Here is a 72,089-nt window from a genome sequence, read left to right on the forward strand (position 1 = left end):
CAGTGATAAGAGAGAACACCAGGGGCTGAATTTTACACTTTTGTGCAGATCGCCCAAAAATGGGAGTTATTTCCGGCATGGGCGGTTAAAAATGAGTTTTCAAATCACCGCCTTGTCGCCCATCCTCAAAGCCCCTAGTCTCCATTTTTGAAAATGGGTGTTACCGTGAGCGATATTAAATGGGCGGTAGCATTAAATCTCGCTGACCTTGTGCCGTAAAGTGTCGCCGTCCTTAGCAGCGGCATGGCAACGCTCGATTCCCGCGATTCAGGAGGACAAGGGTCATCATGACATGCGCATAAGAGGAGACAGAGAGAGAGGGAGCTGAGAGGGAGTGAAGGCGTGTGTTGGTGTGGTGTGGCTGCTTTGGGAGGTAGGAAGGAGAGTTTAGAGCTTTAGAGCAAATTGGGGAAAAAAAAATTAGCTGTTACCAGCCAAATATTTGCCTGAGTTTGGTGCTTATAATGGAGGGAGAGGAGGAGGAATCACAGCACGCTATGGAGACTGACGCTGGCAGAGCAGTGAGCTGCGAGAGGAGCACATTGGAGGGCGCAAAAGAGCGAGGATGTTCTCGGACGAGGCAAATGCCTCCCTCCTGCAGGAGGTCGAGTCACACTGGGGTGATTTGACACAGGGAGGGCATGGGAAATCCACCCCAAAGGCCTACCAGAAGATATGGGCCGAGATAGCAGAGGCGGTCTCGTCGACGACCAATGAGGAGCGTAAGGGCAACCAATACCGCAAACGATGGAACGACCTTGTCGGATCCGCAAGAGTAACTATTACATTTATTTACATGTACTGATATATTTATATAATTTGATTTGTAAGAGTCATGAGTGACTATCATCAGATGTGAGGTCTTTCACTTTTACCGGGAATGTTGTACTCAAAGCCTGCGACCACGGTGTACGTCTTTAGGTAAAGAATGATAATTAGCATAATAATCATGATTACATCTGTCGGTTATGTGTTGTACCAGTCTCTGTGACAGTACCTAGCAATGATATCACACAATGATCTCATGCCTTGTCGTCCTGTTACCTTCTGCAAAAGAAGCTATCGATGATGAGGTCTGTGCAGAGGCAAACGGGTGGGGGGCCACCAGTCCCCAGCGACATCACTGAGATGGAGGAGCGGGTGCTCACACTTGTGGGGAAGCACCCCCCGGACAGCCACAGAAGCATCTGCAGACCCTGAAGTGATGCCACGTGAGTAAAGCTTATACCATTGCGTGATGTAAAGTCAATAGATGCCACACCCACTCATATCTGAACAATAATATATGATAGATGATTTCTAAAATTGTTCTAGAAATAATGCTGGCCTAATGAAAATCACTGCAATGCAGAATGTGTTGATGGTCATGAAATGTGATGTCTGTGATGATTTTGATAGCGGTAGTGCTTTTGTCGTGCATATACTGTGTGTAGCGCTGGACTCACCTTGTCACTCTAGCACCATCTTCTCCTCTAATAACCTCATTTGTGTTTTGCAGCTCAGCCAGCAGCGCGGCCCCAGGCAAGACCACAGAGGCCAGAAGGTGGGGGACTCGCCAGATGATCCTACATCTGGTGCTGAGGGGCTCCGACTCTCCGCTTGGTCTGTTCTCTACGGATGAGAGCACGGATTTCGAGGAACCTGCATTGCCAAGCTCCAGAAGGCATTTCATCCCAAGGCCATCTAGTGCTCCTCCGGACATTCCCGCCTCCACTCTGGAGGTACTGGGCCCTGGTACCTCGCCATAGGGCACTCCATTTGTCCCCAGGATGGCGCCGACCCAGCGGAGGTTTCGCGGACACGGCAGGTCTGTTCCACGTGTGCCACATGAGAGCGGAGAGAAGGTACAGTTGTCCAGGAGGACTGTAGACATTGGTGACCAGATCCTCAATGCATTGGGGGGCATATCCCGACAGCTGGCCACCATGACTGAGTACGTTCCACAGATGGCTGAGGCCCTGGATGTGATAGCCAGGAACACTGCTGGCACAGGCCTCCCAGTGGTCCCGGAACATGGCACTCCACCCTTAGGTTCCGCACCACCGGTGCCAACGACATATCAGAGGCAGGACCAAGATCCTGCTTCTGGATCCGAGAATGTTCCCACCTCGGCACCCCCTGCTCCCTTACCCGTGCAACCACCGCCCTTGCCTTCATCCCCCCCAATGAGGCACTGCCTGAAGAGCTCTTCGGCCAGGCGGCATGGAGCGAGGAGGAGAAGGGGTAGAGGTGGGGAGAAGAAGGGGAATGGGGAAGGAAAGTGAGGTGCATGTCCGCAGGTGATGGCCGTGTTATAACTCCATCTGGGTGTATGCAATTTGTTGTAATGTATGGGGGAGGGGGCCACGCTCCTGCTTTGCCTTTGTATTCTGTGTTGCTGGACATGTTGAGCATTTGATTGATATCAATGGTCGAAAAAGTGGGGTGGGGTGTTTTTGCCCGTGATACTTATGATTTCAGACCAATGGTCGTATAAAATGTTTTTTATTCACCATAACCTTGTTGTGCATTATGTCAGATAGCTGGACCGTTACACACTGGTGATTCCTTCACATGAAAGGGTTAAATAAAACTTCACTTGAATCAACTTAAGCTTTAACTGGACCAAGGTGATGCCCACTATTGATGTCTGAGCTGCACACACACAGCAGTGTGTCAGCGTTGTCAATCACAGCAACGTTCTTTCAGACAAATCGCTCATTTATGAACTCCTGACTTAAGAGTCTTGCAGCTATGTAGCCATCACAGGCCCTTTCCTGCCGTCTGGAGGGGGTCGTAGGCATGGTTGCATAGCCAGCCTTATTGTCTGGCCCTAGGTCAGCATCCAGCCCCTCGTCCTCCTCTTCCTCTCTCTCCTGAGGTGGACCATCAGTCCCTTCTGGCAATTCTTGTCCCCTCCTGATAGCCAGGTTGTGCAGCATGGAGCACATGTCCATAGATTTAGCTACTTGCTCAGGGTTATATTGTAGCTCCCCTCCTGAATGCTCCAGGCATCTAAAGTGCTGCTTAAACACAGTTATTGTTTTCTGGACCACACTGCATGTGTCTCTGTGGCTCTGGTTGTATCGCTTCTCGGCCTCGGTGTGGGTGTCATGCAGGGGGGTCATCAGCTAGGTGGCTAGGCCATATCGGTTATCACCAAGCATCCAGCATTGTCCTTATGGCTGACACTTAAACATGTCAGGGACAGCGCTCTCATGCAGGATGTGAGCCTCATTGAAGCTGTCCGGACATTTGGCATTCACTGCCATTATTATCTGGTTGTGGTCGACAACTAGTTGGACCTTCAGGGAGTGATATCCTTTTCTGTTATGAAAAAGCTCTGGGTCCTGAGAAGGTGCCTGCATGGCGATGTGAGTGTTCTGTATTGCTCCCTGCACCCTGGGGAACTTAGCAATACGGTAGAATGCTCCAGCCCTGTCAGTCTGAGCCTCCGTGGTCATGGGGAAGCTGATAAAGTCCATCCTACACGCGTACAGGGCCTCCGTGACCTGTCTAATGTAGCGATGTGTGGCACGGTGAGACAGAGGGGAAATGTCGACCACGGAGGCCCGAAAGGAACTGGACGCATAGAAAGACAGTGCCGCGGTGACCTTGACCTTGACCGACAGTTATGTCTTGATGGCAGGCTACATATCTGGCCTGAAGAACTCGCATATTTCAGTGATCACCACCTTGTGGAAGCACAGTCTTCGAATGTAGGTCTGCTCGGACACATCGAGGTAAGACCCCTTCTCCCTGTACGTGCAGGGTGTGTATGGTTTGGACCTCCTCCTCATTCTGGCACAACTTACATTGGGCACATAATGATGTGCATTAGACATTGTGCCATTTGCACTCTGCAGCAGCTGCGTATTAATTGATGCAGGCTTGACAAATGGCTGGCTCTATTCCAATGAAAGTATAATAGCGATTGATCAAAAGCAATAATTTCCACACTAAAAGACACCTATAGTAAAACCCAATCGTCCACAGTCTGAAAAGATGTCTGTTGAGATGGTCACTTCACCTGAGAAGAACTCCAGAGTCAATCCAAACTTCCCTGAAGTTGAAACAGCCTTTTCAATGAAGCGACATGCGATTTGAAAAATGGCGCCCACACTGCAGTGATTCGTTCAGAGCGATGTTTTGGGCAAGCGATATTGTGGGCGAGATGTGTGCGAGGTGGTGAAAGTAATGCTGGGCGATCTCTTGGGTGTTAGTTTCGGCAAATGTGATCTTTACGACAAAAAAAGTGGGCGGGTGCTATTATTTTTTCCCAGTGTTACGTACATGGTGAAAGTAACGCTCGACGATGTGTCTGAAAAATGAGCGTCAGTTTCCATTTTGTGCCTAAATAGGCGATATCTGGGCGTTATACCTCATTTCAGTGGCAAATGGATGTTAGGTGGGCGGATTGCATGCAAAAATAATGGAAAATCCCAGGTTCCTGCTCCACTGACCCACTGCCACTCCCCTGGGGCAGCAACTCAGCATCCCCACCAATCTGATGGAGCACAGATTGCTGGGCTGCTGCATCACTGTGTGATCCCCGATCGACTGTGGTGGACCCAGCGGTGATGGTAGCAGTCAGAGCTTGCGGGCATACAGCTGAGACTGCATGACAGCATCAAGACGTTGCGTGGCATCAAGCTGAGACTGCATGAGAGCTTCCATGCGAGCAACCATTGACTTCATTACAGCGTTGCGTTGCTTCTGCCTGTGCCGCAATGGAAGCTGCCGCATTGACCATGATATGCATCATGAGGTCTGGATCTGCATGGTCTCTCTAGGAGTCCGCCAGCGTCCGCACACTGGCAATGATGGGCTCCATGGTTTGCGCAGAGCTGTGTAAAATGCGGGAGGTGGACTCCTCTACTCTCCTTACCACTTCCGACAGGCTCTAGGGCACCCATTGCACCTATCATGTCGGAGTGCATGGCCATCACCCTTTGTGTGAACGCCTCCCCATCGAGGTCCTCATCTGAGGCCAAGCAGCAGAACTCGTGTGCAAGCGAGCCCTCCGAGGAGATGGCTCCCGAAGTTCTCTTTCCCTTTGACTGTGCTGCAGCCTGCTAGTCCCTGGTGCATCACCCAGTGCAGACCCCTGTACTAAGCTAACCTCTAAGGACCGTGTAGTGCCAGTCTCTGAGCTTTTTCCTACGGGCGAGAGAAGCAGTGATGCAGTGCTTGGCTCCTCCTCCTCCTCGCACTCCTCATCCTCGTCCCCTCTTCTTTTCCCTTATGACTCAGTTGGGGGGGCTCAGGCACAGGCTGCTCACCTGCTGCATGGTTATCTGAAAGCATAAATTGAGTATAAGAGTAAAGACATCTTATTGCAATTATAGAGGGCCTGGTGAGACCGCACCTGAAGTATTGCGTACAGTTTTGCTCTCCTTACCTAAGGAAGGATATACTTGCCATTGAGGGAGTGCAACAAAGGTTCACCAGACTGATTCCTGGGATGGGTGGATTGTCCTATGAGGAGAGATTGAGTAGACAAGGCCTATATTCTCTAGAGTTTAGAAGAATGAAAGGTGATCTCATTGAAACATACAAAATTCTTATAGGGCTTGACAGGGTAGATCCAGGGAGGATGTTTTCTCTGGCTGGGGAGTCGAGAATCAGGGATCACAGTCTCAGAATAAGAGAATGGCCATTTAAGACAGATGAGGAGAAATGTTTTCACTTAGAGGGTAGTGAATCTTTGGAATTCTCTACGCCAGAGAGCTGTGGATGTTCAATCGTTGAGTACATTCAAGACAGAGATCGCTAGATTTTTGAATATTAAGTGAATCAAGGGATATGGGGATAGTGCAGGAAAGTGGAGTTGAGATAGAAGATCAGCCACAATCTTATTGAATGGCGGAGCAGACTTGAAGGGCCGTCTGGCCTACTCCTGCTCCTAATTCTTAAGTTCTTTTGCTCTTATTCTAATGTAATACTGGAAGGAATGGCTGGTATATTTCCAAGTCAGGATGGTGTGTGACTTGGAGGGGAACTTGGAGGTGGTGGTATTCCCATGAGTCTGCTGCCCTTGTCCTTCTTTTGGGAGCTGCTGTCGAAGAAGCCTTGGCAAGTTGTTCCAGTGCATCTTTGTAGATGTTACACACTGCAGCCACATTGCATCGGTGGTGGAGGGAGTGAGTTAAGGTGCTGGATGTGTGATCGATCAAGCTGGTTGCTTTGTTCTGGATGTTCTTGAGCTACTTGAATGTTGTTGGAGCTGCACTCATCCAGGCAAGTGGAGAGTATTCCATCACACTCCTGACTTGTGCCTTGTAGATGGTGGAAAGGCTTTGGGGAGTCAGGAGGTGAGACTCTCGCCACAGAATACCCAGCCTCTAATCTTCTCTTGTCGCCACAGTATTTACGTGGCTGGTCCAATTAAGTTTCTAGTCAATGGTGACCCCCAGGATGTTGATGGTGGGAGATTCGACAATGGGAATGCCATTGAATGTCAAGGGGAGGTGATTTGACTTTCTTTTGTTGGAGATGGTCATTGCCTGGCACTTGTTTTACGTGAATTTTACTTTCCACATTTCAGCCCAAGCTTGGATGTTGGCCAGCTCCCGCTGCATGCGGGCATGGACTGCTTCATTATCTGAGGGATAATGCTTCTCCATGCAGTCAAGCAGTCCCACTAGTGGCAAGGGCCTCCGAATAATAGCCTAATATGCAGCTTGACATGGGAGGTGCTAGTGGGAGAAGGCACTGGATTCAACCCCTGATTCTTACGGAGCAGGCTGAACCCACCAGTAGCAGTAAAAGTAATTCTGATTAGCTCCCCATCCCCGACCACTGCCTCCCCCCCCCCTCACAGCTTGCTGGTTATTGCCCACTGACTTCGGCTGTTGAGGTCCGTGTGTGTTGGCCTTGGGTGCGGACAGGATTGGGATCAGCTGTGAGACCGTCCATGGTCGAATAGTCTTCTGACGCTATCTGGACTCACGCATGAAGAAAAGCCACGGTATCACACACTGATACACAGCTTCAGTACACTGTTAATGTATAGTACTGGATTATATACTAACACATAGTCCATCACCAGCGTATACTGTTAATGTATAGTACTGGATCATATTCTAACACATAGTCCATCGCCAGCGTATACTGTTAATGTATAGTACTATATCACACACCGCCACACAGCCGCTGTACGCTGTTAAGATTGAGTAGACTAGGCCTAAATTCCCTAAGGGGCGAAATTACCCCTCGCCCCAATTGGGAGGTGGTAACCTTCCGGGGCCGGGACTTTTATCGCCCGGCCCGGAGGTCCCACCCCCAAGGTGAATTTGGGCCTGCCACCCCTGAAAGGAATCAAAGCGCTGTTTCCGGCACTCCGTTTCCTGTAGGGACGGTCCCGGGGCGCTACTGCGATGCTGGGTCCAGCGCTACAATGCTCCTCCCTTTCCATTAAAGGGGAGGGCCATTGCACGCTCTGTATGGCCCTTTGGTGGCCGTCACGGGGCCACCAGGGCAGTATAAGAGCTGGTCTGCAGCCTGGCACCCAAGACAGAGTGCCGGGCTTCACGATGGCAGCCCAGGCCACTCTAGGGTTGCTATGGTCGAGCCGACTCAAGAGTCGGCCGACAAACAAAGATGGCGGACGGGGGCGCTGCAGGCCTCCCCTTTAAACAGCGCCCCGAGAGGGTTGTCCGCCAGCTTCATGACCCGTGCAATTTCCTCTGTGTGGTGTTAAGGGGTCGGCGTGGGACAGTAAGGGATTGTGCAGGACGATGACGTCATCGCCGGTTGTGCAGCGGCCAGGGGTGCTGTCGAGTTATCACCTCCCAAACCTCTCGGGCAATTTTGCCCCCCTAGAGTTTAGAAGAATGTGAGGTAATCTCATTGAAGCATATAAAATTCTTAAATGCTTGACAAGGTAAATTCTGGGAAGATATTTCCCCTGGCTGGGGTGTCTAGAACCAGAGGTGACAGTCTCAGAACAAGCGGTCAGTAATTTAGGATAGAGATGAGGAGAAATGTCTTCACTAAAAGGTTGTGAATCTCTGGAATTCTCTACCCGTGGATGCTCAGTCGTTGATTATATTCAAGACTGAGATCAATAAATGTTTTGACACTAAGGGAATCAAGGAATATGGGGATAGAGTGGGAAAGTGGAATTGAGGTTGAAGATCAGCTATAATCCTTTTGAATGGCGGAGCAGGCTCGAGGGGCAGTATGGCCTACTCCCGCGCCTATTTCTTATGTTCTTATAAGATCACATTCCTTATCCTAAAGTAATATTGGATCTAATTTCACACTCCTTATTCTAATGTACTACTGGATCTAATGAGATCACACTCCTTATTCTAATGTAACACTGGATCTAATGAGATCACACTCCTTATTCTAATGTAATACTAGCACAGTGTCAACTGTGGCTAGGTGGGAGGGGCTCGGAGTGAGCAGGTGCTGCTGATTACTGCAGGAGTTGGAGTGAGTTTGTAAAAAGTTGGTGGTGGGTTTTTGGGTTGCTTTTTTTCAAATGTTAGAGCCTTTTTGGCCCATAAACATCAGCCAGATGGCTGCTGAGGGGTCTGGAGTGCCGGGCCCAGGATGAATTTAATCAGGGGAAAAGATGTTTTGAGAAGGGAAAATAAAAGGCCCAAAGATTTGGGCTGGGACCCCAGGAGGTTTGGAAAAGAAACCACGGTGGTGGTTCACTGCCTGGATAAGGAGATACGAGCTTGGGATATCCTTCAGGCAGTACATGAGGACTGCGGTGAGGGAAGTTGCTTTGCTTGCCGACCAAAGCCGAATGTTGGATTCGAGGTGATGGTCAGTGGTGGCTGAGAGGAGGTGGAAAGACTTATACTAAGACTGAACGTTGGTGAGTACTTGGATGTAACTCTGCTGTATTCTGAAGATGTGCTGGTCTCATTCTTAAATCTGCCGGTTTATGTTGAGGGCGATGTGGTGATAAAAATGTTGGAGTTGTGGGACATTAAACTTTGCTCAGTAATAAAGAGGAGATACTATCCAGGAACACGGCTAGCCAATGAAACTCGTTATGTAAAGATACAGTTCCCAGAGGGGGTGAAGTCATTACCCTACAGAATGAAATTCGAGACAATGGAAGGAATGTAGTACTTTCGGGTATTGCATGATAACCAGGTGAAGGCTTGCTATTACTCTCTTGGACACAACCATCTAGAAAGAAGCTGTCTAGACCTGTACTGTTATAACTGTGGCAAGTCTGGACACATCGCTCGGAACAGCAAGGTAGTGAGCTGTGTGGTTTGTCACAAAGGCCCCACCCACTGTGAGTGTGAGGCAGATGGAAGCCCCTTGAGCGACGAGGAGGTGGGAGAAGGAGCAGGAGGTGCGAGTGGAATGGCAGAAGAGCAGAGCAGGCGGAAGACACAGCCACCGAACAGAATGAGGAAAGAGCACAAGAATAGGCAGAAAATTGCAGATCAGAAAATAGGATGGAGATGGTGGAAAACACACCAAATATGGTGGAAAAGGACAAAGTCAGCGAAGAACATCACGGGTCCAGGACATAAATAGCTTGACTCTCGCTAAAATATTATGTGTTCGTGGAGGGTGCGGGGTAAGTGTAAGTACTCCAAATAAAGATGGGGATTCGTACATCTTGGGGAGCAGGAGGGGGAATGACAAGGAGGTGGTGCAAGAGGCAGGAGCCTTAAAGGGGCAGCAGGATGGGAGCTGGGAGACAAAAACGCTAAAAGGGAGCAAGATGGGTGAAGACCTTATTGGTAGGGGGGAGGCAATTGTGTCCGGGGAGTGAACAACAGTGGGAGGAAGATTTTTGTGGGACCAGGTGGAGCGTTCATCGGTAAACGCACCTTTTCCGAAGCAGTGTGCAGCGGTCCCTTGAATGGCGGCTGGTTCAGTCACTGAATGCCTGGCTCCAATAGGCAGAGAATACGTCACAGGACACCGATTAGCATATTGGAATGAGGCTCCAGTCTGAAACAGGCCACCAACGTGGAGGCACCTGGGAACATTGCGGCGGGCGGGAACAGAGTGGTAAGTTCAGCACCATGATTTTTGGGCCGTTACCAAGCTGGGTGGAGCGGTTTAATATCGTCCTCTGTTACTTACTGTTGGGAACTGAAGTATTTGCTGATACTTAATCATTTAATCTTTTTGGTAGATTCACATCAAGTAGCAGTGCTCAGGGTACCTGAACTTGCTGTGTAATTCATGTTGTATTTGACACAGCTGTGGTTCAGTGAGTGCCTCTGAGTCAGACGGTTGTGGGTTCAAGTCCTATTCCAGGGACTTGAGCACATAAATCTAAGCTGACAATCCAGTGCAGTGCTGAGGGAGCACTGACTGTTGGAGATGCTGTATTTCGGATGAAATATTAAACCGAGGCCCGGTCTGTTTTCTCAAGAGGACGTAAAAGATTCCATGGCACTATTTTGAAGAAGAGCAGGGGATTTATCCCTGTGACCCCGCCAATATTTATTCCTCAATCAACATCATTAAAAAATTGGGCTGGATTTTGGGCTTTTTGAATTTCAGGGCGTTAATCGCGGTGGGGTGTTAAAGTTAACGGCTGAAAATAGTTTGTGCCTTCGATTGCAAGTTTCGGCGAAAATAAAAGTTGGAGGAGCGTTGACGTTAAGTCAGGCATTGCACAATGGACTTTGTGTGCCCGAGCCGAAACTTGTGTCGTTAAAGGAGGCGGCCATTTTGCGCATGCACAGTGAAATTCTTTTTATCCCGAGTACAAACACTAATGTAGGGCGTAGCAATTTCCTGCGCGCATGCACACATAAACCACTCCACTTTAGCCTATTCTGCAAAGATGAAGGAGCAGGAGGAGGGCAGCATGCCAGGCGCTTCAGTAATGAGGCAAGTGAGACCTTAGTCCACGTAGTGGAGAGGAGGTGGCCCTCACTCCATCTTGTTGGCGGAGCCAGACCACTCCCACCTGTATTTAAGAGACTGTGGAGGGAGATTGCACAGGAGGTCTCTGCTGCAGACTCTGTGCCTTGAACTGGGTCACAATGTCAAAAAAAGTTCAATGACCTTACCAGTTTCATCGGGGTGAGTATCATTCACATTTATGTATGTCTCTTTTCCTTCTAACATGAATCTCAGATGCTATGTGACATCTTTCATGCATATGGTCCCTGTTAACAGCCTGTGGGGAGCACTTTCACAATGCATAAGAAAGATGAAGGCTTAATTCTGCACCCATTGGCTTCTAATAATCTATGCACATAGACTCAATCATTTACATCCTTCCTCACAATACACTCCCACTGCTGCTATGCCTTTCAGAAAGATCATCTGAAGCCCCCATGTTACATCTCACTGACCTCTGAAAGGTGCAAAATTCATGAGAACCCCCTCAGTGTTTGGGCTCATTTGAAATGAAATTTAATTTGGGACTATCTACCGGAAAGTTTGAAATCCTAAAGTCTTATGGAAGAAACTGTGAACGTTAATCGAATTTTGGACTTTTAAAAGACAAACTCAAGGCTGTGGATGGACCTAAAGAACTAACAGGAGACAACTTGATTATTGAGGCTGTCTGGGTGTTGGGACGAATGTAACTTGTCTGGAGAAATGAGTATTTGAGAATCCCTCTCCACTAGAGACATTAACATTACAACAAGTAACCCAGAGATAGCCAACCATCAACCTGAATCTGGAAAACTGTTTCAGCATATACATCACAAAGAGGCTCAATCCAGCCTGTATGCGATTGCCAAGCTAATATTTCCATCAGGAAATAGATTTAGAAATGTAACCCACCCAAAACATATTAACTTTTAATGAGCCCGCCAAAATATTACTCAGAGAAGCCAAGCCCGCCAAATTCAAACAAAGAATCCTGGACTGATTTGGCGCGAAGATTATAACAATTCAAACCATATAACTGGACCCTGTTTTTAACAGAGGTTAGGTTGCTAGGTAGCTACAAGGTTGCTACTACCTCAGGAGACATTGTATGCCACACTACGCCTAGTACCGTACTACACTTGTGTTATCAAGAAGGGAGAGAAACCAACGCGACAGTTGTAAACTAACTTCTCCAGCCTGGAAGTCCTGAAGTCCTGAAGGAAGAACATCACCATCGCGGCAGCAACCAACCACAACCAACGTGGTCCCAACGAAAAACCACCGCGATTGACCAAACTCGAAACAAAACTCCAACTGGAAGAAACCGAAGAATCGAAAAGTTTCCACTCTACAATCTAATGCCTGATGACCAACAGGTGAAAACATTACCTAAAGAGACTTTGAACCTACTTCTAATGAAGAAAACTGGGTGCTTACCCCATAGGTCCAAAACGCACCTTACCGCATCAGCGGACTCAACCCAACTGAAGATTGTGCAATAAGAAGTGTTCTCCGACGTTCGAGGTACGGCAAACAGAACCTACAGAATTCAACGAACCCCGAAATCGCGAACTACCAGTAACTGACCAGAAAGGATTGGTAAGCATAATCCCTGCCTGCCCTGGAGTCTAACCTAGCTAGGATTAGGTATTGGGAGGTGGGAGGTGTAATTTTTACTGTAACCCCCTTTGAATGTGTAATGTATTGTTCTTTATTGGAGTGATTATAAGTTTGACATTGTATTTTCTTGTCCATAATAAAATCAAAGTTCTTTTGCACCAAACCAGTTGTCCTTTGCATTTTATCACATCCCCCAAATAAATCCAGAGTCTAGAACCCAAGGGAGTGGGAGCGATTTGAACCGCTCAAGTTGGTCAGAGGTGAACCTGATCCCCGGGACCACCCCCCTTACAAAATGGCAACCGCAGCTGGACTCTGGCACAAGGAGTGTGATGCAGAAAGTGCTGGTTTGTGGCAAAGAACCAAGATGGAAGAGAGGATTTCCTCCTATGTGTATAAGAAGGTCAATGTCACTAAGGAACGGGTGCTTAGTCTATTGCGTGCTGAGCATCCAGCTGACGCTGCAGCCCAGTGGACAGCAAGCAAGGACCATAAAGAAGCAGTAGAGAAGGCAATTTGGTTGGTCTGCCTACAGCGACAGGTCCAACTCCTGGATAAAAGCAATGAGACACTACAGGCAGAGTTATGGGAATGCGCAGGGAACTATCAGGAAAGGGTTATGTCAGAAGAAAGATTATGAGGAGAACTCCGTAAGCTAAAACAGGAAAGGACCCAAATAATGGAAAGGTTTAAAAACAGTCAGGACTATTTTCAATGTCAGGTTACCGAGGCCAAAAGTAGTGAAAAGTCACTGAGGGAGGAAAGCACTCGCCTCACCCTACAAGTAAAAGAGCTCCAGGAAAGATTAAAAGATGTGCAAGCAGCGTATAAAGTAGCTAGCACTAATGGGTTTGAATCGGGAGACCACGGTCCCTGCCAGCAACAAATCAAAAGTTTAAACCTTGCTCTGTCCAAGACAAAAGGCATGGTATGCCTAGTAAGCCCGGGTATGCCCCAGGTAAACCTGGAACAGAAGGAAGAAACTACCCGGCCACTACCTGTGGCACCAGGGACTACACCGGTTCAGCAGCAGGACGGGCAAATCAGTTGCGGGGCGGACAGGGATAGTGAACCACCACCACCTGTGGCACCGAGTTTCAGCTCGGCTTGGCCGCAGGGAGGAGAGGAAGGTGAGCCAGAATAGGGAGAGCCAGAACCAGGGCCAATGTGCCCGGTCCGGCAACAGAAGTTTGGCCCGCCCACCCTTGCCGGGGATCCAGGGCCCCAGGAAAGTCAGTTTGCAGTCGCCCACACTCCCCAACAGCTTAGGGCTATGATAAGCCACCTGGGAAAGCTAACTCCAAAGGGAGACCCCTTGGTTCACTTTATGGAGGGGGAACAGGCAGGGGATATTAATGGGTGCGATGATGCAGAAATGGCAAAGATGCTCCTCCTATCCTTGGACAGCAAGCTGTACCAGTCCCTCTCGAATGAGAGCAAAAGGGGACGGAGAACACTTGCTGCCGTCCAGAAAGACATTTTAGAAGCTATGGGCTGCAATGATGAGAGTCCCTTCTCCAGAATGGAGAAAACGGTGCAGCTCACAGGGGAAACCCCACAGGCGCTCTCAGACCGACTGTGGCCTGCATACCAGAGCGCCTGTAGTGGGGACATAGACAGAGAAAACTTAAGCCCGGACGAGTTAGCAAACTGGCTCTGAAGCCGAGTAGCTAACAGTTTACCCTGAATAAGAACTAAGGCTGAGGCCTGGTTCGACCCAAGGGATCCCACACTGAACAGGGAGTGCTTCGGCAACTGACCCTAGCCTACAGAAATGGCAGAGGGATGGAAGAGTTCCTGCAAAAGGGAAGAGTTCACGAAATTCAACCTAGCCAAGATAAGAGGGAATGGCACCTCGAGGGGGGCAACCCCTCCGATACAAAACGTACCTGCTTTTGGGTGCGGAAAAAGTGGGCACTGGAGAAAGGATTGTAGAAATCCTTGGAAGGGTAGCGCAGGAAAGAGTTCTCCAGCCTCGGCTAAAAAGGCCGAGACAGATAAGCTAGTCTCTCTCCACTCATTCGATATCTTTCTAACCGCACTCTGAACCATGTTAGATGGCCCTGGAAAGGTAGCCACCGCCACCGGTACCAAAATCCCATCTGCCCCCTCCCAACCAAAACCAATACTAGGACAGGCACAGCCTGTCCACCTGTGTGCCCTCGAGTATGATGCGTGGGGGAGACCGATTGTCCAGATGGAAGTGGAAAAGGTGAAAGGGACTTACCTGCTGGACACCGGTGTCTCAAGCACCCTTGTCTATGCAGTTAACCCCGCCGCTTCACCTCTATCTAACGGGGTCCCCTACAGCTTGGTGTGTCTCACAGGCACTGAACAGACGGGCTCATTCTCCGTTCCGCTCTCCATTCATTTAGGTACACTCCACACTCAGTGGACTTGTGTCCTGATGAAGTGGGAGCAGGAAGGGAGAGGGATCCTGGGGCTGACTTCATCCTAGGCCATGGGATCCTAGTGGATTTAAGAAACCACTGTCTTTGGGGTTCAGTCTGTACAGGACAGGAGAGTGAGGTGATGGTTATCCCGGGGAAACAGGGAAAAGGGACGGTGTGCACCATGAAACCAAAGGAGGGTTACAACCTTGAATCACTGGTCAGTAACACTGCGCTAGAATAACAAGAATATGCGAGGAAAAACCTTGCAGCTTTTGCCACTCACAAACACGACTGTGGGAGAATAAACGGGGTCAAGGTGATTATAGATGGGGGCCCCATGACCCGACCACAGAAACAATACAACTTCCCCAGGGAGGCGGAGGCAGAGATGGAAACAGCCTTGGGTTCTTTAGTTAAACAGGGGGTATGGAGACCAATAGCTACCCATGTGAACTCTCCATTGTGGCCGGTTAAGAAACTGGACAACTCCTGGAGAGCCACGGTGGACTATCGAGTACTCAACCGTAACATCCCCGCCTGTGCACCCACCATTGCTGCTGTTGTCGACCTCATTGGAAGTATCCCAGCCTCCGCGACCACCTTCACGGTGCTGGATATTTCCAACGGGTTCTGGTCCAAATCTTTAAGAAGGCAAGATCAGTACAAGTTTGCTTTTACCTTTAAAGGACAGCAATACACTTGGAACTGTCTCCCTCAGGGCTTCTACAGCAGCCCCAATATTTTCCACCAGTGTATGGCCAACTGTTTAAAGAGTTTCAGCAGACCCCAGCAATTAGTACAGTATGTAGATGATCTGCTCCTGTTCACCGATGAGGGGGAGGAGCATGGCCCATTGCTGGCTGAGCTGCTGGAGCTGCTGAAAGAAGAAGGCTTTAAAGTAAACCCCAAGAAGGCACAGATCGGCCTGAAGGAAGTAAAATTCCTGGGACTGGCTGTGCGCGCTGGGGAAAGAGCCATTGACAAAACTAGAAGGGAAGCAGTGCAGAAGTTACCAGCCGCCAACACAGTAACAGGGATAAGTTCTTTTCTTGGGCTAACCGGGTACTGCAGAGATTTCATTGAGGCTTATGCAGCCACAGCAGCCCCTCTGCTTCGACTTCTACCCAAGGGAGTGGAGTGGGATTGGGACAAAGGTTGCGAGGCAGCATTTATCCAACTCAAGAAAGACCTGCAAACCGCGCTATCTACAGGGGCCATAGATGGGGGTAAAGAGTTTTTCCTGGAGGTAGCAGCCAGTGGGGACAGCCTGAGTGCAGTACTGCTCCAAGAGCGACATGGCCGGCTGAGACCAGTGGTCTACTCCTCCAGAATAATCACGGATGTGGAGAAAGGATACTCCAACTGTGAGCAGTACCTCCTAGCCACTCACTGGGCTGTGAAAAGATCACTGATCTTCACAGGGGGTCCCCTATCACACTCCTTACTCAGCATAGGCTCACCCAAATGCCCCTGGATGGGAGAATCAAGGACGGGACAGTGAGCAGTGCCCACATTGCTCGCTGGGCCCTGCTCCTTTCGAAAATGGACCTAAGGGTAAAGGGTCTCTGCGAGCCAAGACTCGCAGCCAACATGATTTATCCAGGGACAGCCCACCGGTGTTCCATAGAAAGGGTATGGGAAATTAACATAGGCTCTCGGGCTGGGTTACACCCCAGAGGCCGAGAGATCTATGTGGACGGTATCTGCGGGTGAACGACTCACAGGCTGCGGAGATTATGACCCCGAGGCAGGCATTGCCCTGGTAATTAAACTCCCCAGTACTATCAGCGCCCAGCACGCTGAACTGTCTGCGGTGGTGTATGTAGTCACACACCCCGAAGAATTCCCCACCCCATACACGATTTGCTCGGGCAGTATGTTCACATGCAATTCGTGTACGGAGTACCTGGCTATCTGATCCCGCCGCGATACACATCCGCAGACGGGAGACCCCTGGCAATTAAGCCCCTACTGGAAAAGAGCATGAAAGCCGTCGGGGAGGAAGGGAATATCTATAAACATAAGGTGAAGGCACATTCCACCACAGAACCCCGTAGCGAGGAGAACCAGCAGGCTGACATGTTAGCCAAGCAAGGTGCCCGCATGGGAAAGCTCTGGGATCTGTGCAACCCAGGACCCATTGCGGCAGTCAGGGACAGGATTGGGACAGCAGGGAAGGGAGGGATAGCTTTGCCCCCGGACCGAAAAACGGTCCAGACCCAAGACCCCGTCCTCAAAACTGTCCTGAACACGATAGCTAAAAGGGAAACAATAGACGGCCCGTATGGCACCGCAACAATTGCCATTAAAGAAGGCATGCTGTTCAGGGAGGAGCAATGGGTAGTGCCGCAACAACAACAAGAGTTCCTCCAGCTGGCCCACGAGGGTCCAGGAGCAGGACACCCCGGATCTGAGACCACTTGGCAATGATTGGAACAGGCAGAGTGGTGGCCAGGACTCGGGGAAGATGTCCGCGAGTTCTGTGCTAGCTGTCTGGTGTGCGCTGCCAACAACCCCTACCCCCAGAAAAGAAAGGTGTCTATGGGACATAACAGGAGGGTAGAGGGACCCTGGCAGTCAATCCAAATCGATTACATCGGGCCCCTACCCACTGCCCAGGGAGGCTACAAGTACTGCCTAATATTGGTGGATGTATTCACCAAATGGGTGGAAGCCTTCCCATGCCGAACAGCCACTCCCCTGGGAACAGCCAGGATCCTGTTCAGAGAGGTGTTCTCCCGATGGGGACTCCCACAATACGTGGAGTCCGACCAAGGGATCACTTCACCGGGCAGGTGATACAGGAGACCCTTAAGGTACTCGGCATCAAAGGAAAATGGCATATCGCCCACAACCCGCATTCATCCGGGCCTGTGGAGCGTTTAAACCACACTATCAAAGAAAGGCTGTGCAAAGAGACAGGGAACTCACCCAAAGGGTGGGTAGAGGTCCTACCACTGATCCTCATGGGGATCCGGGCCAGCCAGTCAAAGAGCACGGGGTACTCCCTGTACGAGCTCATGACCGGTAGAGCCCATGTGTTAGCCCTGGTACTCACGGAAGGTCAGCTTAGGGAAGCGAGCCGGGACAGCTTTGTCAGGAATCTGTTTGAACACCTTAAACAGATTCACTGGCAGGCTGCTAACAACATGGGAAAACAGCATCGGAGCAACCGACTGCTGCTGGAACCCCGCAAGCATCACGAGTGGGAGATAGGGGACCAGGTTATGGTGAGAAACTAAGCTAGAGTAGGTATTTTTGAGGCACTGTACATGGGACGGTACCACATTGTCAACAAGGCAAGCCCCATGGTCTATGCCATAAAATTGCCCCGCTGAACAAAGTGGTTCCACATAAATCAGTGCAAACTTTTTAACCCAGGGGCAGCAGCAAAACGTAAGGACAGCCAAAAACTGTAAACCGCACTGAAGACAGGGACCCCCAGCCAACAACCCCGACTGTGGCAATCCCACAGGGGACGTGGCAGACCCACAGACTGTGTTACTGGAGGAGCTGTCGCCCCAATCATTTGGGACTCGGACGCACCCCCAGCAGCCAGAGCCTTAAGAAGGACTCCCTGCGCACCACGGCCAAAGACACCATGGTCACCAGCACTCCAATTTGAACGGTTCTGCCCCAGGAAAGGGATCAGCTGCAAAAGGGTACCTAAGGTTAGAGACCAGCCCACGAGCAGGGACACCCAGCCGGTAGCCTCGGGCAACAAGGGACCCCCAGAAGAAATAGCGGTGGACCAGCCACAAAGTGAGAGTCCCCAGCCCGAAGCCCTCAACCAGGAACCAGCCCCAGGGGAAGAAATGAACCAGGCAGCCACCCCCAAAGGAGCGGTGTGCTGTAGCACCGGAGGGGATGTTCCCCCGATAGTGTGGGACTCAAACCCATGTCCGGTCAGGACACTCCGGGTCCGGCAGTGCAGACCGACCTATTATCGACCTCGCTGGACAGTGGAAGAAGAAGACAGAAAGAAGGCAGGAATTAACCTGGCCACCCGGAGACGGGTGGCAGATGTACATATATAGTACGATATGAATTTAAGCATGTTTAGTGAATAATTTAAAGTAGTGTAAGATTATCTGTGTAATGATAAGAATATATGTATTCGTTATTGGGGTAAGGAAAAGAATCTACCTGTGCAGCTATTAAAAGAGGCACAGGCCGGGTAACACCCGGGGGTAAGAAAAATCTACCAGTATAACTATTAAGGGAAGCACCGGTGAGATAACAAGCAAAATGGCTGTGAGATAAAAGTCAGAAGCAGACATTCGTCCACAAAGAACTGAATAAGACAGCCAGTTGATTAATGACTACACTATGTCTGAAAGGAAGAGAGCCCAATTTGGAACTCGGTCACCTTTGTCAAGCCAGAGAACTTTCTCAGGGCTAGACAATCTGTTTTATGTGCCCCGACAGGAAAGAGAACAGTATGGAAAGGATCCTGTTCCTGTTCGCCCTGATAAGGATGAGCAGCGGCAACCGAGGAGACGTGGAAGAATCCCTCATTTACAGGTGTTCAGAAGAAAGAGCAACGATCGTAACCGCCGGGGGTGGCACCCCAGTCGTGGAAGAACTCACCGTCTACGCCCACGAGGGAAGGTGGCCAGGGTGGCTGGGATCTAACTCTACCCGCTACTCCAGCCAGGAAGGTTTTACTTACAGGGAGGCCTCAGTTCCATGCCCCCGGATACGGATCATCGCTGCCCGAGTCAGTGTTACAGAGGGAAAGTGTGTATGTTTGACTTGCAAAGGAAATATTTCCCTGGGAAGATGGTGGTGGCTCAGAAAACTCAGCAAGGATGCATGGGACCAGGAATCGGACTGGGAAAGACTCGGTAATGATATGTACCGCACCATCACAGGGATATGGGGAGGAGTAAAAGTGTGTTGGGACAAATGGTGGGAATCCTAACAAGGAATTTATGTTTGCATGTGGGGATCAGAGAGTATTTGTCCCGCAGGCATATCGATCGCCTTCGCCAGGCAATGGCAAGGTGAAGGGGAAGTGATGGGGTGGGATTCTAGCCTACACGGGTGCACGGTCCCACACTCCCCACTCCCAATTAACGCCACTGAACTAAGAGCACACATTAAGAAACCCCTGTCCACAACCCAGCCAATATGCACAGTAATAGAAAGGTGTCCTACCACCACCAAGTGACCTAGGAACAGATTAGTATTGGTACCGACCGAAAAGGTGTTATATCAGCGGGTACATTACGCAGTAGCTTCAGTAATTTTAAACCTTACCGAGGTACACCTACCTGCATGGTGTCTGAAGGAAACAGCTGCTATACCAGGCCCTACTTAGAGACATGTTCAAAAAATTTTATGAGTTAGACTTTGGAAATGTAGACAAAGCAGACCTATACACCCTAAACGCTAGGGACACCATGGGCTCGGGGAGACCTAGAAGGGGAATCATAAACGACGTTTTTACTGCCTACATTACAGGATCCTCTGTAATAAATAGCTTAGATGACATAGCACTGCAAACACAGATAAACGGTTTAAAGAACCAATTAAAAAATATCCTGAAACAAGAGAACACAGTAATAGGTTCAGAACTACACGAGAACCAAGCTATGACTGTCCATTTAAAAGAAATAGTGGCTGAGCTGGAAAAACATGCACAGATAGTGAATGCACTCATACGGGAGGATAGAAAAGCTTCGGACCAGGCTGCACAGAATGAGGTGTGCGTATTGTATGAGGCATGGTTGTTGGGCAAGGGCCGCAACAACCTGGAGGATTTAAAACAAGGTGTAGTCCCCTCTTGGATCAGGAACAAGCACCTCGCAGCCCTCCAGCCGTACAACAATTCACTAAGCCCGTGCCAGCTCCGCCTAGCCTCTGACTGTGGGAAATCTAACCACATCATTATGGGAATTGTACTAAGGATGTCGGGCATGGGTGGGACAGCCCGACCCGCACCGGTATACCGGGTGGAAAACATTAGAGTTATTCAGGGAGGTGCACACATTCATTTCGCAGTGGTCCCAACCTATGTCATAATGTGGGAACACGCTGTAACAGGTACTGACCTCTCTGGGTGCTGGAGCCGGGGTGCACATGTAATATTGTGTCCCCAGTATTGAGTGCACATTCAAAGTCACAGTGTGGGTTTAAAGCTGCTGGCGCACAGCCTATTAACTGCACCATGGAGGTAATGGCACAAGACCAGGTCCCTCCACAGGTAGCATACATAGCGGGGGGGACATATTGTGTCACCACCAGTGTGCCCCACTACCAACATGGACACTTCTGGTGTCCGGTGAGTGACAGCAGTTTTTGCTTCAAACCTGAGGCATCGGTTCAAGTGGCACAGGAACGGATTGTCCCCATTCCTGAACCCTCCACTGTCCACCTCACTGTGAAGGAAAACATTACAAACCTGCAGGATTATGTTGTACATTTTGGCTATGCAATTCCCCCTCTACCCGAACATCTTACCGCTCTGCTAAAAGCTGTAATTATCTCACAAAAACACTTCTACACTCTAGAACAGAAAACAATTGAGATAGGGAAAAAGATTCTCGAGATCACCATTCTGCCTTGGTGGGACCTTTTCATAAATATCGAAGTCCCAGTCTGGATCCGAATCGCTTCCCACACTATAGTTATCTGTCAACTTGCGATTATTCTTTACTTATGGTGTCTCACTTGCCGAGTGAAACGCAGAGGCCGTCAGGTCAGGCACCAAAGGGTGCTGTACGCTCCGTGGCTGAACTTGGGAATCATGCAGGGAGGGATGACAGCATACTACCATGTTTAATTTGTGTTTGCTTTTACCTGCTGTAAACCGCAAAATATCGAGTGTTGTAAGAGTGTTACTTAAAATGTGTTTGACTATGTACCTTTATGTTACTTGAGAATGTGTTTTGACTACGTGCTTTTATTTTACTCTACTTACACTGTGTTTGACTGTATACCATTATTTTAGTGTGAAAACCGAGTAAAGAATGGGCATCGTACTTATGCTGTAATCGAATTGTAATGATTGTACTCGCCGGTAAATTGCATTGCATTTCAACGGGGGATGCACGTTAATGTTTAGCTAGTATAAATACAGGGAAGGTTGACTCTCAGGAACAGGAATTTTGCTTACCTTGATTGACACTCAAGAGTGTGGAGTGTTCAACAGGAGGTACTGAAGGGTGCAAAATTCACTAGAACCCCCCCCCCCCCTACCCCGAGTGCTTGGGCTCATTCGAAAGGAAATTTAATTTGGGACTATCTACCGGAAAGTTTGAAATCCTAAAGTCTTATGGAAGAAACTACGAACTTTAATCGAATTTTGGACTTTTAAAAGACAAACTCAAGGCTGTGGGCGGGCCTAAAGAACTAACAGGAGACAACTTGATTATTGAGGCTGTCTGGGTGTTGGGATGAACGTAACTTGTCTGGAGAAATGGGTATTCAAGAATCCTTCTCCGCTAGAGACATTAACATTACAACAAGTAACCCAGAGATAGCCAACCATCAACCTGAATCTGGAAAACCGTTTCAGCATATACATCACAAAGAGGCCCGCCCACAGCCTGTATGCGAAATATTAAGCACAAAAGGACATTGCGATTACCAAGCTAATATTTCCATCAGGAAATAGATTTAGAAATGCAACCCACCCAAAACATATTAACTTTTAACGAGCTCACCAAAATATTACAAAGAGAAGTCAAGCCTGCCAAATTCAAACAAAGAATCCTTGACTGATTTGGCGCGAAGATTAGAACAACTCAAACCGTATAACTGGCCCCTGATTTTAACAGAGGTTAGGTTGCTAGGTAGCTACAGGGTTGCTACTACCTCAGGAGACACTGTATGCGCCACACTGCCTAGTACCATACTACACTTATGTCATCAAGAAGGGAGAGAAACCAATGCGACAGTTGTAAACTAACTTCTCCAGCCTCGAAGTCCTGAAGTCCTGAAGGAAGGAAGAAAATCACCATCATGGCAGCAACCAACCACAAACAATGTGGTCCCAATGAAAAACTACCGCGATTGACCAAACTCGAAATAAAACTCCAACTGGAAGAAACCAAAGAATCAAAAAGTTTCCACTCTACAATCTAATGCTTGACGACCAACAGGTGAAAACATTACCTAAAGAGACTTTGAACCTACTTCTAATGAAGAAACCCAGGTACTTACCCCAGAGATCCAAAACGCACCTTACCGCATCAGCGGACTCAACCCAACTGAAGGTTGCGCTGTAAGAAGTCTTCTCCGACGTTCGGGGTACGGCAAGCGGAACCTACAGAATTCAACGAACACTGAAATCGTGAACTACCGGTAACTGACCAGAAAGGATTGGTAAGCATAGTCCCTGCCTGTCCTGGAGTCTAACCTAGCTAGGATTAGGTATTGGGAGGTGGGAGGTGTAATTTTTACTGTAACCCTCTTTGAATGTGTAATGTATCGTTCTTTATTGGAGTGATTATAAGTTTGACATTAGATTTTCTTGTCCGTAATAAAATCAAAGTTCTTTTGCACCAAACCAGTTGTCCTTTGCACTTTATCACATCCCCCAAATAAATCCAGAGTCTAGAACCCAAGGGAGTGGGAGCGATTCGAACCACTCAAGTTGGTCAGAGGTGAACCTGATCCCCGGGACCATCCACTTACACCTCCTAAGAATCGCTCACGAAGCTCATGCTACATCCAAACAGATTGTACGGAAGCCACTGGAACATTCACACAGTCTCACCTATTGTACAATGGTAGGTATATGTGCCACAACAGCAAAGAAACCCTTTCTGAACACTTCCTATTTTTCTCTTTGCAGTCGAAGCACTCCCACAACAGGCGGGAGCACCTGAGCACAGGTGGGGGGCCACCTCAAATACTACAACTTAATGATGTCGAGGAACTGCTGTCGGCCCTCATTGGTGTACCAGCTCGGCCAGTTACCGGGAGCGATGCTTTGGGTAGTGAGGGTATGTAAATGGATAGGGCGCCTGAAGAAACTGTATTGAAATGTATAATGAAGTGGCGGCGGTCCTTCAAATGAACATGTACAGTGCCACCCAACTAATGTCACCCTGCCCTCTTCCCTGCTGCTAACCTCACATATATGTTTTTGTGCTTGCAGAGGATCAGCCACAATCGCGCCAGAATTCCCGGGACGCATCAACCTCAGGCCAGACGGTGATGATGAGGCAGTGGGCACAATGAACATAACTGAGCCACAGAGCCCACCAGTTTCCCCATCTCAACATACGTCATCTGGCGGCAATGAGATCTTTGAGGGGTTTGCGACTTCGAAGGCTCATGGTCCCAGTCACCTACAGCAACGCAGTGCGAGAGGGCAATCTCGCAGGCCAGCTCTCTAGAAGGTGAGTCGGCAAAGTCAGTCTGCTTAACGACAGACAGACATGGAACTGGACTTGGTGGAAATGTCCTGGGAAACCACAGGATCGCACCGTGAGCTTATGGATGCATTGGGCCAGATCCCAGAGAGCATCGACAAGCTTATTGTGACTGTTGCGGAGGCAGCGTCACAGATTGTCAGTGCGACCCAGGAGTCCAGCGAGGACATCATTGCCCACATACAGAGGTTGGTGGCCTTGAGCAGCGACAGTGGCATTCCAGAGTGTGTGGCGTGTGCCCTTGGACATGTTGCAGCATTGATCACATCGCAGGCACAAGCTACGCTTCAACTTGGTGATGTGATGTGGTCGATAATTGCTGCCATCTTCTCTGCGTTCCCCACTGTCCAATGGAGAAGGGACAGTGCCGAAGCAGACCAGCAAGTTATGGAGACCAGCAAGTCATCGTGCTTCGGATGCTGAGGCCCAGCGCCGTTGGAGAGTCAGTGGCTTCCAGGAAATGGAAGGTGCTGTCCTTCCTCAGGGTGATAGCATTCCGGCTCCCACCACTGACTCGCCAACCATGCACCATACATGGTTGACACCCCAGCCACCAGTGACTGCTTCCGTCGATGATGAGGCACAGCAGTCTGCAGCCGGGCCTTCCAGGCCTAGAGCTGGTCCAGGGCATCCTCAGACACCGTCTGCATTATCTGCACCCCCCTCACCACCACCCCAACACAGCAGCCCACTAGCAGCCTTGAGGAGGAGCAGCAGTCATGGGAGGGGGCTGATGGGAACAGGGCGGGGATGGGGGGGAGGGGGGGGAAGTGTGGCCAATAGCCATTAAGGGCTGGCACAAAATTGAGCTCATGCATTTATGTAGAATTGATCACATTTTAAGTAGTTGTACGTTAAGAAATGAATTATTTTGCATTGACTTGGTGCAGGAAGCAGGTTGTAAGGGGTTCTCAGGGAGTGTTGTTGTGCCTTGGGTGTCTATTTCTGGGCTTCTGTCCTCACAGCTTATGCCTGGCCTGTGAGATACTCTGAGTGCTGCAAGAGCACCCCTGGAGAGACTGTGTCCACAGCTTATGAAGGGGGTTTTTGAGACTCGTGCGTCCCCACAGCTTATGCCTAGCCTGTGAGGCACCTGTGAGTATCAAACACTCCTAACCCCTTCTTCCCTAGCCTGTGACACACAGTTGAGCATTTTCGAGGCGCTCCTAGCTTCCCTTACACTGTTCTGACATAAGACTCACGATCAGGAGATGTAATACAATAGAACTGAGACAAGGTGATTGCAAGAGGAACTTAGGCTTCCAATTTATGTGACAAGGTGTATCTCAACAAACAGCAATACACCAACAAAACAATCCCCCTAAATCCCACTAAACGGACACAACGAAAATCTTTGCACAAGTTTAGCAGTACAATGCTCAACCTCCCACCTTTCCTGGCCTAACTGAGTTGGGAGTTCTGGGGACCAGAGGTTATACTCATTACTGTGCCTTCTGCAGTCTGGTGGTTTGTTTCTTCTATCTTCGGTGTCTTCGGACATTGGTTTTCCTTCAGTGTCGAGAGGCTTGCTGGTTGTTGGATCACGAGAGCAGAGCAGCACACACTCTGTGTCAGAAACCCCTTTTTATAGCCAGATTATCCAGTCCACCTCTCGTGCTGAAATCGATCCTTCCCATTGGTGGGCTTTGTGATTTTGAAAAATGCAGCAGTTTTAGATTATTGCGGGTTTTTTCCCACTGATGTTAACCTACTCAAGGTTTGAGTGGGTGTTGATTGCGTTGACCTCCTGTAGCCTTTGTGTAGGCCCTTGGGTTGTTTTGGGTTCCCTAGTTTTCTGAAGGTCTGCATAATTTCCCTCCAATTCAGTTTTCTCCAATCTACTCAAGGTTTGAGTAGGGGTTGATTGGGTTGGCCTCCTGTAGCCATTGTGTAGGTCCTTGGTTTGTTTTGGGTTCCCTAGTTTTCTGAAGGTCTGCATAATTTCCCTCCATAGTGTAAACATGGGGAAGACAATAGCCCGATAATGGCGATGAGTCAGTCCCACAGTTTTCGAGCAAGTGCTCTCCCATTGGCTTGAAAATCCCATGCTTTGGGCTGACTCTGTCCCACCATTGGCCCTCCGGTGTCCTCTCCCATCCAATCACTGCTCTGCCAAGGTCAAACCATCTCGGTTTCAATTCACATTGCAGCACAGACAGATCCCACAGTCCTTTTCCTTCTGGATAAAATGAGGGGGTTTTCGTCCTCCCCTACAAGGTTTGTGTTTAATTCATTTTGGTTTAATCATTGTATTGTTTTGAGTTGTTGTTGGGGGGATCATTGTTCATTATTGATGTTTAGTAAAATGTTTCTTGGACATTTGCCATTGGTGTCTTGTGTCTCATTGCAGAATTTAATGTAGATGAGCCGTCATGGTAGCACAGAGACGCGAGTCAAAGCAGCAATCCCCACTGGCAATGCCTGGCCCCTCATGATGGCTACATTGTGCAGCATGCAGCATATGACAATGAATTCGGAGACCTGCAGAGGGGAATATTGTGGGCTGCCTCCAGAGTGGTCCAGGCATTGAAAGCGCTGCTTGAGCACGCCAATTGTCTGTTCGATGATGTTGCCGGTGGCTGCATTGCTCTCATTGTAGCACTGCTTAGCTTCTGTGGCGGGGTTCCAGAGGGGAGTCAGGAGCCAGGAGGCCAGGCTGTAACCTTTGTCCCCGATCAGCCAGTTCTAGCTTTGTCTTTGTCGCTGAAGCATTCGTGGCACATTGCTCTCACACAAGATGAAAGCATTATGTGCGCTCCCTGGATATCGGGCATTCACTGTAAGGATGCGCTGCATGTGGTTGCACACCAGCTGTATGTTTAGGGAGTAGTATCCCTTTTGATTTCTGAATAGCTCTGCATTGTGTAATGATGCTCGCAAGGCGACGTGTGTGCAGTCAATGGCTCCTTGAACCTTTGGGAAGTCTATAATTCTTCCAAACCCTAAAGCCCTTGCATTCTGGCTGTCCCTACTCATTGGGAACTTTATGAAGTCCATTCTGCGGGCGTACAGTGCCCTTGTAACCTGGCGAATGCAGCAATGTTCAGCGTGCTGAGAGGTGCTGCATATTTCCCCTGTTGCTGCCTGGAAGGAGCTGGAGGCATAGAAGGTCATCGCCACAGTCACCATCACCTCGATGGGCAGCGCAGTCTTGTTGGTGCTGCCTGTAGGAGCTGGCATATCTCTGTCAGCACTTCTTTCTGGAAGCGCAGCCTTCTAAATCATTGTGCCTCAAAGATCTGGAGGTATGAGCGATGTTCCCTGTAAACCCATGGGGGGTGGGGGGTAAGGCTTCCTCCCTATACATCTGTGACCTCTTCGAATCTGTGGTCCAACATGGCCAAGAACCCTTCTTCCAGCTTAGCAACCAGCATGATACGCTGGCGAACTAGTATTGCCCCCATTGGAATCTCGCACTGACCTTGTGTTAGATCTCTTAATTCTCAATGAGATTCGAATTCCGATTATAGTTTAAAGTAACTCTTTATTTCAGCAACAGCAACAAGCTTCTTGGCAGCATGCCAGGTCTTTGTTATACTGGGAACACATGGCTAAAATGGCTGAATTTATACCTGGATCAACTTACAACAATGAACCCGCCCCCTTTGATCTTATTGGCTCAATTGATTCAACAGTATGTGTTGTTAACCCATGGTTGGCTCTCAGCCCAAAGTCCTGAGATGTCAAGTGTGATTGATGGCCTAATGCGTGTGCCAGTTCACACGTAAACATCTAGCTGCTGTCTGTGTTTCCTCCCAGCTTAACAACTTGCTTGTATTCTCTATCACCTTGTAAGCAAAGTGTCATGGCACATAAAAGTGCCGTATGCAACTCGGAGCCTCACGCAGCGTTCTGCGCTCAACTGTAGCAGTCACTGACAACTGCGATGTAAGATCCTCCAGCCTCCGTGTAACTATGCTGCCAAAAGTGCCTGCTGCACCCTGGGACCACCTGTTTCTTTCAGGTGTTTCCTGGGGCGGTCGTTAAATGAGGCAGTAAGGCCGAGCATTCCATCTGGTGCGCTAGCACAGCCTGGCACGATGATTGATGTCATAATCACGCTGAAAACGGAGGGCGGGGCGGTAAGTTTTTGCGCTGGTGCAAACCAATAGCCGAATTTTTCAGCTGAGCACAAAATCAGCAGTTAATGTCCCACCGGGGCGCTAATCGAGGCGCAAATGAGCCGAAAATCCAGCCCTTTATCTGGTCATTATCACATTGCTGCTTGTGGGAGCTTTCTTGTGCCCAAATTGGCTGTTGCGTTTCCTACCTTACAACAGTGACTACACTCCAAAAGTACTTAATTGGCTGTAAAGTGCTTTGAGACATCCGGTGGTCATGACAGGTGCTATATAAATTCTAGTCTTTCTTTTTCTTTCTTTCTAATGAGATCACTCTACCCTTAAGAGGAACATTTCTTGGCAAATTGAAGTGACCCAGTGAAGAGTTTATTGTTAATGACCCCAATCGTTACAAAGCAGTTTGAATGACCTTGCATTGTATTGTTTTAATGTGCTGCAGAGGGATGCTCCCTGCCTTTCATGAGATGAAGCAATTAGTTTAATGCTGTTATAGCTGAGCAGACGTGTGGGAGAGCAGACGGGTGGGAGCATTTACAGCAAAGCTATTTAACATTATATTGTTAAGTGGGAAGCTCTTTCCTGTATTTGTACTAAATTATGTGGACACAAGAATAGACAGAAGGAAATCATATTTTTAAGAATGAATGAACTTGTCACAGACTGAATTATAGCCAAGGTTAAGTAGATTATGTCACTTGTTATACTGAGAGGATTCTAAAACCAATCACCAAAGCGTATATTTTCTTTTGTTCATAGAAAAAAGCCAACGCAAGTATAAATTGTGGAATCCCTGTGCCAAACTTAAGATATTGGCCTAGAAATATCTACATATTTGCACCTATAGTGGCTATGTTAGCATAATGGTTGCAGTGCCAATGTTACATTGTGATGAAGCTATAGGAGTGAAAATTAGTGTTAGATTCAGAAGTCGATCAAAGTTCCAGCGCACCACATTTATTCCAAATCATTAGAGATAGAGAGAATTTCACAACATTCAATTAGTTAATTAGTCAAAAAGTTAATGAGCTGAGATATATAAAGAATGGGTGATCTGACCCACCGCCCCCCCCCCCTCCGCGGCCCCCCATCAGATCACCGCCCTGGCAGTGAAGGCAAAAATCCATCCTATAATATCTGGCAGCTAAATCACATTTATATACAGATGTAACACGTGAATAATTTTATTAAGTGGCGTTCACGGTAATTTGTTTCTTCACTTTAATACTTATATTTGTCCACTACAAAACACAAACTAACAACTGAAATGCTTTCGCTCATTTCCTCTCTTTCAGATCTCCTTGGACAGTGTTACAAGTTTTGAGTCTGCCTTAAATATTCTCCCGGGTACAGTGATGCTGGTCACTTTTGTAAACGGTCAGGAAATCTTACATTCAGGAATGTGTCTGCACTGTCCAATATGTAGTTATACGATAATGCAGCCCAGAGCTGCAACAACAGATGCCCCTTGTGAACTGAACTGGATGTCAGGTCTTTCGCATGGACGTGTGTCTGTCCAATCTTTCTATAGGCTGACTGAGAAACCTGATGTAAATCGATAAGCTACTTTAATTTATAGACAACGAATGACCTACAGGATAACAGTCAAAGCAAACCCTACTTTCTTCATTAAATTTTACTTCTCACCTCAAAAATTAGAAAAAAGTAACAAACTATGAACCTTGTCCCTTTTTGTGGGCTGTCTTGTTTGTGCCATTGCTTTATTTTCTAACTACAAAAACGGATCAGCATTTCAGCTTACAGTTCTGGGCCCAGGTCTGGAACTTGCAGTCCTCTTGTTTCAAAATCTGATTGCCCAGAAGTCTCCTTCCTCCCAGACACTGTAATAGTCACAGAAAAATAAAGGGCAGCGCCTCTGACTCCTAACCTGTTCGGGGACTCACCAGTCCCTTTAGGTAGATGACATTTCACCAGACCTTTACTCTGAGCTATTGTGCGCAAGCTCTTTGGCAGGTTGCCCAGTAGCCTGGGCCCTCAAAGTCAGCACCTAAGTTCTAGCTAGCATGTGATCTTGCCCTCTGGCGAGCGGCACATGTGGTGTTCTGTTCTCTTGCCTTAACTCACTTGTGCCCGCTGAGTCACCACCTGTAGATCCATCCTCTAGCCTCGCCATTTGAGTGGATGCAAAAGAGCAGGGGAGTTCTCTCAGTGTCCTGGCCAAGATTTATTGCTCAACCAAGACTACTAAAACAGATTATCTGGTCATTTATCTCGTTATTTGTGGGACCGTGCTTTGTGCCAATTGACTGCTTTGTTTCCCTACATTACAATAGTGACTACATACTGGCTGCATTCAGGGCAACCCAATTTTCCATAGGCCTAACGCCTACTTCAGGCACGAGCCCTGGATGCCTTCAGGCACGTAAAGAGTGAACATGTTCCACCTACCATATTGGATGCTTAGGCATCTGTTTTGCACCTGGAAGATGGACAAAGTGTCATCATATTTCTAAGCCATTCCCACAGGTCCTTGAGAGGGTGCAGAGGAGATTTACCAGAATGATTCCAGGGATGAGGGATTTTAGCTACAATGTTAGTTTGGAGAAGCTGTTGTTCTCCTTGGAGCAAAGGAGGTTGAGGGGAGATTTGATAGAGGTGTACAAGATTATGACAGGTTTGAATAAGGTAGACGGAGAAAGAATATTCCCATTAGCCAATGGTTCAAGGACAAGGGGACACAGATTTAAGGGTTTGGGGCAAGAGATACAGGGAGGGATGTGAGGAAGACCTTTTTTACGCAGTGGGGTGATAATGAGCTGGAACTTGCTGCCTTCGAGCATGGTGGGAACAGAGATGATCAATGATTTCAAAAGGAAATTGGATAAGCACTTGAGGTAAATAAACTTGCAGGGCTACGGGGATAGAGCAGGAGAATGGGACTGGCTGGATTGTTCTACAGAGAGCTGGCATGGACTTGATGGGCCAAATGGCCTCCTTCTGTCCTGTTATGACTCTATGACATAAGAAATTGGTACAGGTGCAGAAGCCCCTTACTAAATCCCACCAGTAAGCCTAACCCTAACTTCAAAATGGAGCTCTCTGTCCTGCAGTACTAGTATGATTTTTTTTAAATTTCCCATACGAAATATTTCAGCTAGATTAAAACTCAGGGCTTAAAAATGTCGTCAGATCATTAGGCTGTATCTGTTCCAGTGGACTTCAAAGTCAAATTTTGTTTTGAAGCTCCAGTTTGGCCCACTTCCATTTCCTCTGCCCTGATATCACTCCCCACAGACCTGATCTTGCTTTCCCTGGCCCAAATCTCGCTTTTGTTGGACCAAACTCACTACTCCCATTCACTCATCTGCAAGTTCACAGACTTATACTGATGAAGCATAAAAGACACAGAACCTTGCTTTGTTGCAACTCAAAGTTATTTTATTCAGGAGATTGTACTACCACTTATCAGCAGAGACTTTAGTTCCTATTTTTCTGATTTGTATTCAGATTCCCATTTCTTAAGTGAAAGGACATTGCTGTGGCATATTGTACTCTGAGTTCACATAAGAATTGGGGGCTATTTTCCCTGCCCTACTGTAATTGGCATTATAAGTGTTAAGGCTGTATTGTGCAGTATTTACACATATTTGCATATTTCAAAGTACAATTTACATGAAAATAAGGCTGGAATTTCCTTATTATTGTCCATTTATGGATAGTTTTAGGTGCTAAAATCCTTAGGCAGCATGGCTGACTGCCTCATTACTGCTCCAAAACAGTTGGACCAAAATTAGCTTCGATAAACTTAACAATCTGCAGTATGTTCCACCCGCCTCAATGTTTGTAAATGGGGCAAGTGGGTATGGACAAGGTCCCTGCTAAGTTTCCTCAAATTACCAAACCTGACTTCCGAAAGCACCATAACTGCAAGTTGTGGTATGAGCAGGGCAGTGCTATCCCTGAGATGGGCATTGCAGTGAGGAACCATCTTAGTTGAGATATCTAAAGCTGAGATAAGGCCTACTTCCTTGACCAAGCTTTTGGTCACCAGTCCTAATAACTCCTTATGTGGCTCAGTGTCAAATTGTGTTTGGTAATCGCTCTGGTGAAGCACCTTGGGACGTTTTACCATCTCCAACCTCCCTTTTCTCTCCAAAATCCTTAAACGTGTTGTCGCCTCACAAATACGTGCCCATCTTTCCCGCAATTCCATGTTTGAATACCTCCAATCTGGTTTCCGCATCAGCCACAGTACAGAAACGGCTCTCATCAAAGTAACAAATGATATCCTTTGTGACTGTGACAAAGGCAAACTTTCCCTCCTCATCCTTCCTGACTTGTGTGCAGCCTTTGACATGGTTGATCACTCTATCCTTCTCCAATACCGTTTCACTGTCGTCCAGCTGGGGGGTGGGACTGCATTCGCCTGGTTCCATTCTTATCTATCTAATCATAGCCAGAGAATCACCTGCAATGGCTTCTCTTCCTGCCCCCGCATTGTTACCTCTGGTGTCCCCAAAGGATCTATCCTTGGCCCCCTCCTATTTCTCATCTATATGTTGCCCCTTGGCGATATCTTCCGAAAACACAGCGTCAGTTTCCATATGTATGCTAATGACACCCAGCTCTATCTCACTACCACTTCTCTTGACCCCTCCACATTCATTCTGCTTGTATGATGTTCTGGATGTGCAAAAATGTTCTCATTGAATATTGGGAAGACCGAAGCCATTGTTTTTAGTCCCCACCACAAACGCCGTTCCCCTAGCCACTGGCTCCATCCCTCTCCCCAACCTCTGCCTGAGGCTGAACCGGACTGTTCGCAACCTTTGTGTCATATTTGACCCTGAAATGAGCTTTCGACCACATATCCACATCATAACTAAGACCGCCGATTTCCAACTCTGTAACATTGCCCGTCTCCGCACTTGTCTCAGCTCATCTGCTGCGGAAGGCCTCATCCATGCCTTTATTACCTCTAGACTAGACTATTCCAATGCACTTTTGGCTGGTTTCCCACATTCTACCCGATGTAAACTAGAGGTGATCCAAAACTTGGCTGCCCTAACTCGCACCAAGTTCCGCTCACCCATCACCTCTGTGCTCGCTGACCTATATTAGCTTGTGGTTAAGCAAGGCCTCAATTTCAAAATTCTCATCCTTATTTTCAAATCCCTCCATGGCTTCACCCCTCCTTATCTCTGTAATCTCCTCCAGCCCCACAACCCCCCGTGATGTCTGCGTGTCCCATTGTTCCACAGCCCTTGCAAACGTATCCTTTGTAGCGGCATGAATGGAAACAATGATCACCCCCGCAGCGTCAATAAGGTGTTAATGGCCTTGTATTCACCACCCTTGATGGTGGACTGTGAGTCATCTGCGGACGTACAGCTGCAGGCATGTAATTCCTGCCCTGTACATTTCGATTCGAAAACAACGTACTTGTTCAATTGGTCTGCCATTTCTTTATTCCCCGTTGTTCCCCTGATACTAACCTTTTTCTCTTTACATATCTATAGAAGCTTTTGCAGTCTGTCTTAATGTTCCCTGCAAGCTTCCTCTAGTACTCTATTTTCCCTGCCCTAATCAAACCCTTTGTCCTCCTCTGCTGAGTTCTAAATTTCTCCCAGTCCCCGGGTTCGCTGCTATTTCTGGCCAATTTGTATGCCACTTTCTTAGCTTTAATACTATCCCTGATTTCCCTTGATAGCCATGGTTGAGCCACCTTCCCTTTTTTATTTTTACGCCAGACAGGGATGTACAATTGTTGTAGTTCATCCATGCGATCTCTAAATGTCTGCCATTGCCCATCCACTGTCAACCCCTTAAGTATCATTCGCTAATCTATTCTAGCCAATTCACACCTCATCCCTTCAAAGTTACCTTTCTTTAAGTTCTGGACCATGATTCTGAATTAACTGCTTCATTCTCCATCCTAATGTAGAATTCCACCATATTATGGTCACTCTTCCCCAAGGGGCCTCGCACAACGAGATTGCTAATTAATCCTCTCTCATTACACAACACCCAGTCTAAGATGGCCTTCCCCCTAGTTGGTTCCTCGACATATTGGTTGAGAAAACCATCCCTTATGCACTCCAGGAAATCCTCCTCCACCGTATTGCTTCCAGTTTGGTTAGCCCAATCTATATGCATATTAAAGTCACCCATGATAACTGCTGTACCTTTATTGCATGCACCCCTAATTTCCTGTTTGATGCCCTCCCCAACATCACTACTACTGTTTGGAGGTCTGTACACAACTCCCACTAGCATTTTCTGCCTTTGGTATTCCGTAGCTCCACCCATACCGATTCGACATCATCCAAGCTAATGTCTTTCCTTACAATTGCATTAATTTCCTCTTTAACCAGCAACGCCACGCCACCTCCTTTTCCTTTCTGTCTATCCTTCCTAAATGTTGAATACCCTTGGATGTTGAGTTCCCAGCCTTGGTCACCCTGGAGCCATGTCTCCATGATGCCAACCACATCGTATCCGTTAACTGCTAACTGCATAGTTAATTCATTCACCTTATTCTGAATACTCCTCGCATTGAGGCACAGAGCCTTCAGGCTTGCCTTTTTAACACACTTTGACCCTTTAGAATTTTGCTGCAAAGTGGCCCTTTTTGTTTTTTGCCTTGGGTTTCACTGCCCTCCACTTTTACTCATCTCCTTTTTGTCTTTTGCTTCTGTCTCCATTTTGTTTCCCTCTTTCTCCCTGCATTGGTTCCCCTTCCCCTGCCATGTTAGTTTAACTCCTCCCCAACAGCACTAGCAAACACTCCTCCTGGGACATTGATTCTGGTCCTGCCTAGATGCAGACCGTCCGGTTTGTACTGGTCCCACATCCTCCAGAACCGGTTCCAATGCCCCAGCAATTTGAATCCCTCCCTGCTGCACCACTGCTCAAGCCACGTATTCATCTGAGCTATCCTGCGATTCCTACTCTGACTCAACTGAGAACGTACACAAAGGAACTGATTCCCGTAATTGGCAGTGCTACTGTAAATGTCTCCAACGATGGAGCAGTGCACAATTTATCACTCTGGGTGGTACCAGGCGATGGCCCCACACTGTTCGGCAGGAGCTGGCTGAGAAAGATACGCTGTAACTGGGACAACATCCGAGCACTCTTGTCCATTGAAGACACCTCATGTGCCCAGGTCCTAAACAAGTTTCCCTCGCTGTTCGAACCAGGCTTCGGAAAGTTCCAAGGAGCAAAAGTGCAGATCCATTTGATTCCGGGGGCGCGACCCATCCATCACAAGGCGGGAGCGGTACCTTACATGATGTGAGAGAGGGTGGAGATCGAGCTAGACCGGCTACAACAAGAGGGCATCATCTCGCCATTCGAATTCAATGATTGGGCCAGTCCGATTGTTCCAGCCCTGAAGGGAGACGGCACCGTCAGAATCTGTGGTGATTACAAAGTAACTATCAATCATTTCTCACTGCAGGATCAATACCCACTACCAAAGGCTGACAACCTATTTGCGACGTTGGTCGGAGGGAAAATGTTCATGAAGCTGGACTTGACCTCGGCCTACATGAAGCAGGAGCTGAAGGAATCATCAAAAGGCCTCACCTGCATCAACACGCACAAAGGTCTCTTCATTTACAACAGATGCCTGTTTGGGATTTGATCGGCCATGGCGATATTCCAGAGGAAGATGGAGAGCTTGCTGAAGTCGGTCCCACGCACCGTGGTCTTCCAGGACGACAGCTCGGTTACAGATCGGGACACCGTCGAGTACCTGCAGAATCTGGAGGAGCTTCTTAGTCGGCTTAATCGTGTGGGGTTCAGGCTAAAACGCTCGAAGTGCGTTTTCCTGGCACCTGAAGTGGAGTTCCTGAGGAGAAGAATCGCGGCGGATGGCATCAGGCTCACCGATTCGAAGACGGAGGCAATCAATAACGCACCAAGACCACAGAACGTGACTTCGCTGCGGGCGTTTCTAGGACTCCTGAACTATTTTGGTAACTTCTTACCGGGTCTTAGCACATTGTTAGAACCCCTGCACTCTTTATTGTATAAAGAAGATGAATGGGTATGGGGTAAAAGCCAAGAAAATGCCTTTGAGAAAGCTTGGAAGCTGTTATGTTCAAACAAATTGCTTGTGTTGTACGATCCATGTAAGCGTTTGGTACTAGCATGTGATGCGTCGTCGTATGGGGTCGGGTGTGTATTGCAACAAGCTAATGAATTTGGGAAATTGCAACCGGTTGCTTATGCATCCAGAAGTCTGTCTAAGGCTGAGAGGGCCTATAGTATAATCAAAAAAGAAGCGTTAGCATGTGTTTACGGGGTAAAGAAAATATATCAATATCTGTTCGGGCTCAAATTTGAATTGGAAACCGACCATAAGCCACTTATATCCCTCTTTTCTGAAAGCAAGGGGATAAATATGAATGCATCGGGCCGCATCCAGAGATGGGTGCTCACATTGTCCGCATACAACTACGCCATCCGCCACAGGCCAGGCACTGAAAACAGTGCCGATGCTCTCAGTTGGCTGCCATTGCCCATCACAGGGGTGGAGATGGCACAGTCCGTAGATTTAGTTATGGTAATGGTAGCATTCGAGAGTGAGCAATCATCTGTTACCGCCCGACAGATTAGAACCTGGACAAGCCAGGACCCCTTACTGTCCTTAGTAAAAAACTGTTTGTTCCACGGGAGTTGGTCTAGTGTCCCGTTAGAGATGCAGGAATAAATAAAGCCGTACAAGCGGTGCAAAGATGAAATGTGTCATGTATGTAACCTTGATGTAACACCACTGCAATGCTGTATATACTTAAGCAATGCACACCTTGACCACAGGGGGTGACCTTGTGGGAGACACTCCTTACCTGGTCATCCATGTATATAAAGGGAGGTCCCACGCAGGGTCATCACTTTTTGGTCCTGTGAATAAAGGTTCAGGTCATAGAGTGACCTTGTCCATCGAATATGCCTCGTGTGGGTTTTGTGCCATTGAGTAAGGACATTACATTGGCGACGAGAAACGGGAATCAACGACCCACGAGAATGGCCACCGGTAGCACAGAGAAATGGTACTATGTTGGTGAGGACTGGGACAATTTCATTGAGAGGCTCCAGCAAAGCTTTTTCACGAAAGAATGGCTGGGAGATGCAGAGGCCGACAAGCGAAGGGCGCATCTGCTGACCAGCTGCGGACCTAAGACTTACCATGAAGGACCTAATAGCACCCGAAAAGCCGGCGGACAAAACCTTTGAAGAGCTCAGCAAACTAATCAGTGAGCACTTCACACCGGCGAGCAGCATACACATAGCCCGACACAGATTCTATACCCACCGATGTCGTGAAGGACAGAGCATACCGGACTTCGTTGCGGACCTCCGGCGTTTGGCTAGCCTCTGTAAGTTCACAGACGCCTGCAGTGAGGAGATGTTAAGGGACTTCTTTATTGAGGGCATTGGTCATGCGGGGATTTTCCGAAAGTTAATTGAGACCAAGAACTTGACTTTGGAAGCGGCAGCATTGATGGCTCAGACTTTCATGGCGGGGGAGGAGGAAACCAAAATAATATACGCGCGCAATTCTACCTCCAGCGTGGCGGGGGATCAGGGAGTCATTATCATAAATGCGACTCAGAGCCCCACAGGCAGGCAAGGGCAGTTCGACACACCCCAGGCAGCAATAGACCCCAGAGTAGGTTTTCAACAGAGACAATGGCAGGCTGAATGGACATTTACGCCATCACAGTGGACAATGCGGTCTGGGATGGGGCCATTGACACCCACTAACAGGGTACTCAAGAGCAGTCAAAGGGACAATCAGCGAGGAATGCCGAGTCATAGCTCCTTTGTTCACAACAATGGGAATCTCAGCTCATGCTGGAGGTGTGGGGGCAAACACTCTGCCAGGACTTGCAGGTTTCAACAATTTGTCTGCAGAAATTGCAACCTCAGTGGCCATTTAGCTCGAATGTGCAGGAAGCCTGGAACCAGGCTAATTTACGAGGCAGATGGTCCAGAAGAGGGGTCTGTGAGGCAGGATGACTCTTGGGGCAAATTAATGGACGCTGAAGTTCAGCGGGTTCATGTGGCAAACATTCACAGCTCATATAACAAAATGCCACCAATGATGATGAAGGTTTTATTAAACAGCATCCCTGTATGCATGGAGCTGGACACGGGGGCCAGCCAGTCACTCATGAGCGTTCAACAATTCGAAAAGCTATGGCCACTCAAAGCCAGTAGACCCAGACTAGAACGTATTGAGACACAACTATGGACGTACACCAAAGAAATCGTTCCAGTACTAGGCAGTGCAATGTTGGCGGTCACGCACAATGGATCAGTAAACCGGCTGCCGCTCTGGATTGTCCCGGGCAATGGTCCTGCACTATTGGGGAGCAGCTGGTTAGCTGAGATGAACTGGAAATGGGGGGATGTGCACGCAATGTCATCTGTGGAGTGAAGTTCGTGTTCACAAGTCCTACAACAATTTGAGTCACTATTCCAACCTGGCATCGGGACGTTCAAAGGTACCAAAATAGTGATACGCATCACCCCGGACGCCAGACCAGTGCACCACAAAGCCAGAGCAGTGACGTATGTGATGCGGGAGAAAATTGAGAGCGGATTGGATCGTTTGCTGAGAGAGGGCATCATCTCACCCCTTGAATTCAGCGACTGGGCGAGCCCCATCGTTCCCGTCCTAAAAGCGGATGGTTCTGTCAGGATCTGTAGCGACTACAAGGCCACTATCAATCGGGTGTCCCGACAAGACCAATACCCGCTCCCGAGAGCAGAGGATCCTTTCGCCACACTGGCAGGTGGCAAGCTGTTTACCAAGTTGGATCTCACTTCAGCCTACATGACCCAAGAACTGGCCGACGAATCTAAACTACTGACCACCATCACTACACACAAGGGACTGTTTGTTTACAACAGGTGCCCATTTGGCATTTGATCAGCGGCCGCGATTTTTCAAAGAAACATGGAAAGCCTGCTCAAATCCATTCCTGGAACAATCATATTTCAGGACGATATCCTCATCACGGGTCGTGACACTGAGGAACACCTCCACAACCTGGACCGGGTAGGCCTGCGACTCAAGAAGTCTAAATGTGTGTTTTTGGCTCCTGAGGTTGAGTTCCTGGGCAGGAGGGTTGCTGCAGATGGGATTCGGCCCACCGAATCCAAAACTGAGGCGATTCGATGAGCGCCCAGGCCCGACAACACATCGGAGTTGCGTTCATTTCTGGGACTCTTGAACTATTTTGGGAACTTTCTGCCGAACTTGAGCACGTTGTTGGAGCCGTTTCACGTGCTCCTGCGTAAGGGTTGTGATTGGTTTTGGGGGGACTGTCAAGAACGGGCTTTCAATCGGGCGCGGGACCCACTTTGTTCAAATAAGTTATTGACCCTGTACGACCTCTGTAAGAAATTGGTTCTGACATGTGATGCATCGTCCCATGGGGTTGGGTGCGTGTTGCAGCAGAGTAATGCTGAGGGCCAACTACTACCTGTGGCTTATGCTTCCAGGTCGCGCTCTCAAGCAGAACGGGGATATGGGATGGTTGAGAAGGAGGCACTCGCATGTGTCTATGGTGTAAAAAAAATGCATCAGTACCTTTTTGACAGGAGGTTCGAATTAGAAACGGACCACAAGCCGTTAACATCCCTGTTGTCAGACAGCAAGGCTGTCAATGCCAACGTGTCAGCCCGCATACAGCGATGGGCTCTCACGCTGGCTGCATATGACTACTCCATCCGGCACTGGCCTGGCACCGAAAATTGCGCTGACGCGCTCAGCAGGCTTCCACTGGCCACCACCGAGGGGGCAGCGGAATAAAGCACTGAGATTGTCATGGCCGTTGATGCCTTTGACAGCTCAGGCTCCCCCATCACAGCCCGCCAGATCAAAATCTGGACAAACAGAGATCCCCTCCTATCTCTGATTAAGAAATGTGTCCTGACTGGGGATTGAGCGCCCGCACACAGAGCATGCCCTGAGAAGGTCAGACCGTTTCACAGACGGATGGATGAGCTCTCCATCCAAGCTGACTGCCTACTATGGGGCAGCCAGGTAGTCATGCCCCAGAGGGGCAGGGAAGCATTCATCAGGGAACTCCACAGCGAGCACCCAGGCATCGTGCTGATGAAGGCCATTGCCCAGTCACATGCTTGGTGGCCGGGAATTGATTCAGACCTAGAACACTGTGTTCGCAGGTGCACGACGTGTGCCCAGCTGGGTAATGCCCCCAGGGAGACCCCGCTCAGCCTGTGGCCCTGGCCCACCAGGCCATGGTCACGTATTCATGTATACTACGCGGGCCCGTTCATGCGAAAAATGTTTCTCATTGTGGTAGATGCGTACTCGAAATGGATCGAGTGCATCATTTTGAATTCGTGCATGACATCCACCACTGTGGAGAGTCTACGTGCGGTCTTTGCAACACACGGCTTGCCAGACATGCTTGGTAGCGATAATGGCCCATGTTTCACGAGCTACGAATTCTGGGAGTTCATGTTGGACAATGGCATCAACCATGTCAGGACAGCACCATTCAAGCTAGCCTTCAATGGCCAGGCGGAACGTGTGGTCCAAATCATTAACAAGGCATGCTCAGGATTCATGGACTCCCTTCAATGCTGCCTATTGCGTCTCCTGCTGGTCTATAGGTCCTGACCGCACTCACTCACGGGGGTCCCGCCTGCTGAGCTATTTATGAAACGAACACTCAAAACTCGGTTGTCTCTCATTCACCCAGTCCTGACCGACATAGTTGAGGGCAAGCGCCAGTCCCAAAACGAGTACCATGACCGAAATTCAAGGGGGAGATGGATAGAAATAAATGACCCTGTATTTGTCCTCAATCATGCCGTGGGGCCCAAATGGCTTGAGGTACTGTAATAGACAAAGAAGGCAACAGGGTCATCGTGGTTAAACTTAACAATGGGCAGATATGCCGTAAGCATCTGGACCAAGTAAAAAAAAAAGGTTCATCTTGGACACTGAGGAACCCGAGGAAGATCATGAGATGATGCTCACACCACCACCAGTGAATGAGCAACAAGAACATTCAGCAGCATGCACAGTCCCGACGGTCAGCCCGGAGGCCGGAATCCCCACAGGTGACAGACACTCACGCCAAGGCTCAACAACCAGAGCCTCAACTGCGGCGCTCCACGAGGGAGCGTAGACCACCTGAAAGACTTAACCTATGATCCCAATAAGACTTTGGGGGTGGGTGATGTCATCTATGTAACCTCTATGTAACACCACTGCAGTACTGTATATACTTAAGCAATGCACACCTTGATCACAGGGGGTGAGCTTGTGGGAGACACTCCTTACCTGGTCATCCAGGTATATAAAGGGAGGTCCCATGCAGGGTCATTACTTCTTGGACCTGTGAATAAAGGTTCAGGTCATAGAGTGACCTTGTCCATAGAATGTGCCTCGTGTGGGTTTTGTGCCATTGAGTAAGGACTTTACACAATGTCTATACAGGCAGACTGTCTCCTATAGGCTAATCAGGTAGTGGTGCCAAAAAAGGGCAGGGATACTTTCATTAGTGATCTCCACAGCACCCACTCAGGCATTGTAATGATGAAAGCGATAGCCAGATCCCACGTGTAGTGGCCCGGTATCGATGCAGACTTAGAGTCCTGTGTACACAAATGTAATACATGTTCACAGTTAAGCAATGCACCCAGGGAGGCGCCACTAAGTTTATGGTCCTGGCCTTCCAAAGCGTGGTCCAGGGTCTATGTCGACTATGCAGGCCTATTCTTGGGAGAAATGTTCTTAGTGGTTGTAGATGCGTATTCCAAATGGATTGAATGTGTGATAATGTCGGCAAGCATGTCCGCTGCCACCATTGAAAGCCTACGGGCCATGTTTGCCATGCACGGCCTGCCTGATGTCCTTGTAATTGACAATGGGCCATGCTTTACCAGTGCCGAATTCAAGATGTTCATGACCTGCAATGGGATCAAACATGTCACATCTGCCCCATTTAAACCAACGTCCATCGGCCAGCAGAACGAGCAGTTCAAACAATCAAGCAGAGCTTGAAAAGGATAACTGAAGGCTCACTGCAGACTCTCTTATCCCGAGTCTTGCTCAGTTACCGCACAAGACCCTACTCGCTCACTGGGGTCCCTCCTGCTGAACTGCTGATGAAAAGGGCACTTTAGACAAGGCTCTCGTTCGTCCACCCTGATCTGCACAAACAGGTAGAGAGCAGGCGGCTTCAACAGAATACATATCATGATCGCGCAAATGTGTCACGTGAAATTGAGATAAATGATCCTGTATTTGTGTTGAACTATAGACAAGGTCCCAAGTGGCTTCCTGGCACTGTTCTGGCCAAAGAGGGGAGTAGGATGTTTGTAGTCAAACTCTCAAATGGACTCACCTGTAGGAAACACTTGGACCAAACTAAACTCAGATTTATGGACTATCCAGAACAACCCACAATAGACTCCACCTTTTTCGACCCTCCAACACACATACAAGTGGCAAATGACTCAACGATTGACCACAAAGCAGAACCCATTACCCGCAGCAGCCCAGTAGGACTCACCAACCCCAGCTGCCCAGCAAGGCCAGCTGTGCAGCAGCCCAGCGAGGGCCCAACAAACGACTCACCCAAACCAGCATTTGCACCGAGATGATCAACCAGGAAAAGGAAGGTCCCAAAGCGACTCACATTGTAAATAGTTACACGATTGACTATGGGGAGGGATCCCACAATCCCTTGGGAGCACCTGTATATAAGGAGGCCCCACAGGCTGGAGAGGCACTCTGAGACCTGTAATAAAGGACTACGGTCACTCCTTACTTTGAGCTTGCAGTATCTAGTTTGACTCTTTATTCAAGACTTAACAATAGGCAGTCCCTCAGAATCAAGGAAATCTTGCTTCCACTCCTGAAGTGAGTTCTTTGGTGGCTGAACAGTCCAATACGAGAGCTACAGGCTCTGTCACAGGTGGGACAGATAGTTGTTGAGGGAAGGGGTGGGTGGGATTGGTTTGCCGCACGCTCTTTCCGCTGTCTGCGCTTGATTTCTGCATGCTCTCGGCATTGAGACTCGAGGTGCTCAGCGCCCTCTTGGATGCATTTCCTCCACTTAGGGCGGTTTTGGGCCAGGGATTCCCAGGTGTCAGTGTGGATGTCGCACTTTATCAGGGAAGCTTTGAAGGTGTCCTTGTAGCGTTTCCGCTGCCCACCTTTGGCTCGTTTGCCATGAAGGAGCTCCGAGTAGAGCACTTGCTTTGGGAGTCTCATGTCTGGCATGCAAACTATCTGGCATGCCCAGCGGAGCTGATTGAATGTGGTCAGTGCTTTAATGCTGGGGATGTTAGCCTGAATGAGGATGCTGATGTTGGTGCACCTGTCCTCCCAGGGAATTTGCAGGATCTTGAGATATTTCTCCAGCAACCTGAGGTGTCTACTGTACATGGTCCATGTCTCTGAGCCATACAGGAGTGCAGGTATTACTACAGCCCTGTAGACCATGAGTTTGGTGGCAGTTTTGAGGGCCTGGCCTTCAAACACTCTTTTCCTCAGGCGGCTGAAGGCTGCACTGGCGCACTGGAGGCGGTGTTGGATTTCGTCGTCGAAGCCTGCATAAACAACTGCACAGACCAGTTGGGCTGAATGGCCTGTTTCGTAGCTGTAAATTCAGTGTAATTCTATATTCAATCCATGGTCTTATTGAGTTAGTTGATTCCAGCTGAAGCAGTTACAATTGTCCTCAGGCAGCGTTCCCACTGCTCAACAAATCAGCAACCCTTGGAGGAAGGTGGTGTGTGTGGATGTCAAGGTGAAGGCAAGATAAGGTTTGACTGTGATGCCCTCTCTGCTCAAATAGCATGAAGACACTCACTGTTAGGCTTGGAAATGAATATGACCACTTGAGTCTGATGCTGAATGGATACCAGCAACCATAGATCTGTAGCTGAGCAAGGAATCAATACCTTTAGGAGAAAACTAGTGTAGAAAAAAAGGACTTGGTGGACTTTGATTGATAACATCTATTGCTGCAAAGAGGAGGCTTTACATACGTGCGGTGACCAGGCCGACCAGAGTGCAAACCTCTCTCCACATGGGGATACACCTCACTTACCTAAATTCAGAGAGCTGAGGTGCAAGTTGGTTTAGGCAAAGCTTAAGAACGCCAAGTATGTACAGAATTACTGATGGAGTTTAACCACTTAACACCAAGGAGCGTACCAGTACAGAATTAGGGGATTGTCTTGCAGCTTTATTTGGAGGTAAGTGGAAGAATTCCTGGCCCAGTCACTGGTCTACCTCCTCCATGCTTCATCAGCGATCACCCGAGCCCAAGAATACTGCCACCCTGCATCATTCAGGTATTTAATTACTGAGTCTGCAGAGAGATCATGTGGGAAAAAATACATATACAAAAAAAGTATATCTTATACATGGAAAAATAACATAATCAATAAAGACCTATAAAAACAGGTTCTGTGGAAAAATATTTTAAATTGAAAATGGAGACAGCAACTAAGAATAATTAAACCCTTATAGCTTAAATTCTACTTTCCAAAAGCAGGACTTCAAATAACATTTATCCTTGTATGTGGTTCAAGTCACAGTTTAATTTCCATTGGTACTACACAGGAACAATTTCTATGTTGTCATGTATGTAGACCATGTATATTACTGTATAATCACATAAGGTGTGTCACCAGAGGGCACTGCAGTGGGAGACCTGAGGGTCACCTGCATAGGTGTGCAGGGCCCAGTATAAAAGGCTGCCCACCATGCCTTACTCTGGAGTTACAATAAATGGGACTAAGGTCACAACAGCGCAAGTACAATACTAGACCTCGTGGAGTCATTCATAAGAGTTTTAAAGACATAACAACTGGCGACGAGATTACGAACTTTCACGCAAAAATGACTAACGTTGGTGCATTAGAAAAGCTCTCAGAGGGTGAAGATTGGGAAGCCTTTGCGGAGCGGCTCGAACAATATTTCGTAGCAAACGACCTGGTAGGTGATGATCCGGCCACGCTGGCAGATAAGCACAGAGCTATCCTGTTGACCAGTTGTGGGCCCGCAGTCTATGGCCTCGTCAGGGACTTGCTTGCACCAGAGAAAACAACGACCAAGTCATACGAGGAGCTGAAAATTCGGGACCAACTTAAACCGAAGGAGAGCATCCTCATGGCCAGGCATCGATTTTATACACACTGCCGCCCCGAGGGTCAGGAAATCGCGAAGTACACTGTCGACCTCAGGAGGCTGGCAGGACCGTGTGAATTCGGCGCATCCCTCGCCGATGCGTTGCGGGACGTCTTCGTAATTGGCATCGGTCATGAGGCTCTTCTTCACAGGCTACTGTCTGCCGAAACCACCGTCACTCTGCAGAAGGCCATCGGCATCAGCCAGGCGTTCATGACCTCAAGCTGCAGCTCCAAGCAGATGATGACTCACTCTCAGGACTCAAACCCGGCAAGTACTGTAAATAGAATGGCATCTTTCACAGGCGGAACTGTTCAACGTGAATCTGCCCAGGGCAGAGCGTACAGGCCCCCGAGCCCTTTAACTCAGAGTCCGCCGAGGGGTGCAAACGTAGTCGAGTAGCTAGCATCGTGGAGGTAATCACAGGGCTCATCAGTGTCGCTTCAGAGACGATGTGTGCAAAGGCTGCAGCACAAAGGGCCATCTCCAGCGAATGTGCAAAAGAGCTGTGAAGAGGAATCAGCAAATGGCTGTGAATCCAGTACAGATTACGAGGAGATGGCTAGAGAGACAGCTCAGTCCCAGGACAAAGTGTATGGAGTATATACCTGCACCACAGATTGTCCTCCAGTGATAATGGAAGTCGGGATAAATGGCGTTCCAGTCTTCATGGAAGTGGACATGGGACAAGTCAGTAATGAGCCAGGAAGCCTTTGAGAAGCTATGGAACCATCAAGCTGAACGACCCAAGCTGGTCCCAGTACAGGCAAAGCTACACCAAGGAACTGATATCAGTTGTTGGTAGTGTGGATGTAAGTGTATTCCATGATGGCGTGGTGCACAATTTACCATTGTGGATTGTTTCAGGTGATAGACCAACGCTACTTGGAAGAAGATGGATGGGAAAGATTCACTGGAACTGGGAAGACTTCATCCCTCCAGCGATCGATGTCCCCCATGCTCAGAGGCAGAGCAAGCCCCCCCCTTCCGGTTGGACCAGGCACCGGAGAGCAGATCCGCGCAGCCCCCGAGGCACAGACCGCTCATCACGACTACATGGCGATGATCCGACTGAGACGACCCGAATGCACCTTCCCGGTTTCAATGGCTGGACTCCTGGGGAGGAAGATTGGATCCGAGGGCGCCTTCCCAGCTTCAGTGGCAAAATCCCTGGGAAAGAAGATCACGGCAGTCGACATCATGGACAGGGAAAAGATGGCATCCAAACCACGAAGTGCAGCGCTAATGGAGCAATGACACGTGGCTCTACACAAGGAAGACGATTGGGGTAAAAGTAGTAAGGCCAGCAACCCGCCATTTTTGAATGAACTGCTTGAAATTGGTAACCAATGTAAAAGTCCAGCTGTAATGAGCAAAATGTTGTTGAGCGATGTCGGGTGCAAATTGCAATCAGCCAATGTAGCGGGCGAACACCTTGCGATCGTATACAGGTCCAGCGGGCTACCCAATGCTGTAGCCTGCGTCCCCGGGACCAGAACAATGTATCATAAAGTGTCCCCACAGCTGACCGAAGTAGACAAGCCGCAGAGTAAACGATCCCCGGAGAGCAGAGGCACCGGTAGCGATACCCTGCCTCAGATCGGTTTAATATTGCAGGCACCCGGTGGCATGAACCGCCACGGGCCAGAAACAGTAAACTGCGCCTATGCTCACAGTCAGCTACCATTGCCCACCACCCGGGTAGAAAAGGCGCAGTCCACAAACCCACTCGTCACCACGGCAATGCCCAAGAGCGAAGGGTCACCCGCAACGGCTCCTCCGAATGGGATCTGGACCAGCCAGGATCCCAAACTAGAGAGTGCTCACAACGGTGCCTTCAAGGAAAGCGAGTCAGCAGTCCCCTGCGAACTGCTAGACAAGACGAGGCAACCCCACCGTTGCTTAGACGAAACGCTCACTCGCTCAGACCGCTCCCCAGGGAGCAGCAGCGACATTGTGCAAACAAAAAGGACAGGGAGGTCACAGACACATCAGCTGTCTTTGGGCCTGCCCGACACTAGGAGTAATGGCAAGAGCCCTGAGCTCCGGCAACTCGAGCAAAATGAGCTCACCTTGCCCACAGACCCACTAGCATGGGGTGCTGCGCCGCCACCAGATGACCCGGATCTCATCTGGCCGTGCTGGAACTAGACTGTCCTTGTGTACCTGTACTGATATACCTGTACTGATCATGTAAATGTACCACACAAAAAGAAACGCAACTGTAATCCACCCAACAAATGTACCAAGATGTAAATGTCAAACCCATGTGATGAACTTGAATGTAACTCGCATGTAATGGGCCATTAGCCTGATCTCTGTGTGGGGGGGAGAATGGAGTAGTCATGGACTCACAACCAGAAACCACGGGGACCTCCACTGGCAACAAATCTCACTACCAACACACCCAAGCTAGAAGCGACCCTCCAATGGTCAACCAGGAAGAGCAAAGCCCAGGTCACCGTCAATGTACGAGTCAATGTGCATTAAAGACTTGGGGGGAAGTGATGTCATGTATGTAGACCATGTATACTAACTGTATAGTCACATAAGGTGTGCCACCAGAGGGTACTGCGGTGGGAGTCCTGAGGGTTACCTGCATAGGTGTGCAGGGCCCAGTATAAAAGGCTGCCCACCATGCTTGTGCCTCACTCTGGAGTTACAATAAATGGGACTAAGGTCACAACAGCTCAAGTACAATACTAGACCTCGTGGAGTCATTCATAAGTATTAAAGACATAACATATGTAAAATGGAAATAATCAATGCCCTCTTCCAACAGCCATTGCCCAAAACTAGGCTAGAAATTCTTTCTTAAATTAAAATTCAGTTGTATATGGGTTCCGTTTGCATAAAGGTTTTCAGATTTGCATTGCCGAGGGAGGGGATAAATGAGATGCATTTCATCCATGCTTTTGAATTTGCCTAAGTATCTGGAATGAATCTCAGCTGGGAATATTTACATTAGCAGTGGATTCAAACTGCCAGAAGTGATTAAACTGAAAATGATCTGTGCTAATATCTCCAGCTGCAACCTGCTCTGTTTCCAGTATGGCAACCTTATTCTTGGAATGAAGCATTAGAAACAGTCTAAATACACTTTAAGTGATTATGTGCAGTTGGACTTGCACAGACTGAGGAGAACAGTGAAGCCTGGCATAAGTGACTACAGTATAGAAAGTCCAGGCTATTTTAGTATCGGGTTCCTATCCAACACATGTAGGTTTGATCAAGATCAGCTAAATGATTACTAAATTAGTGTACATCTTTCAACAGGATTTGATTTGAAAGTGAAGCCCTTAATCAGCAAGCTTTTCAAAATATCTATACTTATTGAGCTTTCATAACTGTAATCAATGAGTACTGGACTCGGAACCCAGAGGTTATAACTTCAAATCCCACCATGGTAAACTGTGAAAATGAATCCAGAAAGTTTGCTGTATGTGGATTATCGTTCAGACAAAGGTTACTTGTGACTAGACCATGCTAAGTGGTTAATTCCTAACGCCCTCTGAAGTGGCAATCAGTTACCTTCAAGAAGAGGTCCCAGAATCACCTTCTCAAGGCAACTAGGAATGAGAAATAAATATGGCCTTGCCAGCATTGCCCATATCTCGCTAAGAAAATCCAATATATATATATATATATTTAATATGCAACATTATAGATTAGTATATTCAGTCACCCAAGAACTCAGACATGATGATGAAATAACAGTCTTAATTGTCGAAGAGAGTAAAAGTCCAGTATTTCATGGTGTGTACTCCATAGGAGCGGTGGGAGACCCCAGTACCTATATAGTGAATCCAAGTGTCAGGACAAAGCTAGATAGAGTTAGACATGACACTGCAGAAAGACGTATGTTTAGTTCTCAGGCTGTGTTGCATTAGCTGCTCTCAGGTGGAAAGGCAGTAGAAATGCCTCGATATCCCTGAATCAGGGGTAGGAAAGTAAGTTAGGTTCCTCCCACAATTGTTGTCCAGTGAGCCCTGTTGACAAATGTGCGTGAAAATTGGGTGTCGACTGGATCGGCCTTAACTAAGATCTTCCCTCAGTAGGGTAGCCTGCTAACGCTGTCCAGGCTCACATGAAGAATGGCCATTTGGGTGCAGTCGTGGCTGTGGAACCATGCCCCACGAAGTATCAACTCTTCAGAAGAGGAGGAGAGAGCTAATGAAGAAAATTGGGTCAGGGGAATGTGTTCCACTGGATTGGTATGAACTGAACAGTAGAATTTGGCATACATGACTGCCCTATTCTTAGGTGTTTTCTTTTAACCAAGATTATTAAACAGTTTATGACATCCCAGCTTGAGGTATTGATTTAATTAAAAGCTGTAGAGTAAACTCACTAATCCCGTGCTCTCAGTGATAAAGCTGCGTTCGCTTTGAGTGCAGCTCCCCGCTGGGAGTGCAGAATCGATGAATGTACCCTTATCTTTGGAACAAAATGAAAATTCCTATGAATGCACGAGTTGCTATAATCTACAGGCACTCAATTATCATAGTTATATTACCAGGGCATTAAGGAGAAGTTAGCATTTGCTAAACCAATGGAAAACCTTATGTGTTGCTTGAAGCACTTGAAATGCTGTAGATGTGTGCATCTTAGATAGACAACTGGGCACACTGCGATGGATACAATGCAGACTTTTTTCAAGCCCCTGAGACTTATTGGCTCTCAATAGAGAAGCTGCTTTTTATCAGCAGAAAAACAATAATTTAGTCTCAGTTGCTGTAACACATGGAGTAAAACTTAGACCAGGATAAACTACTGATATAAAACAATACTATTTTGAATTGTTCCAAGATCTAGAGTGAGCACTACTGTTTTGCTCAGTGTTAGTCTATTTATCTTAATCAGCTAGTTTTATCCCAACCCAGTTCTTTGTCAGCAGCTAAAGAATGCTTTGATAAAACATGTACTTTGTCATGGACTTCTGAATGGCTAAGGAACTTATACTTGCAATGAGGTAAAGTAACAATGTAGAAGTGGAATAATTGAAAGAATGAGTGATTGTGCCGTGCTTGACAAAACCCAACATGTTGTGTTGAGAATTTGAATTAAAGACACATTCCATGTTTTCTTATTTCATGCTTTCTTATGGTCTTAACTTACAATTGTAATTAATTGCAACTGCAGCTCCTTTGTTCCCTCCACCCCTCAAGATTTCTGACACTGCGAATTGAAAGTTATTTAAATTTGTGATGTTAGTAATGGTAGAGGCTGGTCTGCAACATATCACAGCACAGTTTTCACCAGACGCACGGCTAAACATAATAAATACAGCTCAAATTTCACAGGGTATCACAGCATGCTCGAGATGTCTGCATCACATTATGAACAAAATAGCTGTAAATTAATTTTAGATTTATCATAATTACAAAAAACAACCCAATTTATCAGAATTATTTGGCACTATATTGTAACCTATTTTTCTTCCTTTCAAATCCTTTGAGATTGTCTGCATAGTGCTATAAGGAGTTTAAACAAAAACAATTTTCATTGTACACCGGTCAGGTTTTAATAATGCTATTCTCACCCTCTGTAATCCCTGACTGCGCATGTAATTGTGCTGAAATCCTAGATAGGTTTTAAATGTCAAAAACTAAGAATTATTCTTATTATTTTGTATTTATTTTTAAGTTACTTAAGTTAATTGTAAGATATTTCACTGAACGTAACAAATCCTTTGACATCACCTCACTCTGTTATTGTACCTCGTTCTAAAATAATCCTTTTTATTAGGACCTTGAAGTAGGACTGGATATTTAAAGCAAATATTCAATTTAAATGAACACATTTAATATATATATTTTTATTGACATTACTTAACAATGCAGTTGTCAATATACAAAAAACATTTTAACATAATCCAACCTATATAACAATATTGTTAATGGGATTGCATCCTAACCTGTTGGTGGGAGACTGAAGAGGCTATGTGCTTGCTGAAAGTAAATATAAGAAGTAAAGTAACAGCTTACAAATGAAGTGATTGATTGTGCCGTGCTTGATAAATGTTTTGTTGAGAATTTGAATTAAAGACACATTCCATGTTTTCTTGCTCCATGCTTTCTTGTGGTCTTAACTTACAATTGTAATTAATTACAACTGCATCTCCCTCCTTCCCTCCCTTAAGAGTTCTGACAATGCGAATTGAAAGTTGTTCAAATTTCTGATGTTAGTAGTGGTATCAAGATATTAATACCCATGCACTTCATTGTTTGCTGATTTTATAGGAATTGTATCATCTTCTTCACACATACTATTTTTAAGGATACAGAAAATAGTTTGTCATTCTTCCCTCAACTTTATTGCCATAATTTCTCTCCAGAACAACCTTTCTTATCTCTCTATTTTAGTGACATTGCCTCAGTCATTGGTCCTCTGAATGTTCCCAGTTTCCTGTACAACTCCAACTACATTGTCCTACACATGCTTTCTTCTTTCAGCACCCCAAGTCCATTAAAGCTAAGACCCATCACAGTGCCACATACTTGATCTCATTCTTTCCCTGGGCCTCAAAATTAGGGAACTGCTACAATTTAAAGGTTTTTAAGGCCTAATTATAGTGTCATATAACTACTACATCTTAATTTATGTATTATTTTCTCCAGCTCTTCAATCTCTGCAGTATCCTTCACGATGAGCCTTAGTCATTGACTCAAGTTTCTCCGTAGCAAAAATAGATTTTAATGTGGATAGAGATAATGTAATGCACACTGGGTACATGAAACATGAATGGATGGGATGGGAGCCTATTGGCAAAAGTGCAAAAAGCTAAAGAACTTGTGTGAGTAATGGCCAATCAGTTAGTGTAGGTCTATTAATCAATAAGGCTAATCAAGTACTGTGATGCATCTCAAAGGCAGCTGATGTAAGTCAACTCATTATAAGTTGCGAAAAATCACAAATAAGGCCACATTTAGATTATTCTGTGTAATTTTGGAAATTCTACTTTAATTTGATATTTTATAATTCAGATTTAAAAATTTAAAATCTTCTGAACACTTTGGTTTTAGTAGGAGAGTAATAGGAGAATAATTGAAGCAAGTGGCAAGTTATAGCGTTTTTAATGTAGAAGAATGTTTCAACGCGCTTCACAGAGGATCAGCAAAAAAGTGGCTGCTGAGCAGAAGAAGGTAATGTTAGGAGGGTTAACCGAAAGCTTCGTCAATGCAGTGGATTTTAAGGAGAGCTTTAGAGTAGGAGAAAAAGATGGTGTCACCAAAAGGGCAGCTTGCATGCCACCACATATGAGTCCATGAACATGCTGCATGCAATTAGCTTCTGTTGGCAGTGTGCATGGCGGTCCTAATTTGCAAGATTTAAGGATGACATTAGAAACATATTCCCATATCAGCAACAAAGTCTGCCCTGCAGCAACGGGGCCAGGTATATGCACGGATCAAAGAGCTGAAAGGTTGCGTGACTGCTTTGTGTGTTGCCTCGGTGAAGTTGCACTAGGCTAAAAGTGACCTCTTGTTGGCTTTCATCCTAAAACCATATACTAATTGTATGCAAATTATGGCTACTCTTACTTTGGCACTCTTCCCGAATCCATAACATTTTATTCCAATCTGCTTCAATGACCTATGGATGTGAGACACTACATTTAATTTTTCCCCATTTCTAGCCAATATATCTCACATTGAACCTGATCAGAGAGAGACCCTCAGCTTCAAAGAGGATAACACTCATTTGGTCCACCTCCTGGAGTAAGATCTCTAGAGAAGCATCCCTGAAGAGGAATTGTTTGCTCCTGTTCCTTCTTCCTCTCATATTCAACTGATAGCAGCCGTCCTTTCCATTTCATGAGTGCGCAGCTGTGCTTTGATTACGATCAGTTGCCCTTTAAGAGTGGCTGACTTTCCCTATGTCCTGCAGCCGTACACAATGTGCTCCCTGTGCACGAACCAATCTGCGCAGGAAATGTATGATCATCATTAAAATTAGCAGACCTGGCAAAACCATGGCAGGTCAGCTCCCCAGGCTGGTTGCCTGCTGTGCATGTGATGAGTTCCAGTCCTGCTGCACTGCAATCAAACTGCTTCATCAGTTCTTCAGACCTTTGTGATTTAATGAGGAACACCAGTCTCAACCAGATAGAAAGAATTTGCATTTATAGAACACCTTTCACAAACTCAGGATGGCCCAAAGCATTTTACAGCCAATGAAGTACTTTACAAGTGTAGTCACAGTTGTAATGTAGGAACACGGCAGCCAATTTACACACAGCAAGATCCCACAAACCGCAATGAAATAATTTGATTATTTATTTTCGGTGTCGGTTGAAGATTACATATTGGCCAGGACACTAAGAACTCCCTTGCTCTTCTTAGAATAGTGCTGTTAGATTTTTTAAGTCATCCTGGTTTAACGTCTCATCCGAAATACGACACCTCCGACAGTGCAGCACTCCCTCAGACAGTGCAGCGCTCTCGCAGTACTGCACTGAAGTGCCAGCCTAAATTATGTGCTCAGTCTCTGGGGTGGAACTTGAACCCACAACATTTTGACTCAGGTGAGAGTGCTACCACGTAGCCAGAGTTGACATTATGAAAGTATTGTAGTTATTATTAGCAATATATTATGACTTCATTGTTTCAATAATTTCTTAAGATTTGTTTTCCTTTAAAGCACATGACCTCCCCCCAGAGGGAGAGGCTGGCTGACTCCAGGTGGATAGGCCTGCCTCACTAGGCCGCACAGAGGAGGGAGAGAGGGATCACGTGGGGGCCAGGGGGTGGCCTGAGGAGCACAGGGTGGTCCAGGACCAGCGCAGGGTGGGGGGTCACTAAGGATCGGGGGGGGCGTGAGGAAGGTCGGGGGCCGGCAAAGGAATGGGAGGGTGTGAGGAAGATTTATAGGAGGGGCGGGAAATTGGCTGGCTCTTGCGCTGAGCCAGCTAGCGGGTGGGCATAGCGAGGGCCTAGAATGAGTTTTTTTGCGGGCCCAGGAGGAACACTGCTGCTTCTCCGGGGTCCTCAAAATTAAAAGCTCAAAATTTCCTGAGCCATTTTTAAATGGCTTCCAGTGGCTCCCTTGAAGGATCGCTTGTTTGAATGCTCAGCGTCCAGTGCAACTGGGCGGTGCATGCACAGTGCCTACATTTCTTCCTAAATGTAGCAAGCAGGTTCTTACAACTAGCATAGAACCCTGATTGATATATAAGCAGCCTTAGCATCTGTTTCAGGTGGCCAGGCTGCTCGCCCATTCACAGGCCTGCCCGAATATTGCATCAGGCAGGCTTTAAGTGTCAAAGGGGTGGCTAAGGTGCCCCCAACCTAATATGTCCTTACTATACAGTACAAATGCACATGAGGCCCATACTTGAGAGAAAGTCACTCTGTGACCAGTAACCTTTATTAGCCAGCACTGAAGTGATGAAGGTAGGTGGAGCTTCCCCTTTTATACCTGAAAGTCCAGGTTAGGAGTGTCTCCCACAATTTCACCACCTAGTGGTCAATGTTCTCACAGTGTACAACTTAGGTCAGTTTATACATGGGTTACAATGACAGTTAAATACATGACATCACCTCCCCGCCAATGTCTTATTGGGTTCACAGGTTAAGTCTCTCTGGTGGTTTACGCTCCCTTGTAGAGCGCCTGAGTTGGGGCTCCCGTTGTTGGGTGCTGGTCTGAGTGTCTGCTGTTTGCGGTGCCTCAGGCCTGTCCGAACTGTCCACAGTGACTGGGCTCTCCTCCGCTTGGTTCCGGTGTTCGGTCAGCTCTGGAGGAGTGAACTCTACATTGTGTTCTTCCTCTGCTTCTTCTATGGGGTTGCTGAACCGCATTTTTGTTTGATCCACGTGTTTGCGGCAGATTTGTCCATTGGTAAGTTTAACTACCATAATCCTATTGCCCTCTTTGGCAATCACAGTGCCTGCGAGCCATTTAGGCCCTGCAGCATAGTTGAGGACAAAGACAGGGTCATTGACATCAATACATCGCGCCCTCGCATTCCCGTCATGGTAGTCACATTGTGACTGGCGCCTGCTCTCAACAATTTCTTTCATGGTGGGGTGTATAAGGGATAACCTGGTTTTGAGCGTCCTTTTCATTAGCAGCTCTGCGGGTGGGACCCCTGTGAGCGAGTGTGTTCGGGATCTATTGGCCAACAGGAGGTGTGATAAGCGGCTTTGTAGGGAACCCCCTTGGATTCTGAGCATCCCGTTTGATTATCTGCACTGCTTGTTCCGCCTGGCCGTTTGAGGCCGGCTTAAACGATGCCGTTCTGACATGTTTGATACCATTTCCTGCCATGAAGTCCTGGAATTCAATGCTTATAAAGCACGGCCATTGTCGCTGACCAAGACGTCCGGTAGACCATGGGCGGCGAACATTGACTGTAGACTTTCTACCGTGGCAGTGGATGTGCTTGAATTGAGAATGTCACACTCAATCCATTTGGAGTAGGCGTCTACTACAACCAAAAACATTTTTCCCATGAAAGGACCTGCATAGTCCACATGGATGCGTGACCATGGCTTGGCGGGCCAGGACCAGGGGCTAAGGGGGACTTCCCTGGGTGCATTGCCCAGCTGGGCACACGTGTTGCACCTGCAAACACAAAGTTCCAGGTCTGCATCTATCCCTGGCCACCAAACGTGTGACCTGGCAATTGCCTTCATCATGACAATGCCCGGGTGCTCATTGTGGAGTTCTCTGATGAACATCTCTCTGCCCATCTGGGGCATGACTACTCGGTTTCCCCATAGTAGGCAATCGGCCTGAATCGAGAGTTCATCCTTGCAGTTGTGAAATGGATTAAATTCCTCAGGACATGCCCCGTACGTGGCTGCCCAGTCCCCATTCAGGACACATTTCTTGACTAAAGACAGTAGCGGGTCTCTATTTGTACAGACTTTAATCTGACGGGCTGTCACGGGTGAGCCTTCGCTTTCGAAAGTTCAACAGCCATGACCATCTCAGCAGCATGCTCGGTTGCCCCCTCGGTGGTGGCTAGTGGGAGCCTGTTGAGTGCATCGGCGCAGTTTTCAGTGCCCGGTCTGTGCCGAATTATATAGTCACAGACGGCTAACGTGAGTGCCCACCTCTGTATGCGGGCCGATGCATTTGCATTTATGGCCTTGTTGTCGGTCAAGAGGGACGTTAGGGGTTTGTGATCTGTCTCCAGCTCAAATTTCCTGCCAAACAGGTACTGGTGCATTTTTTTTACAGCATATACACATGCAAGCGCTTGCTTTTCTACCATCCCGTATCCCTGCTCTGCCTGGGACAGACTTCTGGAAGCATAAGCTATCGGCTGTAACTGACCCTTGGCATTAATATGCTGCAACACACACCCGACACCATAGGATGACGCGTCGCATGTTAAAACGAGTTTCTTACATGGGTCATATAGCGTTAACAGATTGTTGGAGCATAACAAATATCGTGCTCTATCAAAAGCCCTTTCCTGGCTGTCCCCCCAGACCCATTCGCTACGCAGTAGGTCTGATCCCGTCTGCTGCTACCCTCATTCCCAAGAATTCTACCTCTGGAGCTAGGAAAACGTACTTTGGCTTTTTCAGTCGCAGACCTACCCGGTCCAGTCTGCGTATCACCTCCTCCAGGTTGCGGAGGTGTTCTTCAGTATCACAACCCGTGATGAGGATGTCGTCTTGAAAAACCACTGTCCTTGGAATCGACTTGAGGAGGCTTTCCATATTTCGTTGGAAGATCGCGGCGGCCGAGCGAATCCCAAATGGACATCTGTTCTACTCAAACAACCCCTTGTGTGTCGTGATGGTGGTCAGCTTCTTTGACTCACTCACTAGCTCCTGGGTCATGTAAGCTGAGGTCAGATCCAATTTTGAAAAAAATTTGCTACCGGATAGCGTCGCAAAGAGGTCCTCCGCTCTCGGCAGCGGGTACTGGTCTTGGAGTGACACCCGATTGATGGTGGCCTTGCAATCACCACATATCCTGACCGACCCATCCGCCTTGAGCACCGGCACAATCGGGCTCGCCCAGTCACTGAATTCGACTGGCGAGATGATGCCTTCCCTCAGCAGGCGGTCCAATTCGCCTTCTATCTTTTCCTGCATCACATACGGCACCGCACTGGCCTTGTGGTGTACTGGCCTAGCGTCCCTGTTTATGTGAATCACTACCTTGGCCCCCATGAAAGTGCCAATGTCGGGTTGAAATAGTGAGTCAAATTTGTCCAGGACCTGTGAGCATGATATTCATTCCACAGAAGAAATTGCATTGACATCGCCCCATTTCCAGTTCATGACAGCCAGCCAACTCCTCCCCAGTAGTACGGGACTGTCTCCTGGGACAATCCAGAGTGGCAACCTGTTCTCCGAATCTTTGTGAGTCACGACTACTGTGGCGCTGCCTAGCACCAGAATGATCTCCTTTGTATATGTCCGTAGCTGTGCGTCAATTGGCAATAATTTTGGCCTCTTGGCCTTGGACGCCCACAACTTGTCGAACTGTTTGATACTCATCAGGGACTGGCTGGCCCCTGTGTCTAGCTCCATTAATACTGGGATGCCATTGAGGAGCACTTTCATCGTTATCGGTGGCTTCCTGGTGTATGAACTGTATATGTGTTCCACATGAACTCGCTGAACTTCAGCTTCCAGCGATTTCCCCCAGTGTCTATTTGGCCTCGTAGGGCTTACATCGTCCCTGACCTCCTCGTACATCAATCTGGCTGCAGGCTTCCTGCACATATGAGCCAAGTGACTGCTGATGTTGCAGTTTCTGCAGGTATATTGCTGATACCTGCAAACTCTGGTTGTGTGTTTGCCTCCACACCTCCAACATGAGCCGTTGTTGGAAACAAAAGGTCCATTACCAGTCGATCGTCTCTGACTGTCTCTGTAACTGTCCTTAAGCGCACCATTGACAGGTGTTGATGGCCCCATTACTGGCCGCATTGTCCCTTGCGATGGCATGAATCGCCGTTCAGCTAGCCATTGTCTCTGTTGAATTCCCCCCTTGGGTTCGACTACATGCTCGGGCATGTCCAATTGCCCCTGTCTGCCTGGAGAACTGTGTGCCGTGTTAATAATGTTGATTCCCTGTCCATTTGCTGCATTTAAACCAAGGTTTTTGTCAAATATCATTCTGGTCTCTTCCTCCCCTGAGATAAATGTCTGGGCCATCAAAGCCGCCATTTCCAAGTCTTTGGTCTCAATCAGTTTCCTGAAAACCCCAGCGTGCCCGATGTCCTCAATAAAAAAGACTCGCAACATCTCCGCTCTGCATGCATCTGGGAACTTACATAGGCTTGCCAGTCGCCGGAGGTCTGCCACGAAGTCTGGAACGCTTTGCCCTTCTCGCCGCCGGTGCGTGTAAAACCGGTGTCTCACCATGTGCATGCTGCTCACCGGTTTAAAGTGTTCCCCGATCAACTTACTGAGCTCTTCAAAAGTCTTGTCCACTGGCTTCTCTTGCGCTAGAAGGTCCTTCATCAGGGAGTACGTCCTGGATCCACAAACCGTCAGGAGATGAGCCCAGCATTTGTCGGCCGAACCCTGTCCCAGCCATTCCTTAGTGACGAAACTTTGCTGTCGTCTCTCAATAAAATTGTCCCAATCATCACCAATACAGTACCTCTCGTCTGTGCTGCTAGTGGCCATGCTCGTGTGGTTTAAATCCCAGTTTCTCATCGCCAATAATATGTCCTTACTATACAGTACAAATGTACACGAGGCCCAGACTTGAGAGAAGGTCGCTCTGTGACCAGTAACCTTTATTAGCCAGCACTGAAGTGATGAAGGTGGGTGGAGCTTCCCCTTTTATACCTGAAAGTCCAGGTTAGGAGTATCTCCCACAAGTTCACCACCTAGTGGTCAATGTTCTCACGGTGTACAACTTAGGTTAGTTTATACATGGGTTACAATGACAGTTAAATACATGATACCACCCACCGCCCTCCATGATTTTCAACTGCTGGCTGCCTGTATTCATTTCTCCCCCACTGTGTTACAGTCTCAGCAGGTCTTTGGATAAGGTTACGTTGACAAAACTCAATGTAACACTATTCAAGCCAAGATATCTGACAACTGGAACATAGTTTGGTATATGACAGGCTCAGAATAATCACATTCTTCCTCTTTGATCAACTTTGCACTTTTCTTCAGGTCAATCACTTCTTGTGCACATCCTTCCATTTGTTGCGGATGGAAGATACCACTTCTGTAACTGCACATTTACTGCCCATGTCTGTAGGACTCTCTGTTTATTAAGATGACTGCCCTTGTATCCTGAAGAGACTAGTGTGCTGACCTTTTGTACAATTAATAACGATTTGTATCCTCAGTACCCCAGGCTTTTTTTTGTTCAGTGTCCTCCCTCTATTTTTGTTCAAAACGTTACTCTTCACAGCTGGAATTTCGTATTCTGCATTGCTTGTAACAGCTAACTGTTTGTTTACTTGGTTACAGATTGACTTTGCACCATTAGTGCAGATGTATCCTACTTCTTTGACCAAGCTATTAGTCATCCGTCTCCTTCTCTGGTTTGGTGTCAATTTCTGTCTGATTACGCGTCTGTGAAGTGCCTCGGGATGTTTTTATACATTATGAACTTAAGTTGTTGTGTTCTAGTTGCTTACTCATAACTTAAGTATGAATGTTTCCTTTAGAATACAAAGGTTTATGCTCTTGTTAACTAGCAGAGGAAGGAATCAGTTAAGTGTAACTTCAACCCCATAGAGAATGATAGATGGTTGGGAGTGTGAAGGACTAATTAAAAGACAACGGGAATGATTAAGCTCAAAAATGGGCATGGTGATTGCGATGCACGATCTGCCTGTGCCCACTGAAAGGAGTTCAGGCAGCATGTAAAATTCATGCTGCCTGCTACTTTACATGATTGCAGTGCACAGGCCAGCGCTGAACACACTGCTTTACTTAAAACTAGCCTGCACCTCTGAAAGGAAGTCTGCACCTCTTAAAGATAAACTGCCTTCTGGTGATTCAATATGTTAAAACGACTTCTGCACAACGCCAAATGGCTCAACGTGCCAGGAAAAGGGCACCCAGAGTCTTGCTGCGATCAAGACTCTGGGTGCCCTTTTACTTTGAGCAGGGAGTGAACACTGAAAGAGAGGTGCTTTATCCACAAGAGGCCAAGAGGTCCTCCAGAGAGAAAGATGTGGGACCAGATCACCGATATTGTTGCCCTCAGCACATGGCTCCAGTGCCCAAAGATGTTTAATGAGCTCAGACGAGTGGTCAAGGTCAGTGAATGCATTTTCAAAACCTGTCTTCTACCAACTGCACCACTAACCTCATGCATTACTCACCTACCAACAATCTCTACCAAACATGAGACGCACCTCACTTTTTTAGCTTCACCTCACTCTTACACTTACCACTGCTGCAAGCCTCACCCCCACATCTCAAAGCTTATTCAACCATGACATCCACATCACCCAAACACATTACACTGCATTCACTGACCCACTTCCCCTTCCCTTGCAGGAAAAGGTGTCGCATAGCCGGCACCAACTCACCTGCATCACTTCACCCCTTGAAGGAGACGGTGCTGGCCATTCTTGGTAGGGACATGGCTGAGCCCATGGCCAGCAGCGGGTCTGAAAGAATGCAAGCTGCCAATATCCTCATACGTTATCCTCCTTCTCGCATCCCATTTCCTCCTCATCCCCTGATTTACAAGTTGCACATGGTATAAGCATGCACCTCTTGCTTTCCTGCATTCCCCTCGCCACAACCCGACACTTGTGTCTTCCTCATTCGAGACACAGAAGAAATCTAACCCGCCCAGCCAGTGGTTGAACAAGAAGAGGGAGAGGACGGTGAAGAAGAATAAGCACTGTTAATCGATTTCACACTCCCAGCCACCAGCTCCTGCAAGGCCATCTGCAGTCTCCCCCTCTGAAAGTCATCAGCCTTCCACCAGCCATGCTGCAGCCACTGGGGTAGAACTGCATAGGAGCACTTGGATAGGCAAAGGCACATGTAAGTCAGCCACTAAGGGAATGCACAAGGGTGATCAGTTGATTTTTTTGATGTAATATTGGATATGTTGGGTATGGAAGAACTCCACAAGACTGAGTATTGTGAGTTAAAACTGATGTGACCTTAGCCTCTTTAATATAACTCCAGAGTGTCTAAGCAGCATGGCAGACAACCTTTTATACTCCCTTGCATGAGGTGTGCAGGTGACCCTTGGACCTCCAACAGTTGCGTCATCTGGTGGCAAGTCTTACACAGTTACAATGTTTACATACATAACATCACTCCCTGCCAAAGTCTTTGATACTAATTATTTACAAGTTGAGATGATCCGGGACCCTTCACTCCCTGGTTGATCGTCCGAGTTCAAACTCTGGCATGGGTGAGTTGGTCGGACCTTTGCTGCACTGCGGCGCGGCTGGTCTGACAGGACTGTTGGGAATGGTGGGTTCATCCTCTTGATTGACAGTGAGATAGATTGCTGGTTAGGTGTGTGTTGGTGGATCGATGATGGTGATGTCCTCTTCAGGTTGTTCCTGGTTGTCAGTGAACCGCAGTTTGGACTGCTCCAAATGCTTTCTGCACGTTTGTCCATTCAATAGTTTGACTATAAACACTCTATTCCCCTCCTTGTCCAAGACAGTGCCAGCAACCCATTTAGAACCATGATTGTAATTAAGGACAAACACAGGGTCGTTAACATCAATGTCATGTGATACAGCCGCACAATCGTGGTACATGTTTTGCCGGTGACGCCGGGTTTCCACATGATCATTAAATCCGGGTGGACTAGGGAGAGCCTGGTTTTGAGTGCTCTCTTCATTAACAATTCTGTAGGGGATCCCCAGTGATCGAGTGGGGTCGCGTCCAGTAGCTGAACAGAACCCGAGATGAGCGAGTCTGCAAGGAGCCTCCTGTCACGTGTTTCAAGCTCTGCTTGATAGTTTGGACTGCCCGTTCCGCTTGACCGTTGGATGCGGGCTTAAATGGGGCAAACCTGACATGCTTTACGCCATTGCGGGTATAAACACGTTGAATTCCGAGCTGGTGAAACACGGTCCATTGTCACTGACAAGGACATCAGGCAAGCCATGGGTAGTGAACATAGCCCGGAGGCTTTCAATGGTGGCAGTGGATGTGCTGGATGACATGATTACGCATTCAATTCATTTAGAGTAAGCGTCCAATACAACTAAAAACATCTTTCTGAGAAAGGGGCCAGCAAAATCTACGTGGATCCTGGACCACGGTTTGGAGGGCCATGATCACAGATTCAATGGTGCCTCCCTTGGTGCATTGCCCAATTGTGAGCACGTGTTGCACTGGTGTACACATGACTCTAAGTCCGAGACAATGCCGGGCCATCAAACATGCGTCCTGGCTATAGCCTTCATCATGACTATGCCTGGGTGGGTATTGTGTAGGTCGCGTATAAACGTTTCCCTGCCTTTATTTGGCAAAACCACGTGATTACCCCATAAGAGACACTCCAATTGGATGGACAGTTCATCTTTGCGTCGGTGAAACGGCTTAATTTCATCTCGCATTTCCCCGAGAACAGCCGACCAGCTCCCATTGAGGACGCAACCTTTTACAAGTGATAGCACAGGATCCTGGCTGGTCCAGGTCCTGATCTGGCGAGCAGTGACAGGTGACCCCTCACTCTCAAAAGCATCCATGACCAGAAGCAAGGCTGTGGGCTGCGCCATTTCCACCCCGATAATGGGCAATGGTAGCCGACTGAGGGCATCAGCACAGTTCCCCGTGCCTGGTCTGTGGCGGATAACATAGTCATAGGCGGACAATGTTAGTGCCCATCTTTGGATGCACACGAAGCATTGGTGTTTATACCTTTGCTTTCTGAAAACAGCAAAATGAGCGGTTTGTGGTCAGTTTCAAGCTCAAACCAAAGTCCAAATAGGTATTGGTGCATTTTCTTAACCCCATATACATATGCTAACGCCTCTTTCTCGACCATACCGTAGGCTCTTTCAACCTTAGACAGACTTCTAGACATGAATGCAACTGGTTGAAGTTTGCCCGATACATTGGTTTGCTGTAACACACAGCTGACCCCATACTAAGATGCATCACAAGCTAGCACTAATCGTTTACACGGGTCATACAGTACAAGTAACTTATTAGAAGAAAGTAGGTTTCTGGCCTTCTCAAAGGCTGTCTCTTGAGATTTACCCCAAACCCAGTCATCACCCTTAAGTAGCAACATGTGCAACGGTTCCAGCAAAGTGCTTAACCTGGGTAGAAAGTTACCAAAATAGTTGAGAAGTCCCAGGATCGAACATAGCTCCATCACATTCTGTGGTCTGGGTGCATTTTTGATGGCCTCTGTCTTAGAGTCCATGGGTCTGATGTCGTCTGCCGCAATCTTTCTCCCCAAAAATTCGATTTCTGGCGCCAAGAAAAAAACACTTGGAGCGTTTCAGCCCGAGTCCCACTCTGTCTAGTCGACTTAGATCCTCTTCCAGGTTGTGCAGGTATTCGATGGTGTCACGACCGGTGATCAGGATGTTGTCTTGAAACACAACGGTGCGCGGAACCGATTTCAGCAGATTCTCCATGTTCCTCTGGAAGATGGCAGCAGCTGAGCGACTCCCAAAAGGGCACCTGTGGTATATGACCAGTCCTTTGTGCGTGTTGATGCACGTCAATCTTTTCGAAGATTCAGCCAGCTCCTGTGTCATGTAGGCGGATTAGGTCCAACTTGGTGAACGACTTACCCCCGCTAACATTGCAAACAGGTCATCCGCCTTGGTACTGGTCCTGTAACGAGACTCGGTTGACCGTTACCTTGTAGTCTCCGCAGATTCTGACAGTGCCATCGCTTTTCAACACTGGAACAATCAGACTGTCCACTCGTTGAACTCGTTGAACTCAACTGGCGATATGACTCCCTCTCGTTGAAGTCTGTCCAGTTATATCTCGCCTTTCTCCCTCATCATATATGGAACTGCTCGAGCCTTGTGATGAACGGGCCTTGCATCGGGGACTAGATGGATCTGCACCTTGGCGTCTGTGAAATTGCCGATGCCTGGTTCAAATAGCGACGGAAACTTGCTCAGCACTTGGGCGCACGAGGCATCATCCACTGAAGATAGTGCTTTGATGTCATCCCAGTTCCATCGAATCTTTCCTAATCAGCTTCTGCCGAATAGCGTTGGCCATCGCCTGGTACAATCCACAGTGATAAATCATGCTCAGCTCCATCGTACTATACCTTAACTGCCGCACTGTCAATGACTGATATGAGCTCTTTGGTGTAGGTGCGGAGCTTTGTCTGAATCGGGCTCAGTTTTGGCCTTTGTGCCTTGTTGCCCCACAATTTCTCAACAGCCTTCTGGCTCATAATTGACTGACTCGCCCCCGTGTCCAACTCCATTGATACCGGAATACCGTTCAATTTGACTTTCAGCATGATAGGAGGGCTCTTGGTGGTGAAGGTGTGTACCCCATACACTTCTTCCTCGGGTTGAGTTGCCTCTCTTGTTTGTTCTGCGTGATCTGCGCCGGATCGATCATCCTCTGCTGACTCTGCCACGTGGTGAGTCGCAGCACTCTTGCACATTCGCTGGAGGTGCCCCATTGTTTCGCAGCCTTTGCACACGTAGTGCTTGAATCGACATTGATGGGCTCGATGATTAACCTCGCAGCCCCAACATCGTGCTAATGGATTTGTATTCACGCCCGATGGCGGATTCTGAGTCATCCTAGGTCTTGCAGCTGCAGACGTGTAGGCCCTGCCATATGCAGTTCTGCCTGCTAGCGAAGTTATTTTATGCACAGTACTTGCTGGTGAGCTTCGTTGCTGGGAAGGTGTGTGTCTGGTATTATCGCTCAACGATATGAATGTCTGGGCTATCGTGATGGCCTTGCTCAGGTCTAGGGATTCGGCGGACAGCAGCTTGCGAAGAATGACCTCATGGCCGATGCCAAGCACAAAAAAGTCCAGCAGCATTTCCCCCAAAAATCCAGCAAATTTGCAAGTTCACGCAAGGCGTCTCAGGTCGGCGACATAACTCACCACGTCCTGGCCCTCGGAACAGTGGTGCGTATAGAAGTGATACCTGGCCATTAAGACGCTCTCCTTCGGCTTGAAGTGATTCCGAACCAGCGTATACAACTGGTATATGTCTTCTCCACTGGTTTCTCTGGTGCTAGCAGATTCTTGATGAGGCTGTATACTGTGGACCCACACATGGTGAGGAGAATCGCCCTGCTCTTGATTGCTTTATCCTCCCCGTGCAGCTCGTTGGTCACGAAGTACTGGTCGAGATGCTCAACGAAGGTTTCCCAATCATCACTCTCTCTGAAATACCAACAACAGCCATGACCGCGTGAAGGTTTGTAATCTGTTACTCGTCGCCAGTTATTAGGTATGGAAGAACTCCACAAGACTGAGTACTGTGAGCTAAAACTGATGTGACCTTCGTCTCTTTAATACAACTCCAGAGTGCCTAAGCAGCATGGCAGACAACCTTTTATACTCCCTTGCACGAGGTGTGCAGGTGACTCTTTGGCCTCCAACAGTTGCGCCCTCTCGTGCCAAGTCTTACACATTTACAATCTTTACATACATAAGAGGATGCATATATGGATAAAGTTGAATTGGAAAGTTTGTTTTGTGGTTGCTTTTATTTCAGCATTGTGGCCAAGAGGATGCTGTGATGGTCAGTAACAGAGGGAAGGTAAGTTATGGACAAATGTTGAAAGGGGCATTGGGCTTGTGTTCACTGGTACTGCAGGCGGATGATTGGATCCCGGATATTCCGGCCAGAAAGGGCTTGTCTTTGTTGCATCCTTCCTCCCGCTTCCTCCTTCTTGGTTCCTCTTCCTCCTCTTCCGCTTCCTCCTCCCTCTGTGAGCAGCTTGTCCCTTTTGCTGTCTCTGCTCCATCTTTATGTCATGCTGCAGCCCAAGGGGGACTGCAACTATAGCCCCCAGGATTGGGAGCAAGTGATCTTCTCAGATCCCTTCCTTTAAGAGTCAAACTCTTGCAAACATACAGCAGCACTCACTGCACTCCTTGCTCACTTTAACAACTTTTTAAACATCTTACACCAAGCCACTACTCCAATAGACTGTACAGGAACCCGTACAAAAGCAAAAATCTAAACGTACCTCAAAGTCGCGTTTGTCCCTTTAAGTAGCACTAGTGAGGGGTCCCTCGTGCAGCTGAATGCATGTTTCACTCTGCGTGCTTTGGAGAGGGCATACATTTGAGCGGCAACGTCGAAAATAGCAGGTTATGCATCAATTGACGCTAACTGACGTCACGACCTGCCTCATTAACATTTTAATAATGAGTGCAGGCAACGACCAAGCTGCTGACCTGCCCAATCTACCACTTTTTTGACGAAACTGGCTTTAACAGCCGGCGATATGAGGTGCAATTTCACAGCCAATGATCAAGTTGAATTTCAAGGTAATGTCCTAAACCACAAGAGAAGTATAAACTTGCAATCAAATCTACAATACATAGTACGAGATTACAGCCTTAAAATTCTCTTTGATATTTATTTTTGTTGTGAATGTTATTAATTTTTTTTCATATTTGGAGTATTATTGTTAAACATTACTTCAAAGTTGGAATTTGATGTGAATTGTTGTCTAATTATTAATAACACAAGGAATGAAAACAGCCGACATTAAAGAACTACAGTAAACAGGGCTATGGACGCTTTTATTAATGTTATTATAGCGAAGAACAGTACTGGATATCATTTTAATGTTTACCGCTGCATATTGTACTTTAAGTTCAGACATTTACTGAATCTGAAAGTATGTTGTTTTGCATACATCATTTCTGTATGATACATGCTGCCTCTTCAGAGTTATGGCCATTTCAGAGTATCTGCTTAACTGAGGTCTAACGGCACTGAAATGTCATTTGTGATGACAAATATTCCATCCCATCCCATTCTTCCCTGGAAATATCTGGGAGTCTGACTAGGAGTTAAAGACTTTGAACTCCATCCTATTCATATCCCTTGTCAGGAAGGAAATCCTGTCAGTTGAAGATTGTTTACCTGTCAGATAAGAACAACCTTTAATGACCTGGAAGCAATGCTAGGATTGATAGGAGTGAAGATTTGCATCTAATAATAGTTGGGTGTGAGCAAGTTATCAGGCAGTCACATGACGGAGAAGAATCCTAATGTCCTTAATGTTATTAATAATATAATAGATGGACGTAAAAGATCCCATGGCACTATTTCAAAGAAGAGATTATGCTAGAACGGTATGAAACACATGGGCTAGAAATTCAGTATCGTCCCGGTTGGGGCGTCAACTTTTGAGAGGTTGGAAGTCTAGTGCCAGGCGCATTGCCAGCTAAGTTCACTCTAAGCACTCAAAGAATGTAAGGGAACGCTAAATCAGCGCTAATGGCGTAGCTAAGTGGCGATAGGCATAAGCGATAACCAACATGAGGTGTTGTGTAATCGGGAGAGAGCATTGGTGAAGGCGCCTTCCAGCCATTAAAGGGACAGTCACTAGAGTCGGCACACTTGCCCTCAATGATTCGGGGAGTGCAGAACGGCGATATGCTGTGTGATAAAATGCAAAGTCCTTTGATGGCCCACAACACTCCGGGGACTAATCAGCCTTTATTTGGCTGCAGATACATCTTGTGCTCTCTGCCACTCATAACTGATCTTTGGAACGGAAGTTCCTTGACAGTGGGGAGCATCTCTTTAAACAATGCCCCACCATCCGGCGGGTTCGCGCCTCTGCTCCCTGACGTTGTGGGCGCGAGACGGTGAGGCTGTGGGCGTTACTGAAGTTTGCAGATCAGGCGCCCAGCGAGCATTGTACATTCACTGACGTCATGATCTGCATGCTGAATAGTGCCGGGGCATTAACTGTTACTGCCCTAATGTCCAAGCGCTCGTTAGTGCCCCCGCCAGTCGCTAATTGGGGGCGCTAACATGCCGAATTTCTCCCCCATAATATAAACACACTTTGGGCTGGATTTTAGACTTTTCTGTTTTTGGGGGTGAAAATGGAGGCGGGGTGGGAAAGTTAGCAGCCGGGTATAGGTTGTGCTCTATTAAGGAATTTTCACCATGTGGGCCCTGCTGAGGAGGGGGGGAAGAGAAAGAAAACATTGCCCACAACACCACAACACAAATCGCTAATAAAATTAAGAGAACAAACAATTGCATTTAACTTTACAGCACTTTACCTTCCTCACCGCAGCTGGTATGGCTGGACTGCTCTGGTTTCCCAGGCGGTCATTGCGAGGCGCAATTCCAGGCGTTTGAGTCAAAACTCGAACGGTGTTGCAATGAGAGGCGTTGCACGACCGGTGCAACTCTTCCCGGCGGTGCTGCTGAGCACCGCCGCAAAAAGTGACCGGAAGATCAGGGGCGCAGGAGACCTGAACGCTGCCGTTCACGCTGCTCCAGGGCAAAACCTGAAATGCAAAGGACTGGAAAATCTAGCCCTATAAATGACATAAATCACTAGTTAGGTCATAGCTACCCAAAACTGCATACTGTTCTGGTCACTGCATTGCAGGAAAGATGTGATTGCACGAGAGAGGGTGTCGCCAGGACTGGAGAATTTTAGCTATGAGAATAGATTCGAAACACGAGGATAGCTTTCTTTGGAATAGAGGAGGCTGAGGCGAGATTTAATTGAGGTGTGCAAAATTATGAGGGGCCTGGATCGATTGGATAGGAAGGACCTATTTGCCTTAGCAGAGAGGTCAATAACCAGGGTGCATAGATTTAAAGTAATTAGTAAAAGGATTAGAGGGGAGTTGAGGAGAAAGTTTTTCACCCAGATGGTGGTGGGGGTCTGGAACTCAATGCCTGAAAGGATGGTAGAGGCGAATCCCTCATCGCATTTAAAAAGTACTTGGATAGGCACTTGAAATGCCGTAACCTGCAAGGCTGCGGACCAAGAGCTGGAAAATGGGATTAGGCTGGATAGCTCTTTTTTTGGTCGGCACAGACACAATGGGCCAAATGACCTCCTTCTGTGCCATAATTTTCTATGACGAGCAGGGGAGTTATCCTGGTGTCCTGGCTAATATTTATCCCTCAATCAACATCACTAAAACAGAATATCTGATCATTATCACATTGATGTGTGCAAATTGGCTATCACATTTTCTACATTACAACAGTGACAACACTTAAAAAGTACTTCATTGGCTGCAAAGCGCTTTGGGATGTCCCGAGGTCGTGAAGGTGCTATATAAATGTAAGTCTTTCTTTCTTTCATTGCTGACATTGTCACATGTTGTCTGAAGCTTGAGATTTGTATAATTGTCAACTCATTCATTGCAGGAATAGTGGATGCATTCGTTGTAATTTACCAAAATTCCCTGGATTCTGGGGAGGTCCCAGCAGATTGGAAAACTGCAAATGTAATGCCACTATTTAAAAAAGGAGGCAGACAAAAAGCAGGAAACTATAGACCAGTTAGCCTAATATCTGTGGTTGGGAAAATGTTGGAGTCCATTATTAAAGAAGCAGTAGCAGGACATTTGGAAAAGTATAATTCAGTCAGGCAGAGTTAGCATGGATTTATGAAGGGGAAGTCATGTTTGAAAAATTTGCTGGAATTCTTTGAGGATGTAACGAACAGGTTGGATAAAGGGAAACCAGTGGATGTGGTGTATTTGGACTTCCAGAAGGCATTTGACAAGGTGCCACATAAAAGGTTACTGCACAAGATAAAAGTTCACGAGGTTGGCGGTAATATATTAGCATGGATAGAAGATTGGCTAACTAACTGAAAACAGAATCGGAGTAAATGGTTCATTCTCGGGTTGGCAATCAGTAACTAATGGGATGCCGCAGGGATCGGTGCTGGGACACCAACTATTTACAATCTATATTAATGACTTGGATGAAAGGACCAAATGTAACGTAGCCAAGTTTGCTGACGATACAAAGATGGGAGGAAAAGCAATGCGTGAGGAGGACACAAAAAACCTGCAAACGGATATAGGCAGGCTAAGTGAGTGGGCAAAAATTTGGCAGATGGAGTATAAAATTGGAAAGTGTGAGGTTATACACTTTGGCAGAAAAAAATCAACGAGCGAGTTATTATTATTTAAATGGAGAAACATTGCAAAGTGCTGCAGCACAACGGGACCTGGAGGTCCTGGTGCATGAAACACAAAAGGTTGATATGAAGGTACAGCAAGTGATCAGGAAGGCCAATGGAATCTTGGCCTTGTCATGTATGTATGCTTGGGATTACTAGCCACCAGGTGGCGCCACTGTCGGAGGTCATTGAGCTGTGTGCACGTGTGTGCGGCCCAGGTATAAAAGGCCAGCCCTCTTGTAATGTAATCACTTTGGACCCTAATAAAGTAGAGCCAGGTTTGTACCTGTTTGGAGTTTACAGTATTCAGTCTATTAAGTTATTGCACACATAACATTTGGCGATGAGATAGCAAGAACCTTCACATGCAAAAATGAGCAGAATTGGAATTCTGGAGCGATTCGTGGAAGGAGAAGATTGGGCAGACTTTGTAGCCCGCTTGAACCAGTACTTTGTGGCCAACAAAATGGAAAAAGAGGCAGATACAGTTCGGTGCCGGCCACGGTTTGCGGTCCGAAAATCTATGGACTCATAAAGAATCTCCTCTTGCCCTTAAGTCCAACAGACAAGGATTATGAAACATTGTGTGCTCTGGTATGTGACCATCTCAAACTAGATGAAGGCATCATCATCTCAAGATATCGATTCTATGCACACGTTCGTTCTGAGGGACAGGATGTATCGGAATTCGTTGCTGACCTAAGACATCTAGCTGGACCGTATAAGCTCGAAACTGTGTTGGCAGACATGCTGCGGGACTTCTTTGTAATCGGCATCAACACCGAGGTGATCCTGCGTCATCTACTGGTGGCAGATACGCTAGATTTGAGCAAAGCCATCACGATTGCCCAATCATGCATGACGACGGACAAAAGCTTAAAGCAGATATCATTAAAAAATCGGAACTCAGCAAGTACTGCAAACAAGGTAGTATTGTCATTTGGCAGAGCTGCATATGGCAGGGCCTACCCGACTGCATACGTGAAACCTGTGGCTGCTCAAAGTCCGCCAACGGGAATGAATCCGATATCACCTTGTTGGCGTTGTGGGGGTAATCATTGGCATCACCAGTGTCGGTTTAAACAGTACATTTGTAAAGGCTGTTCGAGAGTGGTGCATCTCCAGTGCATGTGTCCGCAACTGAGCAAGCGTGCTGCGACACACCACATGGAGGATGATGACCAGTCTAGCGCGGATCTGGATATGCAATCCGAGATACCAGAGGAGGAAGTGTATGAACTGTATTCGTTCCTAACAAAAAGCCAACCGCTAATGATTAATGTAAAACTTAATGGTGTGCCGGTATCAATGAAATTGGACATGGATGCGAGTCAATCAATAATGAGCCAGAGGACATTTGACAAGCTGTGGGATACTAAGGCTGTGAGACCTACGCTGAGTCCAGTCAATGCCAAGTTGTGTACGTACACTAAAGAACTCATAAGGATGAGTGGCAGTGCAGTAATCAAGGTGTCGTATGATGGTTCGGTTCACGATTTACCATTATGAATTGTTCCAGGCAATGGTCCAATGCTGTTCGGCAGGAACTGGTTAGAAAAAATCAAATGGAATAGGAATGAGATCAAAGCGTTGTTGTCGGAGGAGGATACTCCACG

The sequence above is a fragment of the Pristiophorus japonicus genome, chromosome 8 (assembly GCF_044704955.1).
Source record: "Pristiophorus japonicus isolate sPriJap1 chromosome 8, sPriJap1.hap1, whole genome shotgun sequence".
Classification (NCBI taxonomy): domain Eukaryota; kingdom Metazoa; phylum Chordata; class Chondrichthyes; family Pristiophoridae; genus Pristiophorus; species Pristiophorus japonicus.